At 41.7% G+C, this 72089-nt stretch overlaps 1 protein-coding gene across 2 annotated transcripts; it reads right to left on the bottom strand.

The window, feature by feature from the left end:
- Positions 1 to 5225: 5225 nt before the first annotated feature.
- On the bottom strand, positions 5226 to 44427 carry NPL (N-acetylneuraminate pyruvate lyase). 2 transcript variants are annotated; one of them, XM_057729430.1, is made up of 12 exons: positions 44399 to 44427; positions 39634 to 39718; positions 29330 to 29403; positions 28131 to 28218; positions 24365 to 24422; positions 18478 to 18553; positions 16830 to 16922; positions 15944 to 16092; positions 15766 to 15812; positions 13042 to 13126; positions 9854 to 9893; positions 5226 to 6594 (listed from the first exon to the last, which is right to left on the bottom strand). In XM_057729430.1, exons 2-12 carry the CDS (start codon positions 39699 to 39701, stop codon positions 6410 to 6412), a joined length of 963 nt encoding a protein of 320 aa, XP_057585413.1. In that variant the 5' UTR covers positions 39702 to 39718; positions 44399 to 44427; the 3' UTR covers positions 5226 to 6409. The 2 variants fall into 2 exon arrangements, with proteins under 2 accessions (XP_057585413.1, XP_057585412.1); XM_057729429.1 differs by lacking the exon at positions 44399 to 44427 and adding an exon at positions 44123 to 44183.
- Between the last annotated feature and the right edge of the window lie 27662 nt (positions 44428 to 72089).

The following is a 72089-nucleotide window of genomic DNA, read 5'->3' on the forward strand; positions in this document are numbered from 1 at the left end:
GAAGGAGCATGGAGTTATTTTTAGCTGAGTGCAAGTTTCTAATTTTCCTCTTCAGCACCGTTGAAAGGGTGAGGACCCACCAAGGGCAAGAATGGCAAGAAGTATAGAGATAAGGGATCCAGGGTGAGCTGCAGTGATCAGTATGTCCCAGAAGATAAGAAGTGATGTGCCACCCCTTAAAGACAAAATGTATCAACCAAAAACATCCAAGTAGGGATGCACATTTCACTCTCTAGGCAGAGTTTTGTTAACAAAATAAGCCACAAACCACAAAGTTGATGGGTGTTAGAGTCTAGATTATTCTTCTAAGATTTGGTTTTGAATGTGTTACTACAGTAACCTATGGCTCAAAAGCCAAGGAGGCTTTCATTTAATATGAAGTTCAAACAATGTTGTAGACCCTGAGAAAGAGGCTGATGAATGGAATTGTGGGCACCCACTAACTAAGCAGACAATACAGTCGGAAATAATAAGGACAGGGGCTGAAATGTGCCAGACACAGAAAATACAATACATTAAAACATGAGAAAAGGACTTCCCTGGTAGTCCAGTGGTTAAGACTCCACACTTCCAATGCAGGGGGTGCGGGTTTGATTTCTGGTCAGGGAACTAACATTCCACATGCCATGTGGTGCAGCCAAAAATTAAAAAAAAAAAGAGAGAGAGAGAGAAAGTAAATGATGTTAGGACCTCCCTGGTGGGAGGTGCTAACAGTGCAGGGGCATGGGTTCGATCCCTGGTCAGGAAAGTTCCACATGCCCTGCAGTGAGGCCAAAAACTCCCCCCAAAACAAGAGAAGATTTCCATCATTTTTCAAAAGCAGAATTAATTATGGTACAATAATGGCTTAAGATGGAAAGGACTGATGGCTCTTTCAGTGCAATGAATGTCACAGATGAAATGTATGATCTGGACTCTAGCAGAAATGATTGTCTAGATCTTGAGGATGAAGAATAAGACATATACCTTTATAATTATTTTCTTCCTTGTTATATATAGTTATGGTATTCACTAACATGCCAGCTTCTTTTAAAATTATTTTTTATGGTTTGCTGTGTAGACATATCAGTGAGTATTGCTTTTTTAAAAAATTAATTTATTATTGGCTGTGTTGGGTCTTTGTTGCTGCACACAGGCTTTCTCTAGCTGCGGCAAGTTGGGGCTACTCTTCTTTGTGGTGCTCAGGCTTCTCACTGCAGTGTCTCTTGTTGTGAGGCCCACGCTCTAGGTGCACGGGCTTCAGTAGTTGTGGCACACAGGCTTAGTTGCTCCGAGGCATGTGGGATTTTCCCAGACCAGGGATCAAATCCATGTCCCCTGCATTGGCAGGCAGATTCTTAACCACTGCGCCACCAGGGAAGTCCCTGCTTTTTTTTTTACAAGCAAACATGACATTGGAAGTTATCCATATGTACTATTTTTCTGTATCCATTATTATCAATTTCTACTAAACCATTTGTTTATCTATAAGTTCTATGGCTACCTGTAGAGAAAATTATTCAGGTACACTGGATTTCACAACTTGCTTTGTTCCACTTTAACAGTTACATTTGCTTTCTCTGCCTATTGGAATTAGTTTAACTTCACAGTTTGGTTTGCTTTTTATTTATGTAGTCAGTGAAGGACCACGTTCTCTTTTGTTTTTATGGTTCCCATTTTAAAGTGTGGGGCTTTATTTCTCCATGCATTTGTATATTTGAGCATTTTGTTGCCTGCTTCGTACCAGCTTTTACTGATTTCAATACATTTCTATAGGGTTATGGGATTTTACTTTTTTACAATGTTAATTAGTTTCACATATCCAGAATTTATAATTTTCTGTTAGATACTACTATAGAACATATTATATTTTCACAAACAAAATAATATGTCTATATCTGCAAACTACTTTAGGAAAACTTTCAATAAAGGTAAATGGGATATATTCACCTACTAAGAGAAAATGACTCTCAGATTGGAACACATTGCAAAATATAAATTTGCTATATTTAAAAGTGAAAGTTTCCACAATCTTGAAAAAAAAATGGAGATGCCTTAAATAAACCCACAAAAATGTAGAATATAATTTTTAAAAATGCATTGCTGTGTTACCAAGAAAGTAGGCAAATGCCTTAAAAGTAAACAAAAGCATCATGAATAAATAAATCCAAAGAGGTAAGGGAACTCTGATATAAGCACCTATCATGAAAGAGTGCTGATCTCTGATGAACTTAAGCTTCCTTTTATTAACAGCCATGTAGGACTTAGGAGGAAGGAGACCCCATGTAAAGCCAGAATACCTTACACTTTCAGTGAAAAGTGCACAATAGCAACAATAAAACAAAAGCAAACCAAAACCCCAGAATAACAACAATGAAAAACAAACCCAGAAGAGGAACATATTAAGGAAACTTGTCTGTTACAAACTGGGTAGAGGGAAAAAAGAATTCACTTCCTGTGATACCTCCCAAAATCTGAAGTCCATTGTTTTAAAGTGGGCACCAGTCAGCATGGATAAATCACCCAGAGGATTTAAGACCACACATCTTTGGTAGAATGCATCTTCCAACCAGACTTCAAATAATTCCTACAGATAAGTTTCCACTTATAAAACTAATATATAATATCCTGTAACCTGCCTTCACTGACCAAGTTTGCTTTAATTGCTCTTGCAAATTGCATACCCTCCAAGCTTCTCACAGCTGAGACAAAACATCACAAGACTCCTTTAACTGACCCCTATAGATAACACCGCTGATGTATGGGTTGCTATAGTAACTTGCTTAAATTTTTCTTCAGGTTCACCAAGCTTGTCCTGCCTGTTTCAAAATGATCAAGACCACCGACCATTCAACTGGATCTGCGCAAGTGTTCAATGGATGACCTTTTGACGTCAGAGGGCCAAAACTCCACCCTTAGATCATGCCAACGCCACCATTTTCTGAACATGCATCCCATGAAGAAGCATGTAACTCAGTTACACCTGCACAGAACACCGATTACTTCACCTTTTTCTTGCCCCCAGTCATCTTCCCCCACAACTCAGACCACCTGCTTCTTATCCCATAAATATCCTGAGCCCCTTGCCTCCGGGAGGTGGATATGAGACTTGTTCTCCTTGCTTGGCTGCCTTGTGAATAAACCCTTTCTCTGCTGCAAACCTCAGTGTCTCCACATTTGGCTTGCTGAGCACTGGGCAAACAAACCTGGGTCGATAGCAATACTACTTATAGGGATGGTAAAGGGTCTTGTAACTTACTGTTTAGGCCATTTAATGCTTGGAGGATATGCAAGTGTTTGAAAACCCAGTTAAAGCAAGCTTGATCACTGAAGGCTGTTTACAGTTTGTTATTTATTGAGCAAATTATATTTTAATGGATCTAACTGATGACTGCCCTCTGTTTCACAGGTGACAAGTCCTGCTAGATAAAAGTCCTGTATGCATTTTGTAGAAACCATTTATGTTTACTAATTATGTGATTAAGATTTAAGAAATTCCTGTAAGGTTTTTCTTTTGGTTTTTCTAACTTAAAATGCATCAGTGTCCTATACATCAAACGATTTCCTAGGAGTCACCAAAGGGGTTGACAGAGAAAACATGATTTGGGTCAGTTATTTTGTCCACCAGGTAGCTATTTCTTAGCCCCAGAAACCCAAGTGCAAGCTCTGCTGTTTGCATAACTTTGATTCCAAGTTTCCTTCTTAGTTTAATTGAAGAGAATTGAGGATGAGTGAGCAGGTGATAAGGGGAAAGGTTAAATGGGTTAGATCCACTATTTGCTCTTCTTGATTTGATTACTCCACAGATGAAAAGCCCAGGCGAGTCCAGGTGGGTGCCTGGCCTTGGGTTGCAGAGTCACTCTAGAAAGTCACTCAGTCCAACCCAGCCTTCTCTTAAACTTAGGATTCCTGAGACCAGGGAATTTCTGTGCCCTTCAGGAGATCATAAAGAGGAAATCTCCCTCAAGCTGTAGCAGAAGCCTTTCTGGGAAAGAATATGCATTACCCACTTCCCTCACTTCACCACCATGGCATTTTCCTACATCTGTGAATAAACCCAAGAGAGATCCTAAGTAAAACTGTTACAGGGAAGAACAAAATCTGACTACATGTTGGATCTGTTTCTTTTACTTTAACCTTTGCTTTTTTGTTGCTTTTGTTATTATAAGCATACATAATGGCTTGTCTCAGGGAACCCTGCCCCTCTGCCTGAATGTTAAATCAAAGTGCCTTTGTTCAGGGAAACATCCTGACCCTGTCCACCTGTGGATGGCCACAAGAAAGAAGAAATTAACATACCCCCTCACCGAGGTTGGCCATTCCAGGTGATGTGTGCAAGACTTATGGCCTTTTTACTTTACTTCCACACCTCCTCCCCTTCTCTGATTCTATAAAAGAAACTGGCATCCAGACCCCGATAAGATGTTTTTTTGAGACACTAGTCTGCCATCTTCTTGGTCTGCTGGCTTTCCAAATAAAGTCATATTCCTTGCCTCAGCACCTCGTCTCTGATTCGTTGGCCTGTCATGCAGTGAGCAGAGTGAGATTGGACTCAATAACACTTTATATTGTGATAAATAAGATATTTCACATTATTACTTTAATTTTAATGTTAAAAACTAAATTCAAAGACAACAATAAATTCATAATATTCCAAAATTTTACTTTTGATTAAAGGCATTATTAGTAACCCACTGCTATATAATACTTTCATTTCTACAGAGTTGGATGTTAAAATACATAGAGCTAAACTCAGCTCTTGGTCATTTTGTTTAACCATCTTTGTGTTCACAAGATCTCATTAATCATGTTAAAAGCTTTCCAAGCACTAATTTCAGAAGAGCAAAAAGAGAAAAACTGTTAAATGCTGAGTGGATATTCAATATTTATCTTCACTGAAAAATTAATTTGGCTTTAGTATCATTAAGTAAGGATATGACATCCTCAGAACCAAAGACTAAAAACACCTCACTTTTTTTCTTTCAATAAATTAATGGCTATAGAGAAAAGTTTCAATGAGGTAGAATATAAGCCCACATAAGCTTTGTGATTCAATTTCTAATTCAGATATCTTACTCCTAAAAGAGAGAGAAATATAAGAAAATAGTGTGTGTTATTCCTGGGCAAAAAAGGAGTGAGGAGATATAAATATAAAGAGAGGGGTTAGCAAAGATAATTAAATCCACTGATCATTTCAAATTCTCATTTCAAAAAAGTTTTTTTTAATTCTAAAAATTAAAAAAATAAACTGATATGAATTTCAAATATTTTTCCTCTGCCAATGAGCAGACTAATTAGATAAGAAATAAAACAGAATCTTAGGTAGTTAGTAGACTGGATAGTCAAGTTTCAAATCACTAAGGACTAACCATCAATACACTTTGTCACTAGAAAGCATGCAGCAGGGTTTGTGAGAGAGCAGACTGAGCAGCCTGTTGTATATTCCAGAGAAAGAAAAAAGTAAAGAAGGTGTGTAGAGAAAGTTAAAGTGAGATCTTTGGGTCCTCTCTAAATCTTTTATCACTGAAAAGTGATGGCTTGAAAATGTGACTGGGAAACAACAGTAAGTAGCCCCTGGGCTCACTGCAGAAGGGATACTGGCTTTCACTTCCAATAATTCAGAGTACTGTTGAGGGACACTTTCTTCTCAGTGAGGAAAGGGGAAGTTTGTTGTGCCCAGAGCAGAGAGCTCTTTGGTTCTTTGAACCTTTGAGAAGTTCTCTATAGTAACAATTAGAGACTTGAATTCACCTTTGGGGAAGGCCTTTCTTTTGTTATGTGAAAACCACCCTAATGACCTTTAGTTATAGTAACTGAAGCAAGTCTTCACATAACCCAATGTTTTTGGGGAAAATTGTGACATCGCAATTAATCTGAAAGCAGATATTCTGGAGGTAGACTGAGCAGCCAAGTGAACTGTGTGTCAATAGTTGTGCATAGTTGAGTCACATTGTAATCTGGCATTAAAGTAGTGTGTCTGCCTAAATGCAGTAGCTCAGAGTTGTCCTAGATTCCAAATGAATATTTATTAAAATGAAAGTACATTATGGTGGTTTAAAATTAGAAAACTTTAAAAGAGGATTAACAACCAGAAATCAAGATAATGGGAACTCCCAAAGGCAGACAGAATTAATCAATTACAATTTTCCTCGTGATTCCATCTCACCCATATATGCAAACACTTCTTCACCAAAATTTTGTGAAATATTGAATGACTTAGGGCTCACGACTCCTTTTAGAGTTTTTGCCCCTTCACAAATTAAAACTTTTAAAAGATCATAGTAGGTATTTAAATACTTGTTGATTGATGTAAGATTTCAGTTGCTAGGAAAGTTTAGTTCAAGCTCATCTAAAAAGTCTTTGAGAAATGAATGCAGTATTCAAGGTGGATTATATCTCATTGTACACACCTTGATTTGATAGAGAGGTACTAGCTACAAGCTTCCAAGTTTCCATCACTTAAATCAGTGAAAGAAAGGAAATCTAGGCTTTTCAGTTTAGCTTCTGCATTATCAGTAAACTCCCTGGAGGCTTTCTGTAGTGGAAGCCGGGGTGGGCCCATTGGAATCCCAGAGACGAGAGTCATGATGGCTTTGGTCTGCGACACTCCAAAACCTAAACAGAAAAAAACACATGAAGAAACATGACTGGGACTGTCCACTTGCCACAAACACTCCAAAGAAGAGATCATATTCTTACAGTGATTACTACGATAGGATAAAATGGAACTAAAAGATGGGAACATTTCTTGTCAATACAGCAGACCAAGCAGATGTAGGAAATCCCTATTTCTGTTTTAAACATATAGAAATGCTGGAAATTTTTTAACAAATTGACAAACTGTAAAACAAAACAAAGTGAGACTCAAAGTCAACCTCAGAAGCAAGAAGGAGGGACAAGAGTTATCAGGAATAAAGAGGTCAGAGTAGCAAGGAGGAGCTGAAGCCAATGGTCCATGAGGATAATCTGATTAAGGGATGTACTGCTGTGGATTGAATGATGTAGGACTTCATCACTAGCACAGAATTTAGTTCAAACACATCTAAGAAGTCCCTGAGAAATGCACTATTTAAGGTAGCTTATGACTCAATGCTGCTGTTTTAGACTGGGACAGGAATGCAAGATGAAGCCTTGAGTCTGTACACAGCAAGGAGCTGGAATTAAATTCCCAGTATAAAATTGGTAGACAGCCTTCTATGAACAGCAATAGAAAAAAACTGGCCCACTGGCCTGAGAGGCAAGGAAGCCTGGCTTCTGCCAGGGCTATGGATGGAAAAAGATCATATAAAAGAAGCCCCAAGCCTGTGCCATATATGAATGCTGGATCCGTATTTGCATGACGTGCTTGGTACAGGAACCATACTAAGAAATACAAAGACTGGTTGGAAATGATGAAACAACAGTGTCCTAGCAGAGGCAAATGTAAAAACAATTGATAGGAAACCTCAAAACCTAGAGTACAATGGATTCTCCAGAAAACAATTGTCTCTGGAGATAAATTCAGAGTTAAAAATTACAAAGCACATGAGGAGAAAGAAGCTGCATGAGAGCTGGCAAATGCACAGCTGACAAATTTCACATCCTGAGAAAAGCTGATACAAAATTCTGAAAGAAGCTTCACAGAGATAAAAGTAAGAATAGAAGCCATAGGCTAAGAGAAGGGTATATAAATAAAGAACAGAAAAAGATCTGGAAGAGAAAGCCAAAAAGAAATACTGGAAATGAAAAATATATAATCAGTAAAACTGAACAGTAGAAAACATAGCTAAAGATAGAATTAGTAATTTTGAAGGTAGAGCTAAGAAAATAATCCAGAATATAGCACAGGAAGATATTTGTTTTCTTAACTGGCTACTGCTTTTGGATCAAAGGTATGAGAAGTAACTTTCTTTTACTAAGGTAACTTAGTTATAGTAACAATTGAGCATTGGGGAGGAAAATACTAGCTTGGCTAAATATATAGAATATACTTTGCTAAATGCAAAATGTCCCTCCTAGGCTTATTATGAATGGTGGAAGAGTGAGAGCTACCTTCATGATAAGACTTTATCATATTAATCTTAATATCTTTATCAAGATTGTCTCTCTTATATACAATGGAATATTACTCAGCCATAAAAGAAAATGAAATCTCGTTGTTTGCAACAACACAGATGGACCTAGAGGGTGTTATGCTAAGTGAAATAAGTCAGACGGAAAAAGACAAATACTGTAGGATTTCACTTGTATGTGGAATCTAAAAAACAAAAAATGAGCAAACATAATAAAACAGAAACAGTCATACAGTGCTGCATGTCAATTTTATCTCAAAAACACTGAAAGAAAAAAAATGTCTTTGACTAAACCATGAAAACTCCAACCCCCAAGAAAGTCTGAAATGAGATCTTTAAAGATACGTGCTTTTAAGATGCAGAGAAGGGACTGGAGGACATGGGGTTGGGGGCGGGGGCACGAAGGGGAAGCTGGGACGAAGTGAGAGAGTAGCACAGACATATATACACTAGCAACTGTAAGATAGATAGCTAGTGGGTAGTTGCTGTATAACAAAGGGAGATCAACTCAATGATGGGTGATGCCTTGGAGGGCCAGGACAGGGAGGGTGGGAGGGAGTCGCAGAAGGGAGGGGATAAGGGGATATATGTATAAATATAGCTGATTCACTTTGGTGTACCTCAAAAACTGGTACAAGAGTGTAAAGCAATTATATTCCAAAAAAGAGCTTAAAAAAAATAAAGGTACGTGCTTTTAGATCATAAAAATTATCTTCAAGAGGCATCTTTTAAAATGACAATATTCTGGCAAAAGAGTAAATCCTTTCAGTAAATCTTACACCTATATTTTACAAAACTATTGAAGTATCACTGCTGGTATGCAAAGTGATCTTACACATACAGGTAAACTTTTAGTTCTTTAAAAAACTGAAGAACTGGTAGTAATTCAAAATCTACTTTAATGCAATTTAGGAACACGTGCCAAACCCACGATTTTGTGAAAAGTATTGCTTAGGACAAGGGAATAATATTAGGTAAAAATAGTACTGGTGGTACACACATATGACAAAAATCATCAAATGGAAGAGCATATGGGAAGCATTGTCTCTGAAGGATTAAGAGAGCTGGCTGAAGGCTCTGTGAGAACGAGGGTCACAGTACATAATAGGTGCTTAGGGCTCGGGAGGAGTTACCAGGAAGAGGCAGAAAGGCTCTGAAAGGAAGGTAGGAGGTCTGCCAAGAATAAACCTAAGCTTTTCCTGGACTTGACCCAGGTTCTCAGGAAGGGCCAGTCTCTTGCAGAAGTGGAGTGAATGGTGGTATTTATTATTTGTGATGGGATAAGACTTAGGAGACTGTGGAGAGGTTTCTCTACTCAAATTCACTGTATTTCCCTCAAACTTTACGTTGTCATATTATTCAAACCTCCATCCACTTAAGCTTACTTGTGTTAATAAACTCTTTTTAACTTGTAGATACTCTCGGGAGAGCGGTCAGTCATTCACAATTTAGTAAGATCTGTATTCAAACTGCCTTGCTCCAAACACTTTGGCTTAAATCAGCTATAGTGTGGAAGTAGAATTTCAATGAGCAGAGGCAAGTAAAGGGAGGGACTGTTGATGGTGTAGGAGGGAAAAGGTACAAAAATGGTGTGTGCATAGAGTGGGGAGGAGAACAAAGTGCTAAGATGGAGGAGAGAGATTTGCAGAAGGTTGCCAAGACCTTCCAACTAGATTTACTTCACCATTTTAAAGGATTGGCCCCGAAGGTTAGTATCAGGAATAAAACTTTGCTTGCAACTGGTTAAAAGGTGCTCTTGTTGAACCCTCAGAGAAAGTCTATTTCTTTACACTCTCTAGTAGCAGACAAAGTGGGAAACTTACCTAGTTTGACCACAAAGTTGATAAATCTCTGAATACAAAACTGGAAAGGAACAAACAAATCTATAGTCAGTATTACTGAACTGTGATAACAATTTAAAGAATTTAGGGGTCAAGCTGCAGAAACCCCAAACTACAAAGTCCACACAACTTAGTTTTCTGAAGGTCTGTCACAGTAGAGAAAAATAGCCAAGTGAGAATGGTTGAGATCTGTCCAGGATAAGGTAGGATCTTTTCATACATATAAGCTTTATGAAATGAGCCCATGAAGAAAAGAAGCTCCAATGAAGGAACGGTACAATAGTTAGGATGGGGAAGGTAACCTTTACCCATCTAGGTTACATAGGTAAACTTATCAGCTGCTGTAGTTGTTTCCAAACTGGGGTACTCTAACCTCTGGGGTACTTTCCAAGATACCTCAGGGGCACTTGGCCAAGGCTAAAATTTATGGTAATTAATTTCTAGACCCTAAACTTCCATAAGTGCTATTTCTAAAGTTGATCAGAATAAGAATTTGCACGTAATGGAGGCGTACCTCGTCCTTTTATATTTCCCTTTTCACAGTCCTCCTCCTACTTTTGAAAAAACAAAGACGTACCTCCTCTATCACTGCCTTGGGACACCTCTGGGAACCAAATAAAGGAGCAAATTAAAATTTTGGTATTGGCATCCACAAAGAGAGCTAACAGAATGATTCCTCTAATTAACGGATAAGTCCTCTAAAAATCATACGGTTTTCAATTTTTTCTTTTCAGCTTTGCTTTTAATGTTGTGATTCAGCTTGTCAGTTGAAAATCATTAAATGATCAAACATTCTGTGATTTTTGGCATATGACTCAAAAACTGCTCAAAGAACTGAGTGACATTGCTATAGCAAAGTTTCTTCCACTCTTATCTACTAATATATATGAACAGGGTTTCACAGCACTTATTTCTATAAAAACAAAAAGACTGAAATAGTATTGATGCTGAACTTTAACTCATCCTAGCAATAAAGGATATTCATCCACAAATTCATGATGCAATTCTTAAAACAAGGAGATTCCCATCCATCTCTTTAAGAGATGCATTTTCAGTAACATTTTACTTTTATGTTGTTGTAATCAATTGTATAATAGTAATAAAAAATTCGATGCAGAATAACATTTTAATATTAAACCTTGCAAACCTATATGCACATGTTCTTTTTTTCCTGACACACAAACTGTGGCACATTACTTTCAGAAGTCTCTACTTTGTTGCTTTTTTTACACTTGATATATCATAGAGATCTCTCCAGATCTGTGCATATAAAAGTATCTCTTCCTTTTAAAGTGCTGTAAATAATTCCATTAAATAAATCAAACATAATGTATTTAACCATTTCCTTATGAGTGGATATTTGGGCTGTTTCCATCTTTTGTTATTATAAACAATGCTATAAGGAATATCTTTGTACATATGTCATTTCATTTTGTAAATATAACACATGGCATTTAAATCCACGAGAATGAGTAAGGTTAGCCCTAACTTTTCACTTATCTGTTTCTTTACTTGACTGCAAACTCCTTTAGGGCAGAGACCAGCTTTATCAAAATTATACATTCAGTTCAGCCCTTGGTATATTAATAAGTAAGTAAATGTGACCTGCTCACACTTGCTTTTTGTAAGAAAACCCAGAATGTGGTAAACTAAACTCTTTCCCAATACTGTTTTGAGTGAGATGATTTATTTGAGTAGGACTAAAAGAAAAAAAAAAAAAGAGAGAGAGAGAGAGAGATGGAAATTGACTCAGCCAATAAAAGAAACCACTAAGTGGAAAATTCCATATCACAGCTGTTTCACAGTTTACTCTATCCTATGATTTTCCCTTCCTTCAGCTCAGAACAGGTTGAAATTTTCAGAAATAATTTTTTTCTGGGAAACTTAGGAAAAAGAAAATCATTAATGAAAAGAGATGGCAGAGTCCACACAATTCAGACTTCATATCTTAATTTAAACCAATGTCTCACCAATGTTTAATCTAGTTGACATAGGTTCCTAAGTCCTTACCCTGTTCCTGCTTTCAGCTTCACCTGGTCTGAAATTTAATATTCAAAGGTGAATATTAAATAAGCTATTTAAACTTTAAGTAGGTAGTAGACTTAGGCTTGCTCAATGTTCAGGGCTAAAGCGTAGTAATGAATTTAATTACTTCTGGCAACTGGTTCCTATTGTTCTCTTCTTGGTTGGAGCTCAGGTCAGTCCCTCTAACCTCCAGGATGCTTTGCAGCTTCTGCTCTGTAATTTCTGATTGCCCTGATGGTGGCCTGTCCCATTCAAAAGATGCCTTATCTAAGCTTGTTGGGACTGATCACCTGGCTCTGATCTGCTTATGCCTTTCATTCTCACTCATTTTCTTGGGATACTCCTCTCAGTCACTTTTATGATCCTGAAAGTTCCAGGGCCTCTTAGCCTCCAGGAGTCTCTCCATTGTGCCTACCCTATTTCTTTCCACATTATTCTATTTACCTAAAGTATACACATTACCAGCAGCTGGGACTGGTTCTACCCTTCGGTGAGGCTCTTCCTTCTCCAGACAGCTAGGCTGTCCTCCCTGTAACATTAACAGCAACCACCATTCCCCCCAGGGGTCTTCTCTGGAACACATCAGCTCCAGCTGCTTTTCTCTTCCTGTTTCAAAGCCTGCATCTCCCTTTGGATCACCTACTTGGCTCTGGTTTCCTGCCTGGAGGATGTTTTCAGTTCTCAGCACATTTCCAGAGCAAAGAAGACTGACTTGCTCTAACTTTGGATTAAGTCTCCCCTTTTTAGGTCACAGCTTCATAGCTTCTTTATATACTTTGGTGACTCAGGTGTGAAGTTCTCAACAGGACGGCATGTGGTTATTTCCCCAGAAATCCATCACTATTATTTCACAGTTATAAAAATACTTTGAATGCAGATGAAAAATAAGATCATTTCTAGGAGGAACAGAAAGGAGTCACTCCCGTATGGGGCCTGTCCTGATTAGACAGAGAAGGAACATGGACAGTGGGGACAGGTTTGGTTTTAAACCAGAAAAAGTAAGAAAAAGAAGGAAAATACAGAAAGCAGCAGCTAGGCAATTTTAAGGAGGGCAGGCATGGTAGGAATGCTGATGAGAGAGAATAAGAATTCTCAAGTGGGAAAGAAAAAAGCTGTGATTTATATGAAGGGAAAAGAAAGCTAACCTGATGGTTTAGGGCTGTAGAGAAGTCCTTTCGTTCAAAAGCCTCCAACATCTGGTTGGTCTTTTTTCCCAGGTAGTTATAGGTACTGGAAAGGAAACAGCACATATTGCAGGATCAGTAACTCAGTGAGAAGGTACAGCTCTACAAACTCCTCTGATGCTTAAAAGGGAAAAATATACCAAGCCTTCCAGAAGTCTATTTTTAGGCCCTAATCTATTACAGGATCAGGTGTCTTCAGTTCTGAGTATTCTAGCAGAGCTAAGCAGTGCAGAGGAGGCAGAGAACACCAAAGGGAATAAAGAAAAGGGAGAAACATAGAAGAAGTACCAGTAACGTTAGAAAAAAAGAAAAAAGTGAAAGACAGAGGTGTATTTGGCAAGGAATGATTGAGGGCAACACCTGGCCCAGGGCACACACAGAGGTGCAATGCTAGACAAGAACTGTGGGTAAAATGTAGAGTCTGAGGTGGGTCCCCAAAACCTACTGCTGAGGAACTGGGTGAAAGGAGCACCACAGTGAAAGGGGCAAATCCTAGCAGATTATCTAAATTCTTTGCCAAGTTATATGTTACCTAGAGACCAGTTTCTAACAATAATATTAATACTGATAATAATATGAGAGACTGCTTATTGACTATTATATTCCAGGTGCCTGACATAAACCATGTCTAATCCTCCCAAAGCCCTGGGAGGTAGGTGTGGTTTCCATTCCACTGTAAAGAAACGGTGGCTCAAAGAAGGGCTACAGAGTTGTCGAGGAACTTTCCATCTCTTCACACTGTCTTCTGTTACACTTCAACAAAAATGGAGGTGAGAATTAGTTATTTGATTTGATAAAATGTTCTTGCTGACTTAAAAAAGAATCTCTAACTCTACCAATAAGGACAAATATCTTAGACTAATCACTGACCTCTTAGAGAAACCAGCAAGATAGAAGGTTCTGGAAACTCAGAACAAGGATGTTTTCCCAGTTTCTAATGACTTCTCCTACAGTAACTCAGGATCAGAAAAGAGTTTTATCTTGGTGTATGAGGAAAAGAATATCATTGGTACTTCATAAATATAGTCCCTGGAGTCAATACAAGGGATTCCAAGAAAGCGAACTTCACATTATCTTCCAGTAAAAAAAGTTGGGAAGAATAAAATATAATCACTGAGATAAGTTACCTGCAGATGTGAAACACCTGAGGTCACAATATGTACATGAATGTCTGAGGGCTTTCAGAATACTATAATCTGAATCCCAGGGGTCTCAGGTGATCCCTTATTTAGAGAGGAATGTTGATCATAATTAAGAAGAAATGAAGTGTAACCAAATGTACTTTGCCTTCAGATTATGTTGACAGAATAAAAAGGCCTAGTATGGAGGCCAGAAAAAAAAAGTCTAGGGACTTCCTAGGTGGCACAGTGGCTAAGAATCCACCTGCCAATGTAGGGAACACGGGTTCGATCCCTGCTCCAGGAAGATCCCACATGCTGCAGAGCAACTAAGCCCGTTCGCCACAGCTATTGAGCCTGTGCTCTAGAGCCTGTGAGCTACAACTATTGAGCCTGTGTGCTGCAACTACTGAAGCCCACGCGCCTAGAGCCTGTGCTCTGCAACAAGAGAAGCCACCCCGATGGGGAGCCTGCACACCACAACGAAGAGTAGCCCCTGCTCGCTGCAACTAGAGAAAGCCCGTGTGCAGCAATGAAGACCCAACACACCAATAAATAAATTAAAAAATAAATTAAAAAAAATTAAATTAAAAAGAAAAAAGTCTAAAAGGTAAGAATTTCCAAGGTCAGCAGATTAAGGCATTCAGGTTTCCTTGAAGGAAACGGCCTGTAGTGACGATGGATGTTGTAGGCATCTTGGCTCAGTGAACAAGCCATGAAGATTATCCAACTCAACTACTCTTCATCAAAGCCATGCTCACCAAGATATGTTATGATCACTACTTTGCTTCCCCTGTACTTTCCCCACAGGGAGGAAATACACTTTCAGTTAATGTAAATAGTTCAATCAATCTGCTTGCAGGCACATTTCCAATGAACGAGGTTAACGTGCAGTGAACACGCTAAATCGAATGTCCCTAGGCTTCTGCTGAGTAGACATCGGGCCACATGATTCTACCTTCCTAGCTGCAGCTGATTGGACCTTACATGGACACCTGACTTGGCAGTGCTATCTAGTGATATCCTGAGATGCCCCGTTTGGGCACCATGACTGGCCACGTGCATGCTGAAGCTGAGAAAGCCCATCTGGAGAGAAAGGAAAATAAAGAGATGTCCGAAGGACCACAGATGGAGAATGATCTGCCTTGGCTGTTGAGAGCTTTGCAGTTTGGGATTCTCATCTTCTCTGAGGCCTCACTGCACTTCCTCCCCTCGGGTTTTACGAAATTTCCCAATATTTTATAATAACTTACCTTCTTTCACATAAGCTAGTTTGAATGGCTTTCTGTTATTTGTAACCAAATGATTTCTGATAAAGAAGTTCCGTGCATGCTCTCAGCTTGTGTGCCTCTCCTCTAAGTGCAACGGGGTGCTTCTTATAACAGTGACTGAGTCACTAACAAAGTGCTAAGCTCTAGTTACTTCCCTTTCACTACGAGAATGTGGCAAAGGAAGGCAACTTCTATTAGAAAAGGTGTACATGCAAGAAATACACCTGCGCAGGCAATGCACGCCTCTGTGGGGGATTTTACACTTATAAGCACTGGGAAAGACAAGTCCTGCTTACCTGCCCACCGCTCCAGTTGCTCCCATCACCAGAGCACTCAACAGTTGCTGATCAGAAACAAACAAAGAGTATTTACTTTGATGCAAAAGAGAAGAGAAAAGATGCTACCATATACGCAGCTACACCCACTGTTTGGGAGGGAAACTAACCTGCTGGGATATGCCAGGGGGTGACTTACCTCGTCCACCCCAAAAAGGAAAGCAAACTGTCGCTGGCGATTCTGATCAACACATTGCCCGAAGTCTAAGAGATCCGTGTCACTGAACTTCAGCCCTTGGAAGGTGGGGATCTTATCCTGAATTTCATCCAACAACTCCTCAGCACGAACTGCTCAGAACAATAAACGTCTCATTCACCAGCACACCTCCAGAAAACATCTCATCCAGCCCCACACATCCGCCTGGAGCTGCCAGGGGCTGCTCTCAGCAGCCGCTGGCTGCACGCTGAACATACTGAACATAATCACTTGCCCTTGCCTCTTAGTTCCTCTGTACTTGTCAAACTGTAACCCTAGATCTTCTGTTCCTTGAAGACAATAGATGGATATTTCTAAAGTACAACTTCTATTTTTTCTTTTAAGGAAATTAGAAAGGAATGGGATTTAAAAAATAACCTCCTAAGAAATTTCATCTAACTGTGGCAGTCTTCTTGCTGGAGAAGTACGATAATGATAAAAGAAAAGCTAGAAGAAAAGTGAGAAGAGATAGGAGTACTTTCTTGTGTGCCAGGCACTGAGAACACAGTAGGGTACGAAGTAGACTGCCCAAGTGGGGCTTACAGGCTATGTCTTCCCATATAAGAAGGGAGGTTGTGTGTGACAGACACAAGTGCCTAGGGGTCAACTCGTCTCTCATACTTAAAATCTTCCATTATATGGTGGTGTCAATGATTAATCAGGGCCGACTTATTTTTGATAAGTGACTCATTTTAGAGCAGTTGGAACTATCTAGCCAACAGTCGTACGCTTTTGTGACATGGGGTGGGGTGGGGTGGGGGTGTCTTAGTGACATAGGGTACAATGTGAGACGTGAAGGGAAAGACACATGGACAGAAGCAGTACTTACTCTTCACCCCTGTCAAGGCAGGAATGTGATAGTAGTAAAACGGCAATGCAGGGGCAGCAGCAGCCACCTCCTTTAGGAAATTAATCAGGACATCTGAAAGAACAGCAGGAAACGTCATGGTGTGAACAAATGTAAAACATTGCTTTTCCCCAGTAAAAAATGAACCATCTAATGAAATGCAACCATCCTTTACGGAAGCCAAAAATTCTTGACCACTCTTACCATCTCTGAGACTGCTGCTGTAATGTCTTTACAATTCAATTCATTCAAAGTTTTATTTTCCTCTTTCTAGGAAGGCCAAAATAAGAGGATCACTTTCCTACCATACTAAAATACTATTTAAAAAACTGGTGCAAATCTTCCCACATATTAAGAGAAGCTCATGAAATACTCTTAAGAAAACCAGAAGCCCATCGGGCAGGATCCTCTTCCTCTTACCCAGGAGGGTAAATGTGGTCAGTGAACAACAAAGACTTTGTGTTAGGATCAGAACAAAGTTGTAGCTGAAAAAATCCTATATCAAAAAGATAAACAACATCTGCTCAAAACGGGAAGTCATAAAAGTAGTGGCACATCTCAACCAGAGTTTGGTACTTTTCCCTTTTGGAGAGAAATTCACATATATCAGAAGAGAGTTCACTCTGGTTTACTGAGGAATTGGGATTTCCAACAGCATCCAATTTGAGCTTCAACAGCAACATTACTGCAAATGAGAAATAAATTCAGCAGAATTGCTTACATTTGGATGCCACTGAATAGTGGAGAAAAAATCTTATGTACTTCATCTGAATACTGTGATGATGTATTATATGATAAATATTTCTGACAAAATTATTATGTATTAATTGTTATTTTTCCTTTGTCTTTTGCAAAAAGTATTTATGCAAAAAATTTTAAAACCATGCGAAAAAAACTCTAAAAATGTTCATTCTACATTTTCCACATAGCAGTATTTAAATTATTTATCAATATTAACAACTACTTTCTCTCTACTGATAACAGGTGATATTTCATGATAATTTTGACCCCTTATACATTTAACTAGGGATTTACTTACTCATGCATGCAAATAACATCGCCTGTTTTTAATCCTTTTAAAATTTGTGTTGCATTTTTGCTAATCAAAAGGATTACGAAGATTCAGTATACTTGGAAACCACAAATAGTTTCCATAGAGAAAACAAGAACTTGAAATTTTGGAAGACAATAGATGTTTCTGTCAAATCTCTTTCCAAATTCATCACTTATTCAAACTTGAATAGTACATGTAGTCTCAAAATGCCCATCACTTATATTCCTCTTTTTTTGAGAAAAATGATCTCACGCTTTGCTATGTGACTCAGACACTCTATGCAATTGGTTGGACAAGAAGTGGACACCTAATCCAAACACTGGCTCCTATATATTGACCCAGGGCTTGATGGATGACCTAATCAGATTACTTAGCAAAAGAGGTGGAGTCCTTTAATGGAATCTTTTCTTCTCTTTTATGGATCCAGGGAAGCTGAATATTCTGGAGAACTAGTGTACCATTGCAACTTCATGCCTTCGTAAGACTTTACTTTCATAATTAAGTACAACCATTTGGAATGAAGGCATAAAGAAGTGGACCATGTGAGGCACTGTGTATTTAGACTGATCTACTTACCTTTGTTCCATGGCTTGAGAAAGAAAGGTGCAATGACAGCGATGCCATCGGCTCCTATTTTTGCTGCATGCTGGGCCTTTAAAAGATGAAAGAAGACCATTGGTCACTATTCCGATGTGTGTGAATGTGGGAGTTTCACATACAACAAGCAATTCTCAAACACCAGCTGGGTTTCCTACGATTCAACTCAAATCTGACACTACCTATCTGGAGATGGAGTCAGATTCCACAGGTTAGGGGCTCAGTTCCACAAGACCAGCCCCCACTCCCATTTGAAAAATGCCAGGTTATCATCTGTGCTCCTAACCTATGGGCTATAGGTTAGAGGTTCCAACAACCTCCTCCTTGAGTCAATTAATTTGCTAGGGTGGCCCACAGAACTCTACTTACTAAATCACTAATTTTTTTAATAAAAGAATGTGACTCAGAAACAGCCAGATGGAAGAGATGCATAGGGCAAGGCGTGGGAAAGGGAACAAAGCTTCTACGTCCTTTCCCGCCGCCAAGTGCACCACCCTCCTCAAATCTCCACATGTGCACCAAACTGGAAGCTCTTTGAAATCTGTCCTTTGGCGTTTTTATGGAGACTTTACTGTTGATACATAGGCATGATTGATTATATCATTGGTTCAATTTCCAGCCCCTTTTCCTCCCTGGAGGGAGGGGGCTGGGACTGAAAGTTCCAACCCCCTAATTCATCTGCTTGCCACTCTTGGCAACCAGCACCCATCCTTAAGTGCTTTCCAAAAGTCACCTCATTAACATAACAAGAGATACCTTTACTGTTCTCATCTCTGGGAATTCCAAGGGTTTCAGGAGCTCTGTGCCAGTAATGGGACAAAGACCAAATATGTATTTCTTGTTACAAATCACAATATCACAACCATCCTGGAGTAAGTGATTTGTTATATTCACCTACAGCTTAGATGCTAGAGGTTAACAAGAAACTCTTCAAATTTGCCAACTGATGTACCACTAGAGAGTGGGAAATTAGCCACATTTAATGATAAATTAAATTACCAGGAAAATCCCAGGTTAGAAAGCAGAGACCTCTGGTGGAGGTGAGCTGTGTATTTATTCTTATTTTTCTGCAGACTTTGTCAGTACAAAAAAACCTTGCTAAGCAGACATGAGCAGTTCATTTTGATAAACTATAATTATAGAGAAATTTGTAGATGTCATTCTCTTCTAGTGTTCAGCCCACTGGGTGGTACTGTCTTTCCTCTCCAAAGATATAATAGTCATATTTAAAAATTTATATTACAGATTGGAAATGCAGTTGAGAAAGGTTGAGCAGAAAAAGATTACAGACATCACAGAAGATACATTGCACTACTCTTTTGATGTTTTCTCAAATTCTCTCAGAAAAAATTAAGATTTCCTCCCACTGGGCTCTCATAACATTTTTTTACCTATTTCAAGTAGCGTACCTAAACATACCACATTGTAAGAAAGTTGTGTATCCTTACAGGTCTCCAACTAGAGTAACTTCCCTGAGGGCAGAGGGCAGATCTTATTGACTCTTGTGTTCAGGTCAGTCACGGTGCTGTGCACATAGCAGGGACCCAGTAGATGTTGTCGGTTGCTTTGAAACACGCCCCATGACCTAAAAGGGGCATCACTTGGGACTTCCCAGGTGGTCAAATGGTTAAGACTCTGCCTTGCAATACAAGAGGTGCGGGTTCAATCCCTGGTTGGGGAAACTAAGATCCCACATGCCGTGGGGTGCGGCCAAAAACTAAAATAAATAAAAAATAAATAAATAAAAGGGACATCACTTTAACTAGTGATATCTATATCTAGTAGATGTGATTAACTTTCTGCAGAAGTAAAGTAGGAGAGTCAAAAAGAGAGTGGGATATAGTCCAAAGACCAATCAAGACCTTGGATAGAATTTTATTAACACAGGAGTGGATTCACAGGACAGTTGGAAATCTTTTTTTTGTAAAATGTCTATTCAAGTCATTTGGACACTTCAAGTATAAAAAGAATAAATCAAGTTTCCAAGCTCTGATTCTAGGCTTACTAAGCAATCATCTAGTAACATCTTCCTTGTGCTGAACTGCAGTTTTGCAAGTATATAGTATACATCCCATTTCTGAATTCAATTCACAAGAAATAGAATCAAACAAAACCCAGAAGAAGATGTTGGGGTTAGATCAAATCATCACGGTCTTTGGAATCAGAATATCTAAATTCGCAGAACATGGTTATGTGGACAAAGAATGTCCCTGCCATTTCAGTAAACGAAGGATGTTTTGGCCAAACAGCCATCAGCCACTGCAGCCACCAGGTCAGTGAGCCCTGAGGGGAATTCAGGATGGAGAAAAACATGCATATCAAAGGAATGGTTTCAAAATCCCCATCTCTTGAACCTTCCCAAACAAAGAAAAGCACTAAAATTATTAACTTGAGATGTGTGGCTTTTTCTGTTTGTTTGTTTTTGGGGTTTTTTTCTGAGAAATTTTTAAAATCAATTTATTTATTGGCTGCATTGGGTCCTCATTGCTGCATGCGCGCTTCCTCTAGTTTCGGGGAGCGGGGCTATTCTTCCATGCAGTGCACAGGCTTCTCACTGCAGTGGCTCCTCTTGTTGCGGAGCATGGGTTCTAGCAGTAATTGTGGCACACGGGCTCAACAGTTGTGGCTCACAGGCTCTAGAGCTTAGGCTCAGTAGTTGTGGCACACAGGCTTAGTTGCTCCAAGGCATCTGGGATCTTCCCAGACCAGGGCTCGAACCCGTGTCCCCTGAATTGGCAGGCGGATTCTTAACCACTGTGCCACCAGGGAAGCCTGATGTGTGTGTTTTTGTGATAAGCAATAATCTTTTGATATTCAGCTACGTGGTTTTTTTTGTTTTTGTTTTTGTTTCCAGCAAAAAATTCCTATACATCCAGGCTCCTCCCTTACCTCTTTGGAACAGTCCCTCAGAACTAGCTGCGTGTCTGTATGCCAGGCTTAAGTCCTCAGCAAGTCTGCTGAATAAAACATAATTCTCACCTTTTAGGCTGCACATTTTTTCAGTTGACAGTTAATTGGTAGCAGTCCATGCTACAACATCTTTGTGCTTTCTTTTCTTACTCACAAAGGCCTCAAAACCACCACACCATTTGCTTTTCTGCTAGTAACTTTAACTCCTTTCTCCTCTGCCACAATTTTACTCCACCTAACCTGCTCATTTCTAAACCCAGAGCAATCCAACTCTTTGCATTCTTATTCCTATGTTCTGGTTGAAGAGTGTACCCAGAAGAAAATTTTCACAACTGTAATGCGTGGTGGTGTGACAAATTTAGACTTAACAACTTTAGTTTGTTTTTAGCACCACTGGGGCAATCCTTTTAAGAAAAATTAATTACTTTAAAATTTATTTTTCAAAATTGTGACCAAGAAAAACACAACATTGGGAGTTCCCTGGTGGCCTAGTGGTTAGGATTCTGGGCTTTCACTGCCGTGGCCTGGGTTCAATCTCTGGTTGGGGAACTGAGATCCTGCAAGTCAAGTGGTGTGGCCAACAATTAAAAATAAAAAAAAATTCACCATCTTAGCAATTTTTAAGTGTATAGTTCAGTACTGTAACACATATACTGGCACTGTTGTGAAACAGATCTCTAGAACTTTTTCATCCTGCAAATCTGAAACTTGTGGAAGGAGCTGTCAGCAGGAACTCCATTTTGTACTTTAGGACTCCATCCTATTACACTGTAAACTGTGCTGACCCTGCTGACAAGACAAAAAAAAAAAAAAAGCTATCTGTTGAGAAGGTATCCTGGGGAACTGTGCAGAAATATGCCTTTACTGATAACAAGTGAGAGACACGTGATAAGTCAATAAGTTGTAACAGGAAAAAAAAAAGAATACATACCTTCTAATCACAACTCTTTGCAAACAATTTTTGGAAACTAAAGTACTTCTCTGTTTTCCTTTAAAAACGCCTGCCTTTTGTTTCCTAGAGGGGATACTGTTCTGCTGGCTGCTGGAATCTGTGCTCCCTGAATTGTAATTCTAAGACCCCGAATAACCATATATTTGTTTTCTACCTCTGTGAATCTGTTTCTGTTTTGTAAATAAGTTCATTTGTATCATTTTTTTAGCTTCCACATATAAGTGATATCATATGGTATTTGTCTTTCTCTGCTTTACTTACTTCACTTAGTATGATATTCTCTAGGTCCATCCATGCTGAATTAACAGAAACACACTACTTTACATAAAATAAACAAGGAGCTACTGTATAGCACAGAAAACTATACTCAATATCTTGTAATAACCTATAATGGAAAAGAATCTGAAAAAGAATATATATATTTGATCCAATCTGCAGAAGAGAAAACTGTTGCATCACTTGAAGTTATAGTAGCAGGGAAGGGCTGCACTGTCATGGTTTGTGCTGGTTTTAATGGTTAGCTAATATCTAATTAATCTCAATCTCAAGACTACTAAATTCTACAGTGGTCTGCTTAAAATTAATCTCATCAAGGATTTAAAAAACTGTACAGAGAATAAAATTCAAGGTTCAAACAAGCAATGAATTTTGAAGGTAATAACTGCTTAATGTATATATCTATATCTATATATCTACATCTATATCTATATCTGTATCTATATAAAACTGAATCACTGCTGTGTATCAGAAACTAAGACAACAGGGACTTCCCTGATGGCGCAGTGGTTAAGAATCTACCTGCCAATGAAGGGGATACGGGTTCAATCCCTGGTCCAGGAAGATCTCACATGCCAAGGAGCAACTAAGCCCGTGTGCCACAACTAATGAGCCTGCACTCTAGAGAACACGAGCCACAACTACTGAGCCCATGTGCTGTAACTACTGAAGCCCGCACACCTAGAGCCTGTTCTACGCAACAAGAGAAGCCATCGCAATGAGGAGCCTGCACACAGCAATGAAGAGCGGCCTCCACTCTCTGCAACTAGAGAAAGGCTGCACCCAGCAAGGAAGACCCAATGCAGCCAATAAATAAATACATAAATAAATTTATAAAAAAAAAAGAAACTAACACAACATTGTAAATCAACTATACTTCCACTTAAAAAGATACCTCAAATAAATGCATTTCTTTGTTTTACAGTCTGCTTCTTTTTCTCAGACAACAAACTCTATACACATTAAACAACTCTTCTTTCCCCCTCCCCCTAGTTTCTAGTAACCACCATTCTAATTTCTGTTTTTATGAATTTGACTACTTTAGATACCTCACAGTATAAGAGCCATAACATAGTATTTGTCTTTTAGTGACTGGTTTACTGCAAGTGACATAATGTCCTCAAGGAGGCTGATCTATATTGCAGCACGTGACAAGATGGATCTGCTTCCTTTTTAAGGCTGGATAATATTCCATTGTATGTATATACCGCCTTTTCTTCATGCATTCATCTGTCCATGGGCATCTGGGTTGCTTCAACCTCATGAACAGTGCCGCTTATAGCACCCCCACATGGGTGGGGACAATCGTTTTCTGTTTAAGTTTTCTCTTCCATCCTTCAGGAAGCAATTCTCAGTTTTTACCTCTTCTCATGTCTGAACCCCATCTCCATCTCTGTTATGCCCAGAAGATGGTGTTGCTTTTCACTTCCTAGAGAAAACTTAGGTTGGCTCAAGTTCTGTTCCTTACCTACAAACTAGGTAGCTCTATCCTCACCGTTACGCTGCGCAAAAGAAGAGGTGCCCCTGTCTCCTATTCAACGGTCCGCTACAGCAGTTATCACCTTGGGCTACTCTCTCTATGGCTCTGTGCCCACCTTCCCTGAGGTGCTACACCTTATATTCTCCAGCACAACATCCAATATTTAGCAAAAATGGTATGGATTTTAACTCCAGCATAAATATGGAAGCCCCTCAAGTGGTCTCTCCCAGATGAACCCACATACATACCAGTTCTTGTGACTCCTTCAAGCTCAGTGCTCCCACATGTATTACTATCTGATCCAACCTGCAAAAGAGAAAACATGTTGCATCACTTGAAGTTGATAGTAACATGGAGGGGCTGTGCTATCCTGGTTTGTGCTGGTTTTAACCAGCAGTTAGCTAATATCTAATCTCAATCTCAAGACTACTGAATTTTACAGGGGTCTACTTTAAGTTAATCTAATGGGGGATTTTAAAAAATATTCAGGGAATAAAATTTAAGGTTCAACCAAGCAATAGGATTTTTTTTAAAATTTATTTATTTGTTTATTTATTTATTATTGGCTGTGTTGGGTCTTCATGGCCGCGCAGGCTTTCTCTAGTTGCAGAGAGTGGAGGCTACTCTTCGTTGCAGTGCACAGGCTTCTTACAGCGGTGGCTTCTCTTGTTGCAGAGCACAGGCTCTAGGCTCATGGGGCTTCAACAGTTGTGGCATGTGTGCTCAGCAGTTGTGGCACTCAGGCTTAGTTGCTCCACCACATGTGGGATCTTCCCGGACCTGTGTCCCCTGCATTGGCAGGTGGATTCTTAACTACTGTGCCACCAGGGAAGTCCCAGCAATAGGATTTTGAAAGCAGTAACTGATTAATCAATACTTGAGTATTTATTTTGACTGTGCATTGTTAGAGATGCTGCATTTGATAGTGACGGCGTGCGTGAAGATAGGTGTAAAGCTGAGATATTTTTGGTTGGAGATGAAAATAAAGAGGTTCCTCAAAGAGTACAACCAGGAACCAGCCATGTGAGAAAGGAATTCACTGTGAAAAGTTTTTTCCTATCTTGTAAGTCCTCAGAATTTGGCTGTGAGTGAGTTTTTCTCTGAGACCCCAATATTCATCTTTGGAGGTGCTCCACGTGGCCCCGTGGGAAGAGGTCACACTTAGACTGGTCTTCTGAGGGTAGGATCAGTAGAACTCAGCTGTGAATCCAGTCATGCTGGCTAGTCTTCCAGGGACTCTGAGTGACACACGTGCCACCCTCATGGGATGGAGACACCACATCCCCGTTGAGGTCCAAGCATTGAGTCCTCCCGTGGATTCTTGACTTGTTCTGTCTTAGGTAAAATGGGACCTCGCTGGGAAGTGCTATGATCAGGTTTGCTTTTGTAAAGGATAACAGAAGACTTCCCAAAGGAGAAAAGGCGGCTGGCTGGTCTGCTTTACCCTCACCAGCAGCTTTATTGCATGACCTCCTTAAACCTTTCACTTACCCCTATCTCTCAGCTTAGGTTAAAACAATCATGCATTCCCTCCTCCTCTGTACCCGGCTGCTGGGTCTGAGGCTTTAGTACAAACTTGTAATTTTCCAATTCAGGAAGACGAGACTCCCAAAAGCCTCTGGTCACTATGACTTACTTCTTTCCAATTTCCTGCAGCGGCTGCTCTAAATCTTGACTTTTCTCCTCAAGCTCTAAATTCCACCCAACCCCTTGTTCTTGGCAAATATCCTTGCTTCCAAGGCACCAACGATAAAGATGCCTCCACACACAGACTCCCTCCCTTCCCCTCCTCCTCCCCCCTGCACTTAGCTGTGTCACCTTCTCTGCGTTCCTCCCAGCTTCTTAACTGTCTCCTAAAGCTACTCTACCGACATGTGGGTTCATTCCAAGCCCTCGCTGAGACCTTCCATCAAAGCCATCAGTTCTCCACTCTCTTTAATCTCTTCTCCAATGGCACTGTCCTTTCAGCACAGAAACGCGCTCAAGACTTTCCCACTTTAAGAGAAGGAAACTACCCTTCTTTCAATCTTGCTTCCTCCTCTCTAATTATTCCATCCCTCCTTCCCTTCGCCAAAAAAATTTTTTTGTGAGAATAAGCTACTCTCACTGGACCCCCTTTCGTGTGCCTGCTGCATTCCCCTCACTGCAGCTGCTTCGGTGACAATGACCCGACTGGCTCTGCTCTTACTGACTCTCACAGCATCTAATAATTATTATAACAAATGTTATCATGAACACAGCAACCACTGCAAATAATTACAGTGAAGTCTTATATAATACTTAGTACCATGTGTCAGGCACTGCTTGAGCCCCCACCACCACGTTATAAGATAGGTCCTGTAGGTATTTCTGATTTACAGACAAAACACAGGGCATTTAAGACCTGCCTGAGCTCACAGAGCGACTGAGGGGCAGAGTCAGGACCCAGCTCAAGCAGTCCGGCTCTCCAGGCCCTGCTCATAACTTCCATGTTCCCCTGACGCTCTCTGAAACCATCCTTCCTTCAGTGGCAGGATTCACTCCTCACCTCCCTCCGACCCTCCTGAGGGTTTTCCGTCTGTGCCCACCTCACTATCCCCCTGTTTCTGGTGCTTTTCTTTCTTTCTTTTTTTTTAAATTAATTAATTTATTTATTGGCTGTATCGGGTCCTCGTTGCTGCGCGCGGGCTTTCTCTACTTGCAGCGAGCAGGGACTACTCTTCGGTGTGGTGAGCGGGCGTCTCACTGCAGTGGCTCCTCTTGTTGCAGAGCAGTGTGCAGGGTTCAGTAGTTGTGGCACACGGGTCAACAGTTGCGGCTCACAGGCTCTAGAGCGCAGGGTCAATAGTTGTGGCGCACGGGCTTAGTTGCTCCGAGGCATGTGGGATCTTCCCGGCCCAGGGATTGAACCCGTGCGCCCTGCATTGACAGGCGGATTCTTAACCACTGCGCCACCAGGGAAGTCCCTCTGCTGCTTTTCTTGATGTTTACCCTTAGTCTTCCTTTTTTCTCACTCTGCTCATAGTCTTTAATCTTTTGGGGTCCAGGATCTGACTGAAAATTAGGTGAAAACTGACAGATCACCTGAAAATGCATATGTGGACACTCATCAAATTTGGCATATAATTTCAGAGCACTGAGGTGCTCTAAAGCCATTTAAACATTCCCAAAGTGGGCGCAGGCTTTGCACTGACAAGCTCTGCTCCGGGCTCACTTGGGACTTGCTTCCACCTAAGGCACCATCAATCACTCCCCTCTCTGATCCCTGTTTGCACTATTTATCAGAAGAATCAGTGTCAGTTTCATGGTCTGACATCTCCATTGGATGGTACGTAACCTGAGGGCAGAGATCTTGTTTTATATCCCCAGTGCCAGCACAGTGCATAACACACAACACATAACTGTGCATAACAGACAACGAATCAAAATTGGCTAATTGATGCGCTTCTTGAATTGATGCTGTCCTATCTGTTTTACCGTGGGCCGAATTGAGTGTTATAACAAAAATACATCATTGCACTGAAGTTTAGAAGATGCAGAAAGCTCCCTAAGAGGAAGCAGCATAGAGAGCATGCTGAGTCACATGCAGAGAGAAGACGTATAAGGTAGCAATGGGCTGATATAACCAACAGGACCCACCTCGAGAAGGGAGGGAGTATGAGGGGCTCAGCAGAAGGGCCAGGAGCTCAGCAGTCAGTCATCAGGAACCACCCCCTCCCCCCCCCCCCCCGCCCCCCTCCCCATCCCCTCAGGCCAAGGACAGGAAACCCTAGGACCCGGCCTGGTAGGTAGACCAGAGGCAGTTTTCAGCTTCCCTGATGGGATCTGAGAGCTGGGTGTGTCTGGCTGCTCTTTCACGCAGAGAGGAAGGGCAGCCTAGAGGAAGGGCGCTCCTTGGCCTCAGCTCCTCTTCCCACAAGCTGACCTCGCGCCTGACTTGTGGCCGGAAGGCAGGGAGGCTGTGTCATCTGGGACACAGCTGTGGTCTCTGCAGCTCTTGCGGATGAGTGTGCTTATCTTGACGGAGTCACTCACTTGTTTCTCCCTTTTGTCACCCACTCCTCCGCGACCCGGCAGCGCTCTGAGATGCTCAGGGACAGGCCTTCTCCCGTCGTGCCATTCACTGTTCCAAACAGAGAGTCAGTCAGTGGGACCAGCTGATACCTTTCATTCCTCCAACACCAGTGCAGGGGCAGGAATCCCTGCTCAACAGGAAGGGACACGGAGAAATGCAAGAGGACAGAACCTGGGGCAGGTGGGCTGATGCCATGTTTGCATCTTCAGCTCAGACTCAGTCTTTTTTCCATCCTCACCTTGTCGAAAAGAGTGGGAAGGTTAAGTATGACTTGTAATTTCACAAATCTCATTGTTTTCAGGGATAGAAAGTATTTTAAATGGAGACAGAGGTAACTGCCCATGTTTCAGGCACATCTCCAAGCACACCGGCCAGTTCTATGTTTGGGCTCGAATGGCAGTGCTGGGACGTCAAGGCAGTCATAAGTGGCAGTTACTTATGAAGACAAAGGTGTGTACTGCAGATCTAAAATGACCTCTATCTATAGACCTGGGTCCCTGGACTCTTTAATCAATAGAAATTGATAAGAGGCCAGATGACAATTCAGGCAAGGCTTTCCTGAGGCTCCTGCTGCAGCATGAGGGAGGGAGAGCAAGAAACAAGTGCCCTTGCTCGCTCCCCAAGGTGGTGAGCTGGTCCCTTGAAAGGGGTGACATAGGGTGGGTCTGTGGGTTGGGCAGGAGGCATAGCTTGGGTGGTCTCCCCAGCGCCTCGGGGGTGCTGTGTGCAGGGATCACGCGCAGTCTCCTGCTTTTTGCTCCCAGTCCCTCAGAAGTGGCAGTTGGCCGTGGCCTTTTTCTATCTTATTGTTCATAATTGCCCCAACTGCACGTGTGTGTAGTGATTTTTAGTTCCTAATAGTTTCTTTGTAGTCTGTTGCTCTAGGAGACGTTGGTCCAGGTGCAAGTGCTCCGGTAAAGGGTCCCAGGTCCCAGCCTATCTCAGGTACACTACCACATCATATAACCTCTTGATCATCTTTTAGGTCTAAAGTGGATGAGACTGAAAGTCCACAAATTTTACATGGCTTAGCCAGGCTCAACCATAACCTGTGACACAATAACACTGTGACCTCCTGGCTAGTGACCTGGAGACAGCTGCTTTCTAAGGACTGAGCTAGAGATATGCAGAGATACGTATATCTCTAAAGATGGCTTACCAAAGATATTCTTCACTCCCTGTTCTTCTACAAGGTAATCCACATACCGACCAATGACTGAGACGTTGATTTCTCTGAAAGTTACAAAGAAAAAAATTTGAGAAAAGAGTATATTTATTCTTTTCTAGATTATTCAACCCACCCCCATGATTATAAGCTGCTCTCTCTTGTTAATACTTATTCAAATCCACCTAACCAGTCTGTGAAACTCTTAGCCTGCTCTGAATAATGCCTGGGTTTTTTTCTTCCCTTGAGTCTGTTAGTTTCTCTTCTCAGCCATACGTGCCTCACTTAAAGTGAGTAAAACACTGTTAGTTATCCACAAAGGTTTTACATTTAAACTTCATCACAAGTAATACCTAAAAAGTAGTTACTTAATTATCTTTTGCCCTTTTGGGGCAGAGTGATAGTTGGGGGCATGGTTAAAGGAGAACTTAAGATTTTCCATGTGGCAAGAAGCAAATCATTTCTTAGGCTTACAAAATAAGAAAGTTCAGTCTTAATAATTTAAGAATTTTAGCACTTATTATTTGTGACAATAAATGAAAGTTTAAAGCCATTTATACGTGCCAGTGTTAAACTGAAGAGCACTGACAGCTGAAAAGGAACTTTGCCATCACTTTGCCTCTCACAGTGTTATCTGCGGAAAAACAGTATTTCAGCATCTGGGGGAACTTGCTGGAAATGAAGAGTCCCAGGCCACACACAGTTCTCCTGGTCGGAATCTGCACTGTAACAAGATCCCCGTGTGATCTGCGTGCACTTTGCTGTTTGAAGAGTACTGACCTTGTAAAGATCTGATGCTTAAGGCAATAAGGGCTCTTTTCCTTAAAATCACATTGAGTTTAAAAATCTAGAAACTGACTCACAGGCAGGTCAGATAAAGTGACCTGTTCTCAATCAAAATGCAGGTGGGGAGGATGGGGGATGGAGAAGGAACACACAAAGGAAAATGGTGGGGCAAGTGTGTGTTAAATGTCGCAGAATGCACGGCTGCCGAGAACACGAGCACTTTCGCATTTTTGTCAGTGGGGCCAGAGAATCCTAATGTAATTGTAACCGTATTAATATTCTTTTCATCTTTACTTGTTGTATTCCTTAAAAAACAAAAAGAAACCAAAATATCTGAAGCATATAGAAAACAGAAACATCCAAGGGTATTTGTCAAAGGGACCAGGAACAATAGAGGTAAAAACAAAGAATGCACCGGCAACCACTACGCACACACTCAAAAGACAACGAGCCCAAGCTGCCCCTTGGGAAAAGGTATGCTTTAACGTAGTTAAAAGGCCTGCCCGGGGAGCAGACTCCCTCCATGATGGCTCGTGCCTCAGCATCCTAACACTGCCCCTCCCTGTCCCACTTACTCAAACGCCTAATCTCTGCCTTCCAGTCTCATAGCAAGACTCCGACATAGGGGAGTTAGCTGCCCAGGCCATCCACCTTAGGACCTTCATTTAGGTCAGCCTGAGCCGCTCAACTTCTTGACATCTCTCTGCCTCAGACATTTCTGACCACTTGGAACCACACCTTTTCAACACACTCACCCCTTGCTGCTTCCATCAGCTCTTCCCCACTTGGGACAAGCCTGGAGATGCAGGAACAATCAGCAAGGACTTCGTTTGTGTGACACTAACTCTGGTTTTGACCAATGATGTCCATCTACTCATGCAAGCAACCAGGAAACAGCTCTGGCAGACCCAAGGGACTTCCCAATCACAGGCTGAAAACTGGAACTAAAGTCTCTAGGCAACAGCTTGTGTTGGAGGCACAGATTAGACATCGTGACTCCTGCACACTTTCACTGAAGCCTTGACAGCTCCCCAGCCCCACCCTCGCCACATACTCAGATACTGAGAGCACGCCTGGCCTCTTCAGCAAGGAGGAGCCTGTAGAGCTCCAGATGATCGAGACCTGGTAGGCACTGTACTCACTCTGATGTGCTTTCTTTTGGTTTAATCTAAAGTTTTCTTATTTGGAAAGGGAAGTTGGAGAGCTTGTTTCCATTTCCAGAAGTCCTTAAGGAAAGAAACTAACTTAGTCTTTTAGGGTGTATGTGTGTATCTTCAGAGTGGATGACTCCAAACTCAGCAAGGACCGCCACTTCCAAGTGGCCCTCTATTGGCCAGTCCAGCACAAGTGCTCAGCACTGCACTTGGCTCCAATAAAGGCTCCAGCATTGTTGTTATTATTCCTCAGTGACAAATTCATCACATCCTCAGCAAAGTTCACATCTCTATTATTATGAACATCATTTTGTAAGTTGTTTATGTCCACCTTCCAGTCCTGAGCAAGAATTTCCTGAAGGTAAGAACTGGGCCTTTTATATCTTACAATCTCTCGTCTGCACCTGGCACTCAACAGACACTAGTGAAGGAGCCGTGATACAGGAACTTAAATGATGATGAAACACTCATAATCTCTGCCTTAAAAGCAGATTACCTCCACACTTGCAGGATGTGTTTACATTTCACTACTATATTAACTGAGCAAAGGAAATAGCATATATAAGTAACTAAAATGTTGAGAAAAACATGACTAAGGCTGTGCTGGTTAGAAAGTGTATAGAGGTTCAGCAGGGGACTGATAATTTCAATTAGGGAGGCTGGGAAGGAGACTTCAAGGAGGAGGTGGATCTGGAATAATAAGTAGGGTGAAATCCTATGATCCTCTTTCCCTCCAGCTGTATTGAGAGCGGCTATTTGTCTGGCCCTACTCTGGTGCCTGCCTTCTAGAGAGCTGGCCACAGCCCCAGGCAGATCTAGGCCAGCATGTGAACCCCCGGCTCCTTCTCCTTCCTCAGAGGACTCCACACTGTTTTGTGGCTTCAGTGCAGCAGTGCTTCTGTCCACACTCACCCCTCTCCCCCACTCCTTTAGGCCTTGCTGGATGACAGCTATGATAACTTCACTCAGGTGAGGATACATCATCTATTGCTTCTTTAAGAAAAAGCAAATTGCTTTTTCTTATAAAATGTGCCTAGCCTACAGGAGTGACACTGATTTCTGGGGCAGTGGCAGAGTCAACCCAAAATGTCCTTGGACTTATGGCCTTTTGGAACTACCAAATCTCCTTAGAGAGATCAGAGGTTGAAAAGGGATGCCTCCTAAATGTGTTTTGCTTGACTCTCACAAAGTCAAAATTTATTTTCATGTTAAAACAAACAAAAAACCAAACAACTTGTTTGAAAAGCCAGACAAGGGAAATGCAAATCAAAACCACAATGAGATACCACCTCATACCTGTCAGAATGGCCATCATCAAAAAGAACACAAATAACAAATGCTGGCGAGGATGTGGAGAAAAGGGAACCCTCCTACACTGTTGGTGGGAATGTAAATTCATACAGCCACTATGGAAAACAGCAAAAATGGAATGGGGTTTCTCAAAAAACTAAAAATACAACTACCACATGACCCAGCAATTCCACTCCTGGGTATATACCTGAAAAAGACAAAAACACAAATTTGAAAAGATACATGCACCCCAACATCACGGCTGCATTATTTACAATTGCCAAGATATGGAAGCAACCTAAGTGTTCAACAATAGATAAATGGATAAAGAAGATGTCGTACATATGTACAATGGAATATTACTCAGCCATAAAAAAGAACGAAATGTTGCCATTTGCAGCAACATGGATGGACTTGGAGGGCACTATGCTAAGTGAAATAAGTCAGACAGAGAAAGACAAATACTGCATGATAGCACTTATATGTGGAACCTAAAAAATATAACAAATTAGTGAATATAACAAAAAAAAAAGCAGACTCACAGATATAGAGAACAAACTAGTGGTTACCAGTGGGAAGAGGGAAGTGGGGAAGGGTACTTTAGGGGTAGGGGATTAAGAGGGACAAACTACTAGGTATAAAATAAGCTATAAGGATGTACTATACAACAAGGGGAATACAGCCAATATTTTATAATAACTATAAACGGAGTATAACCTTTAAAAACTGTGAATCACTATATTGTACACTTGTAACATAGATAATAAAAAAAAGAAAATCCAGATGATCTAACAAGGCCAGGCCTACATTTCCATACAGTACCAACTGGCTGGGAAGTGCAGTGGCTGTCCCCTTTGGAGGTACAGAAGCCTCTTAGGTCACCTCAGGGATTTCAGATACCTGCCTGACTGTTGGTGCCAGGTTTGCAGCCTTTGGCAGAGATGCTCAGGGGCTCCAGTCACAAATGGGCCCTGGGAAATCACTCAGAGCTGTTGCCGTGTTTGTCACAAAGGCACCCCAAATAGCAGGGCTAGGGTGGCAACAGGATGATAATTCTCTCTGGGGACCTTCCTCCCTTCCCTATTTTTTCCCACCCTACTTTACCTCCCCAGGATGCCTGGGTTTACGTTCATTATTGCAGGCACTGAACCAGTTATCAGGCAGTCACTAGAGAGAATGGAAAGAATGAGACTGGGTAATTTTTCTTCTCCCTGCTGCCTGGCTGTGTGGGGCCTGTTGCTCCTGGAAGGTGAGAGATGGCACAAGCCAGTACGCTTGGAAAGCCTGGACTGGATTTCCACCGCCTCACCTCTTCCTCTGTGAGTCCTAAGAATACCTCTTAGCGCTTATGGAGAGAGCGGCCCAGAACCAAACTCCATGTTTGCTGTAGACATTCTCATACTTAACGCCAATTTAATGTCTTAATTTCAGTTCTCATTGGTTCAGATTCTTCGTCTTAGGTCCATGATTTTTTAAAAAATAAAAGTACCAGGACTTCCCTGGTGGTGCAGTGGTTAAGAATCCGCCTGCCGATGCAGGGAACATGAGTTTGATCCCTGGGCCGGGAAGATCCCACATGCTGTGGAGCAACTAAGCCCATGTGCCACAACTACTGAGCCTGCTCTCTAGAGCCCTCAAGCCACAACTACTGAGCCCGTGTGCCACAACTACTGAAGCCCACGTGCCTAGGGCCCGTGCTCTGCAACCAGAGAAGCCACTGCACTGAGAAGCCTGCACACCACAACGAAGAGTAGCCATGGCTCTCCCGGCTCTCCATCACTAGAGAAAGCCTGCGAGCAGCAGTGAAGACCCAACGCAGCCAATAAATAAATAAATAAACATAAAAAAATAACTAAATAAAAGTACTTAACTTTTTTCATATTACAGAAGCTATATAATTTATTTTAGAGAGTACACACAATAAAAGGGAAAAAAAAAACGCACTCAGGATCTCCCTAGAGATTATTACTCATTAGCTTGATATTTTTCTATTCACAAATACACATTACAGTATTTTCTTAAATAAATGTAGTCATATTGTACAAAGTATTTTTTTCACATAGCATTCCAAATTGGATATTTTCCCACATCTTCAGATATGGTTACTATACTGGCTGCACAGCATTTCATTGCATGGATAAACATAATTAACTTAGCTAAGCCTCTATTCTTGGACATTCAGTTTACTTCCAAACTATGTTTAAGAGGAGGGAATATTTATCAAATGATTTTTACCACAAATTGAGGACTAGAGTAGGGTGAATTGTGAAACTGTATGTAGATTGTATCTCTTAGCGTATAAGGATAATAGAATTTTTCTGAAGCGGCTTTTTAGAGAAAAATCCCTACTGCTGTACATTTTTTCTCCTGGTGTATGACGTGAAAGACTTTCCCTTTATTTGAGAACAAGGAATCAACAGGACAGGTTCTTTTCATACCTGCCATGATCTGGCATGCATGTTAGAAAATCTGATTTCCTCTTTGCCTGTTACATGTATACTTCAGCATTCAAAATCAGATGGAAGTTATGTGCCCTTTGGGCCAAAATAACTACTTGACTTTGTTACTTCAAAACTCCTTCGGCGGAGAAGAATTCAGGGACAATAACTGCCCTACCTTGCCAGAGGCAGAAAACGTCCTGGTCTGGAAATCTGGGTCATTTGGTCTCCCAGCACAGCTACAAAGACAATAATCTATACAGCTCCAACTCCAGCAGGCCACGCCCTTTCTGACTATTTGGGTAACAGGTTTGTTGTTACTACAGGGTGTTGTGAAGATTCTCATGGTGAAGTCAAGGGCATTCAAGGGAAGAACACAACTTTTTTCTAGACATTTTGGCCAATCGGAAATGGACCTTCTGTCCTAATGACCGTGAACTTACCCAAAGGAAAAAGTGGTTTCCTGAAACAACGAAGGAAAGCAAAAGTCATTCACTTTAGTGTAGAAAAAGACGTGAGTAGAGTTGGGTAGAGATAGACCTTCCTTTCCAGCTATGTGTTAATCTTTAGGAGCTTGGTTTCATCAACTGCTATAGAGATAACAGCTCTCTCACTGAGTTTCTGTGAAGATTTAAGTGGAAAATGTCCATTAAAATGCCGAGCTTGAAGACTGACACATAGTGCTTAGCCAATCAGTACTGGTGCCCCTTCCTCATGAAATAACAAAATTATTCACTCGTGAAATAACCAAATTTACTATGCTAGATGCTAAAGATACAAAAATAAATAAGATACATGCTCAGTCCCTGTGTATCATCTGGTACCCAATAAATATCTGCATAAGGTTAAGCAGCTCAAAGCCTGTTGTGAGAGACAGGCATGTAAACAACAGTTATTGTAACAATTATCATAAACAATAATTGTGATGTAATGTGAGAAGGTAGGCACAGGGACCACAGAGGAAGGATTCTATAACTCTTTTTAGGGAAACGGGGGAAGAATCACCCCTAGGGGATAGTTTTGATGGATGAATAGACGTGTTCAAGTGGAGCAGAGAAAGGAGAGGGCAGTGGTAGAAAAAGGCAGAGGAAATGGAATGTGTAAAGGCAAAGAGGGAAGAAAGGGGATGAGGTGTTTGGGGAAATAGAAACGTAGTAGGAAAGGTAGACTGTAAAGGACTTCCTGTGTCATCCCAGACTCTGGGCTTTAACCTTCAGACCAGTTCATCCCAGACCTTGATGTGCTAAAGAATCATCCAGGGACACCATTAACATGCAAGTTCTAGTTCAGTGGAATGTAGCAGCATCTGAGATTTTGCATTTCTAGCAAGTTCCTGTGTGATGTTGGAGCAAATGGTCCATGGACCACATGAGTAGCAAGGCTTAGACAAAAGGGAATTCAGAGAGATTCTTTAAGAGTAAATCTAATAACTGAGTAGATTTGTTTAGGAGGAAGCTCCCTGGACTACATTGCGGAGGATAGACTGGAGCTGCAGGTACTCAGACATTCTTACTTAATGGAGAGCACCACAGTATCCCTAATAAAAGAACACCAGAGGACTGCAGACTCTTAGCATTTGAATGGGTCTTAGAGATAATGTGGTCGAACTCTCTCTCTTTACAAAATATGAGAACTTTTACAAGGTGACAAGAGCTCCCCAGTGTCAAACAGCTAGTAGCGTCAAAGCTGGGGGGTCAAGAATCCAGATACTTTAACTAAAATCTATTTAACCATGCTTTTTCTGCCAACTTCCCCACTCTAGGACAGCAACTTATATTCAGAGTTGAATCATTAGAATTATGAAGAAGGAAGGACGTCCAGCCATTCTGCATCATGGAGGCCATGGTTTACTCTAAGAGCCAGGTTAGGAAGACTCCTGTGATGGCAGGTCACCAGGCAGAATTTCCAGGTGTTAGATTCCATGTGGCTTGCCTTTCTGTCCTGTCTCTTAGAAACATGCCAGAGATGCAGATCCCCTTGTGGGCAAGTAGGTTAATGCCCACCTGTTCCTGGTGGGTGCTCCAAACCTGCTTCACACCTAGAGGAATGTTTGGATGCAGCAGAAAGATGGAGAGAAAAGGAACTAACAAAACTGCTGCTCAACATCATTAATTATTAGAGAAACCCAAATCAAAACTACAATGAGGTATCACCACACACCAGTCAGAATGGGCATCATCAGAAAATCTACAAGCAGTAAATGCTGGAGAGGGTGTGGAGAAAAGGGATTCCTCTTGCACTGTTGATGGGAATGTAAATTGATACAGCCACTATGGAGAACAGTATGGATGTTCCTTAAAAAACTAAAAATGGAGTTGCCATATGACCCAGCAATCCCACTACTGGACATATACTCAGAGAATACCATAATTCAAAAAGACACATGCACCCCAATGTTCATTGAAGTACTATTTACAATAGCCAGGTCATGGAAGCAACCTAAATGTCCATCGACAGATGAATGGATAAAGTAGATGTGGTACACATATACAATGGAATATTACTCAGCCATAAAAAGGAACAAAATTGGGACATTTGTAGAGACGTGGATGGACCTGGAGATTGTCATACAGAGTGAAGTCAGAAAGAGAAAAACAAATATTGTATATTAACACACATATGCGGAATCTAGAAAAATGGTACAGCTCGACTGGTTTGCAAGGCAGAAATAGAGACACAGATGTGGAGAACAAACATATGGACACCAAGGGGGGAAAACAGCGGGGATGGGGGTGGGGGGAGGGAGTTGAGGTGGGATAAATCAGGAGATTGGGATTGCCATATATACATTACTAACAAGAAAAAAAAATCAAATTATACATTTTAAATATATGCTGTTTATTGTATGTCAATTATATCTCAATAAAAGTCCTTAAAAAAAAACCTTACATGCCTACTGTGTGCCATGTACTGACATACAATTGGATTTAATTTAATTTAATTTAAATTCTTACAAGGTCCTTATAAAAAATGCATTTTTATTTTTATTTCCTACCTCAGGAAAGTGAAGGCCCCAGAAGAGAAAAGACGTCACGGAAAAAGAGGAAATAGTGTAATGGAGGCAACAGGGTCAGAGGCATTTGGGAAAAAGAGAAGGATCTGGAAAAGCAGAGTCATTTTAGTTATCTCTAACAGGCATGGGTCCTGGCGTCCCAGGAAAACCGCATGGTAGAGTTAGAACACGCTGGCACTCCACAGATACCAGACGAACAAGCAAGACTTTGAAGAAGCCACTTCTAGGCTGAGAGGCGTCTGATTAAAAAGGTTAAAGTAGCATCCACCAGATGTAGTGCTTTGAGCTTGCAAACAGGATCTTACTCCATAACAGGAAGTCAATGCTGTCTGCTCATGCAATCACATGCCTTCTGTTTTATCTGCCCAGCAAGTGGCTGACACACTAAGAGCTGACTTCAGTCTTTCTTAGGGCTTGTGGAAATGGAGAAGCAGCAGAAAAAAAAAATTGCTATTAACCACTGAATAATTTATATGCCATCTCAGCAAGAATTTTATTTAGACCTAGTAAAGATGTGATTTTTCAAGAATCTTAGAAGCTGGAAGTCTTGAACTCCAATGATTTAAGGGAAAACAGTCATACGGCCAACTTTGCATGAGAACAGTAAAAGTCATAAGAAATTTCACGTACTTTAAAGGGGTAGAGTTAAGGTTTACAAAATTCAGTAAGAGAAGACCAAAAACATAAAAGCCTTATTTAAATATACCTTTAAGACACCTTAAATACCTCATCTTCTATTTACCCCTCATGCCACAATAGCAATTCAAGCTTATTGACCTAAGCGCATACTGACCCTGTGCTAAGCACTACGACAGGGATTATCTCACTTTAACATGCATGACTCCATGATGTAGGTATGACTACAATTACATTTCATAGAGGAAGAAAGAAACTTAAAGAAGCCAGAATTTTGACTGTTTTGGCAAACTGACTCTTCTAACAGGTCAAAAACACTCAGATCCCAAAGGCGGATGAATCCTCATCTTACTAATGGCAGTGTCTGGGGGGGGGGGGGGGGGGGCGGGTGGTTATAAACGGCTCATGGATGCCCGCGGCACATGACCACTATCGGCCAGCACCAGCAAAGGCACGAACATTCATCTGGAAAATGCCTCCTTGGGTAACAACCTCTCAGCAATCATCTGTGGTTAACTCCCTCACGCAAGCTCCCCAACGTTTAACCAATGTTGAAATGAGGCTGTAAGACACGCCCGAGGGGGCCGTCTGGCAGCTATCTTCCCCATTTTCCTCAGGATAGGACATTTTCATCATGTTCCCGAACAGTCCAGAGACAGGATCTAGGGGCCAGAGCTTGATCTCAAGTCCTGCTAAAACGAGAGTCTCCTCACCCAGCTCCATTGGCCTTATTTGGGACAGCCAGGGCGCCAATGAAGTCCAAACAGAATTTTCTTCGTGGGGTCAGACACTGGGAGGAAGGTGAGCTGCCACACCTTACCTCGTCTCCTTCTGCACTGTTTGTGAGACAGAGACCTCTTCTCTGACTTGGGGTCAGAGGCAGTGCAGGGACAGAGGCTGCAGAGTTTAAGCGACCGCTCCTACAGAGACCTTCCGACCATGGTGGTGGAGGGAGATTACTTTATCCCAAACCATAGTTACCCATGCTCGGTCATCGGCGTGATGGTCGCAGCAACAAGACCTTGAAGTTTCTTCTTCGGGGAGGCCATTGAGCTGCTGAAAAAACCTGGAAAAGATACAACGTAAGTCCTCTCCTTCTTCTAGGAATGCCAGTTAATGATAAAACTCCGGGGCAATGTCCGTTCCCACACAGCTTAGAACTGTGAAAAATGCTTACAAGCATACAAACACACAGAGCAAATGAGAAGAATGTAAAATGTGAGAGCTTCATTTTATAGAGGAGGAAGCTATTTTAAAGACAGGGGAGGTGGAGACAAGAAGAGAGTGATGTTCTGGGACATATCATTGGAAAGATAAAGATAAATCTGTATAGATGACTGAGGCAATCTGTAACCTCAGAGAGCAGGGGTGAATAACAGCAAAAGAAAGAATATGAACCTAACTCAGCAAGTCTGAATATATGAAAAATTACTATTACTCAAGCGGAAATATGGTCAGGAGAAAAGGGACATTCTCATCTCTCCGTATCTTTATACTGTTAAGCAAGAATCTCCCCTAAAACCAGTATTTAAGTCTTAAGGCTTCAGTGTGATCTACATGACTATCTTTCGATTTACCTAACTATCCTTTCAGGTTCTAGTTTCAACCAATTTTTCCCCCTGTTTTCCTAGCTCTTAGCAAATCACATCACAAACATTTATTCACCTCTCCGCCACCAGACCAAGCTCCCCCAGGACAGGAAATACATTTCATTGGCCTTTGTTTTCTGGGCACTGAGTGCTCTGCTGGACACTGTGTGTTCAATTAAAAAGTGATGAATGTGTGGGTGACTGAGTGAGGTGTTCAGATTGTAGCTGGATGATGACTTCCACAGATGGGGAGACCGCTGCTGAGACAGTGGACCTGGCAACACTCATCTGAGGCAAAAGCCTCTCCACCTGGCGGAGAGTGGACCTGTCCATAACCAGTGTGAAAAAAGCCAAGAAGTTGCCCCAAACAGGCAATGAGAGGCAACAGAGCATCCTGGTTAATAGCCTGCATTCCACAGGTAGACTGCCTGGTTCAACCCCCAGCTCTGCCACTTAATAGAAGTGTTATCATTGTATTTTTTGAGCTGTAGGACATAAAAATTTGAAGGCACAAATGCAAAGTCTAACAATTGAAGAAGAAAATAAAACATAATCAGACAGTATTTGATAACAATTATACAAAAGATGTTTGGCTTAGAGAAAATACAGTGATGTCTATAAGTAATGAACGAGAGAGTATATTATAGTTCTGAGGTCACTGGCACATTTAAAAACACAAATGCCCACTAAACTTAAATCTGACCCACGTAATGTAATAATTATGAACTATCTCATTTTGTTTGTTCTTTATAACTGTTAATCTCATCTCCCCAAACAATATAAACTTCCAGAGTACAGAGATCATTCCTTCCACTTTTTCTGTATCCCCCAAGAGTCCTGGCTCAGGTGAGACCTTGAAGCTAGAAACAGGCCAGGACAAGGACAAAAACATGAAAGGGTACAGTGTGACAAAACTTATCGCTTTTGTGAAAGGCCAACGATGATACCTCCCCTTACAGGTATGTCCCTAGCGAGGCTTGCTCCTAAAATTAAGCCCAAATCCTTCAAGTAGCTTTGCTCCGTACTGAAGAGCAATAAAGAGGAACCTTACTAGATATACAGGATACTAGGGTTTCTCTGACTTTTCCTAGTTCGAAGATGAGACTAAATCCTGTTGGAAGTTCTGCAAGAGAAATGTAATCACCCGGCCCAAAGGGAAAATGCAACACAGGCCCTGTCTACCCCAGAGGAAGGTCTGAGCATCACATGAGATTTACACTGTGCCTGCTGCCCACCTTCGCCTGGCCCTTCTGTATGCATCTCAACTCAAGACAGCCCAAATGGAACCTACCATCTGGTCTTCTAAACGATTTCTTCCTTTGCTCCTTACAGTAGAGGGATTAGAGTGCTAGCTATAGAGTCAGACTTCCGGGTCTGCATCCTGGTTCCACCACTTACCAGCTGGGTGACCTTGGGACTGTTATTTTACCTCTCTGTGCTTCAGTTTCCCCTTCTGTAAATGGGGATAACAGGAATCATATTTCACAGGGTTGTTGAGAGAATTAAATGGATTAGTTCTTGTAAAGTGATTTACAACAGTGCCAGGCACATAGTAAGTACAGTTCAGTCCCCTCCATGAAGTCTTTTCTGCTGACTATGGGACATTAGCAAGTAGCATTCCCTTATCAGCACCATCTTTCCTGTCATCTCAGCCCCACCAGTACCTCCTCCCCAACCCTGGCTACTCTTTTCTATTTAGGGAGTAAATCATTTCAGTTCCATCTGTTATCTTCTTTCCTGCAATCCTTCCTTCCGGCCTTACTGCCCCTCTCATAACTTACCCTTTGTTACCTCTTATCTAGACCAATGGGCATAACTCCATGTTCAAGGGGCCCACAGGGGCTCAAGAAGGTTCAAGTGATAAGAGTCTAGAGAGCTAGGTTCCACATTAAAAGTCTCCTAAATTGAAAAGTACTAGGCTGTACACCCTAGATTTCCATATTCTTATGCTTTTAGCTGCATTTATTTCATATTTAGGGCAGTTACAAGGATATTCGTAGGACGGTCATAAAGCTTGGATTGGTAGGTAGATGATAGACAGATAGACAGATAGAGATAGGTAGGTATGTATAGACATCTATATATATCTCAAATTAAGTGCACTGAAATACAGTTTGGTTGGTTAAAGATATGGAACCTGGGATGGGAATTTTGAATCACTGTCCTAATCCCACCTCTTTTCTTCAATACAGGCAGGCAACCAGAATAACCTCCCAGTAGCTTAGACATTTCTGATCTTGCTCTGCCCTGCTCAAAAAAATGCCAATTAACTTCTTCCAGGCTTCCAGAGGACAAATACTAAATTCCCTGGTCTGGGTCTTGGTACAGATCTCTTCACACCTGAAGCCCAATTGGTCCTTGTTGCCACCTACCTTGTCCTGGCTCTTCCAGTTCTCCCATCCAGAACCACAGTATCTCCTACTTCAGCCCCTTCAGAATAACCAAATTTCAGAACTTACTTCAAAAACCGGAGAACACTCTCTGATGCCCTAAGGGAAAATAATTTCTCACTTTTCAGAATTCCCTCAAACATTTGTCTTTCATTAAAAACTTTACATCAGAGATATTAGCAAGGTAGTTCTGGCTCTTCTTCTAGAGTGTAAGCCACTGGGGGCAAGAACAGCTTCAAAAATCTATCTTTGGGGACTTCCCCGGTGGCACAGTGGTTAAGCATCCACCTGCCAATGCAGGGGACACAGGTTGGATCCTTGGTCCAGGAAGATTCCACATGCCACAGAGCAACTAAGCCCATGCTCTACAACTGCTGAGCCCACGTGATACAACTACTGAAGCTTGAGCACCTAGAGCCTGTCCTCCACAACAAGAGAAGCCACTGCAATGAGAAGCCTGAACACCCCAATGAAAAGTAGCACTCCCCCCTCCCAAGTAGGGAAAGCCTGCAGAGGCAACAAACACCCAGCACAGCCAAAAATTAAAAATAAATAAATAAATAAATAAAATTTTTAAAAAATCACATACCCTTTAAAAAAAAAATCTATCTTTGCACAGAGCAATACACTAAATAAATGAGCGAAGTATGCTGGCTTTGTAAATTGTGAAACTGCTCCAGGAAGAGATGGGGTAAAAAAATCACAACAGTAACTGAGAATGAGCCACATTTTGTAAATTCGAGTTTTAAATAAACTGGGTAATGTTACACTTTCAAATTCTTCACAGCTTGTGTCAAAAACAAGCACAACATTCTCCAGCCTAAGGCTTAATGTGAATTTGTAATGTTATTACTGAAACACTCGGGGAGGGCCTATTACTCTCGAAATCTCACACCTCTATCCAGACAAGAATCCTCAGTGCAAAGAATTCAGGTTGCTAAATCAAATTCTCTTAAAAGGGCAGGGTTTTTTGTTTGTTTGTTTGTTTTGTTTTTGTTTTTTTAAAAAACCTCTGGGGGAGGAGGAGGAGGCAGCTCTGGGCATGGAGAATCACTCGAGAGAGAAACACTTGGAAAGAAAGAAACAGAAACAGAAAAACTAAACGAACAAACAAAAATGCAGAAATACAATTTCCCATCAAATGAAGGGATTGTATCACACTGAGTCACTAAACTCTCCTCCTCCCACCAGCTGACTGATCATTTCGAAAACAAGGATCCTTAGGGTACGGCTCTGCGCTCTGGACCGAGTCCAGGGGCGTGGGTCCCTCTGTCCCGTCCGTCCGGACACTCGCCCCTGCTGGGGAAGGCGCCGCGTTCACATCTCAGGCTCCACGTCCCAGCTCCCCTGCCTTGCCCTTTGCGTCCGGCCGTCCCCGTCTCACCCACGCCCGAGTCCAGCGCTCCGCGCCCCGCGCCCCTCTGCCCCCGTTCCCGACTGTCGCACAGTCTTCCTCCGGCCGCCTGCCCACGCCTGCGCGGCCGCGCTCACCCAGACGCCGCGGGTCCGCTTCTGCCGCCGGGCGCCGCGCTCCCCCGCGCTGCCTCGCGCTCTCTACCGCCGCGGCCGCGCACCACGTGCCCGCCCCGGCCCGGCCCCTGGGGCTGTGGTTCCGCCCCGCGCCGCGCGGCCTGCACCCCAAGGCTTCAGGCAAAGGTGGAGTTCAGTTTTCCCTGGGCGGCCGACTGAACATAGGCCAGCAGTCCCCGCTCCTCGACAGCCGCGAGCGTCTGAACTGGCCCCTGGGTGCCCGGAGCGCGCGCTCACCTGCAGCTCCACTCCGCGGCAGCCACCCCTCTCCCTTCTTCTTCTGCTTGACCAGCCCTTCCGCGTCCTGGGTTCCTTTCCGTCTTAACTTTCCTTCTGTCCAGGTCCCTGCAACAACAGGAATTTTGAGGTTCTGGGTTTTGAAATTTGCGCTGATGTTCTAGGAGCATGCTGTGAATACTGCCTGCCCGGTAGGGATTCCGTGCTTTTTAGGTTCTTGCTGTCGCAACAACCCCACACGTTCTCCGGTTAGAAAGAGATGGACCTAGAGATTGTCATATTGAGTGAAGTAAGTCAGAGAAAGAAAAATATCATATGATATCATTTATATGTGGAATCCAAAAAAAAAAAAAGAGGAACAAATGAACTTATTTGCAAAACAGGAGTCACAGATGTAAAACACAAACCTATGGTTACGAGGGGGGAAAGGGGGGAAGGGATAAATTGGGAGATTAGGATTGACCACTAATATTTATAAAATAGATAACTAATAAGGACCTACTGTATAGCACAGGGAACTCTACTCAATACTCTGTGATGACCTATATGAGAAAAGAATCTTAAAAAAAGTGTATATATGTATATGTATAACTGATTCAGTTTGCTGCGCACCTGAAACTAACACAACATTGTAAATCAACTATATTCCAATTAAACAAAAGAGAGAAATGAATGGATATTAAAAGCAGATTAGTTAGTAATGTAGCAGCTTTTCTGCCATATTCTGAAGAACAGTTGAAAGAGTTTTGAAAGGGAAAAGTATCTTTAACCAAAATATCTCCAATTTGCAAGAATGTCAAGAGTTTATTTTCTTTCTTTTTTTTTATTTTATTATTTATTTATTTATTTAGTGTGGGTTGGGTCTTCGTTGCTGTGCACAGGCTTTCTCTAGTTGCAGCAAGGGGGGCTCCTCATTGCTGTGGCTTCTCTTGTTGCAGAGCACGGGCTCTTGGCGCATGGGCTTCAGTAGTTGTGGTGTGTGGGCTCAGTAGTTGTGGCTCACAGGCTCTAGAGCACAGCCTTAGTAGTTGTGGCGCACAGGCTTAGTTGTTCTGAGGCATGTGGGATCTTCCTGGCCCAAGGATTGAACCCGTGTCCCCTGCATTGGCAGGCGGATTCTAACCACTGCACCACCAGGGAAGCCCAAGAGTTTATTTTCTAATATCAAGTACTGGGTTAGTAGGTCAGAAACACAGCCATAAACAAGTCCTCAGCTTTCTTTTGCTGATGTGAATTAACCTCAATTTTCCATAAAAGGCAATGGCCAATGCTTGTTTCATTTAGGAAAAAACGAATTTACCAAAGTGCTTTCTAGTTTGCCAAGTGCTTTGAAATCCATTCGGATAGTTCTTTCATTGCACACAGCACTGGAGTCAACTCATCAATGAATTCATAAAACCACTCTGTGGTGGGTACTATCTTTTTAATTCATATTTTACAGATGAGGAAGCATCCTCCCATTTTATAGATCAGAAACAGAAGTTTAAAGACTGAAAATGATTTGCCAAAGGCCATAGAGCCAGTGAGTGACTGAACAGTGACTTGATTTCGAGTAGCCTGGGAGCTGATGCTATTAACCGCTATTCTGTGTGATCCTGCAAAAAAGGAAGGAAGGAAGAGTCCTAGTTACATCTGTTTGTTTCGTAGTGTTAAAAAGAATATTATATTCCAGTGGGACAATGTTAGTATTTTTTTTCAAAGTCACACTTTCATATATGCCAAATTAAATATTTCAAACCCAAACGATATAAACCATTAGCAGCCAATAAGCCAATATTCTGAATATATTTTATATATAAATATCTATTTATTTATATAAATATATAAATGTTTATATAAATATGGTAGAACACAGCAATTCCTTTTTGTTTTTTTGGTTTAGTTTGGTCTTTGAGAGCACGTGGGCTTTCTCTAGTTGTGGCGAGTGGGGGCTACTCCTTGTTGTGGTGCGTGGGCTTCTCGGTGCGGTGGCTTCTCTTGTTGAGGAGCACGGGCTGTAGGGGCACAGGCTCAGTAGTTGTGGCACACGGGCTTGGTTGCTCCTCCGCATGTGGAATCTTCCTAGACAAGGGATCAAACCCGTGTCCCCTGCATTGGAGGCAGATTCTTAACCACTGCGCCACCAGGGAATAGTCCCTACATAGCAGTTCCTTATTATAATGTATTAGGGTTTGCTACGAAGCAGATGCTAAAATTGAATTTGATGTGCAGGAGATTTTTGGAGTGAGGTGGCAAGAGAAGGCAGGGAGAGCCTTTAGATTGTTACGAAGGGCTGACACCTGTGGAAGGAGAGATGGAAAGGAGGAGGGGAGGGTAGGAAGAGTCTCATGAGAATGGGGGGGTGGGGGGGTGCACAAGCCAGTATCCCTAGCTGCCCTGAAGAAATTCACAGCCTCTACTGTGAATTGTGGGAAAGGCATTTATTTAAAAAAATATATATAGAGACCTATGCGTAGATATTAAGAAACGCGGAGGGGAGACTCTCAGTGGACTGGTTGCGTGTGTGTGTGTTTGTGTGTAAGTGTGTGTATGCTGAGGTAAGAGAATGTCTCAGAAAAGTCTTCCTGGGGGCGGGTGACACGTGTTAAGTCTTAGACAATTGACTAGGGCTTAGAAGAAGAGACAACAAAAGGCTCACTGCTGGCCTGAAGTCCTCTGACACTTTTCTGATGAGTGTCAAGGGCTCTGTGACATTTCGTCTCTTGTTATGCAGTATTATTTAATCACCTTTATTAACGTTTCATACTTTTATGTCCTGCCCCCCTTACACCACTGTGAGGTGCTCCAAGCAGGCACCAGGTCCTATTTCTTTGTTTTTCCCACAGTGCAGACAGCACAGTGTCTGTCCATCTGCAGGCCAGGAAGGGTTTGGAGGCACTGCCTCCCTTCGACTCTCCCCCCCCGCTTTTATTTTTTAAATATTGGGGTTCCACATCTTATTTCGTTCACTAAAACTCAGGGTTGAAACTCGGTGATGTAGAAGAAAGAGCTTGGGGGATTTAGAGCACTGTAATTGATCAGATTGGCCACATGTTCCATCCTTGGAGCAGGATGTGACGCTCCATCACAAGCTCCTGAACTGACTTAAAGGGTAGTGTCCCAAAAAGGTTGCCCTCACCTTCTTGTGAGGTTACCGAAAGGTTCTATTACCGAAAACTCGGCCTCTCTGCACACTGGTGCCAAATCAAATCCTGCAGACAGAATTTTGGGTGAAGTAGAAAAGAATAGCAGTATTACTCTTCCAGGCAAAGGGAGACACACCAGGCTTCTGCCTCAAAACACTATGTACCTCAACCCCCGAGGATTTGAGGAAGGGTTTTTATAACAGTGGTTCAAAGGTGGGGTCTCTGACAAGATTAGGGTGTGAGCAGGGCTTGCACTCCCTTAATCGCCTCTCAGGTGGTGGTCTCTCTGATGAGCTTCTCCGGTCCCTTTAATCTTGCCTCAAGGGGTTTCTTCGCTGCTCCTCCCTTGATTAGTAACTGTTCAGTTCTGCCCTTTGGAACTCAGGGAGGGTCACAGAGGCAGGAGTCTTGCCTGTAGGAAATGGTGGACCAATGGAGGACTCCCTGCCCAGGCCCCACTCCGTTTCAGCGCCTGCACCCCCCACAGGGCCCCACTCGGTTTCAGTTCTACTACCAAGTTCAGTGTATGTGTGTCAGGGAGGGGGGTTTTCCCACACTAACAAGGAGCAAGTCCCTGACACCAGCTGGCTGTCCTATAACGTAACTCAGTCCTTAAACTGTTTACCCGGAGCATCAGATTCCACGAGGTAGGTGTTCAGTCCTCCCCTCCACTTCAGCTGCCCCTTCAGACCCAGGCTGTTACCTGTGCTTCTGACCAACTGGCTGTAAATCAAAGGTTCCCATGACCCCCTCCTTGGGTCTGCTTTATTTGCTAGAGGGGCGCATAGAACTCAGAGAAACATTTTATTTATGAAATCACCAGTTTATTATAAAAGCATACACCTCAGGCACGGCCGGATGGAAGAGATGCCTACGGCAAGGCACGGGGAAGGGGTGAGGAGCTTCCTGCCCTCACCAGGCTGACGACTCTTCAAGGGAAACCAAGCGGGGGCCCTGTGGGGCTCCCGGGCACAGAGGCCTCTTTTTGTCCGCCGTGTCTTGTAGGCAAGATTCCAGCCTCCGTGACCATCCCTGAGTTCCAAGTGGCGATTCAAACAGTTGCTGATTAAGGGAGGAACACCTTAACCACCTGAGGCAAGGTTAAAGGAACCAGAGAAGCTTGTCAAGATTAGGAGATTACCTGAGACCCTGCCCACACCCTACTCTTGTCAGCAGCCCCCTCTCCCCTCCTCTTGAGAAGTATTGTTGCAAAACTCCTCTTCAAATCCTCCGGGGTGAGGACACATAGTGGTTTTTTTTTTTTTCTTTAACTTTTTATTTTTTTATTTTTTACAATAAACTGCATATATTTAGAGTGTACAATTTGGTACCCCAGTCTCCCAATTCGTTCCCCCCCCAACCCTCCCCGCTTTCCCCACGTGGTGTCCATATGTTTGTTCTCTACATCTGGAGGACACATAGTTTTTTAAGGGAGGAACCCGCTGTGTTCCCCTTTGCCTGGCAAAGTAAGAAAGCTATTCTTTTCTGCTCTGCACGTTTCTATTTGGCACTGGTGAACAGAGGCCAGGTTTTTCCGCAACACCAGTGCCTCCATGTGTTCGCCAACACAGAAGCTCTCCAAACCCTGTCCTTTGGGGTTTTCATGGAAGTTTCGATACCCTGCCAAGAATGATTAAATCATGACCATTGGTGATTGATTCAACCTCTAGCCCCTCTCCATTCCCTGAAGATCAGGGGATTGAGACAGAAAGTTTCAACCCTCTAATCACAGGTTGGGTCTCCTGACAAGAAGCCCCTGTCCTTAGGTACGTTTCAAAAGCCGCCTCATTAACATAACAAAAGACATCTTGATTGCTCTCATCACTTAGGAAACTCCAAGCGTTTTAGGCACTCTGTGCCAGGCTGGATGGAGACCACATGTGTATTTCTTGCTGTAAGTCACAATATCACAGTTGCCCTTATCAGAAAAGAAGAAATGGATATTTAGCTGTCTGAAGTAAGCTAAAATACTGCTATATTAAGGGACATCCATGAAGGAAAGAGAGGGTAAGTTGGATCTTGAAGTGTTGCTATCCACTGTGGACCAGAAATAGGTCTGTCCTTAGGTGAGCCAGAGTTGTTTCCATTTAGTATAAAGAATGTATAACTAGCTTACAGCTATGAGAAATTCTTTTGGAAATTCTGGCCATGCAGGTATGTCAGAGGGGCTGATGGAGAACCTGGAGTTCATTTTGCATCTTGTCAAATGCTTGTTCTGCATCTACTGAGATGATCGTATGGCTTCTATCCTTCATTTTATTAATGTAGTATATCACATCAATTTGTGGATATTGAACCATCCTGTGTCCCTGGATTGAATCCCACTCGATCATGGCATATGATCCTTTTGATATTTTGTTGAATTTGGTTTACTAATATTTTGTTGAGGATTTTTGCATCTATGTTCATCAGAAATATTGGCCTGTCATATTCTTTTCTTGTGTTGTGTTTGTCTGGTTTTGATATCAGGGTGATGTTGGCTCCCAAAATGAGTTAGGAAGTGTGCCTTTCTCTTCATATTTTTGGAATAGCTTGAGAAGGATAGATATTAAATCTTTGAATATTTGGTAGAATTTACTTGTGAAGCTGTTTGGTCCTCGACTTTTGTTTTTGGGGGAGCTTTTTAATTACTGTTTTAATCTCTGTACTAGTGATCAGTCTATTCAGATATTCTATTTTTCCCCAATTCATTCTTGGAAAATTGTATGATTGTAAGAATTTGTCCATTTCTTCTAGGTTGTCCAATTTGTTGGTTTATAGCTGTTCATAACATTCTCATAATCCTTTGCATTTCTATGATATCTGTGGTTATTTCTCCTCTTTCCTTTCTGATTTTACTTATCAAGGCCTTCTCTCTTTTTTTTTTTCTTAGTGAGTCCAGCTAATAATTTGTCAGTTTTATGAAGAACCAGCTGCTGGTTTCATTGATCTTTTCTATTGTCTTTTTAGTCTCTATTTCATTTATTTCTGTTCTGATATTTATTATTGTCTTCCTTCTACTAACTTTGGGCTTCATTCATTCTTTATCTAGTTTGTTTAGGTGTAAAGGTTAGATTGATTATTTGATATTTTTCTTGTTTCTTGAGGTAGGCCTGTATTACTATAAAATTCCCTCTTGGTACTACTTTTGCTGCATCCCATAGGTTTTGAAATGTTGTATTTTCATTGGTCTTCTGGTATTTTTTGATTTCTCCTTTGACTTCTTTTTTTTTCCTCCTTTGACTTCTTCATTGACCCAATGGTTATTCTGTAGCATGTTGTTCAGTCTCCACATTTTTGTGATTTTTCCGGCTTTCTTCTTATAGTTGATTTCTAGTTTTATACCTTTGTGGTTGGAAAAGATGCTTGATATGATTTCAGTCACCTCAAATTTGAGACTTGTTTTGTGCCTCAACTTATGGTCTATCATGGATAAAGTTCCACGTGCACTTGAAAAGAATGTGTGTTCTGCTGCATTTAGATGGAATATCCTGTACAAATCTATCAAATCTGTCTGGTTTAATGTTTCACTTAAGGCCAGCATTTCCTTGTTGACTTTATATCTGGATGATCTAGTCATTGATATAAGTGGGGTGTTAAAGTTCCCTACTGTTATTGTGTTGCTGTCAATTTCTCCCTTTAGATCTATTGATAATTGTTTTATATATTTTGGTGCTCTTATGTTAGGTGCATATATAATCACTGTTATGTCTTCTTGATGAATTGTCCCTTTATTATCATATACTGTCCACTTTTATCTCTTGTTATCTTTTTTGGCTTGAGGTCTATTTTGCCTGATATAGTGTGGCTACACCACTTTCTTTTGGCTACTATTTGCTTGACATATCTCCCATTTCTTAACTTTTAGCCTGCGTTTATCTTTAGAACTGAGGTGAGTCTCCTAGAGGTAGCATATAGTTAGTTGGGTCTTGTTTTTTATTCCATTCAGCCACCCTGTGTTTTTTGATTGGTGCATTCAGTCCATTTACATTTAGGGTGATTATTTCTAGATGAGGAGTTAGTACTGTCACTGTAGCTTTTGTTTTCTGGTTGCTCTATACTTCCTCGTGTTTTTGTTTGCCATTTTGGTTTGGTGGTTTTCTGTGATATTTTTCTCAGTTTCTAGAGGGCTGTCTCTTGATGGGAGATAAGTCCTGTGCATAAACTTGGTTTTAGAGAACCCTCTGGGGTCACAGAAAGGGAAGGTTTTGAAAGCAATCATGCTCAACTGTCTCCTGGCTCAGTCCTTTGGTAAACATCCACTGAGTCCCTAGGGAGAAGGAACTTGAAGGAAAAAGTTATTTGAACAGAAGAGATGTACTTCCATATTTGGCATTCTTAAGTGGGGATCTGTGACTCCAGTTTTTTTAAATAACAGTTTTATTGAGATATAATTTAATACTATGCATTTCACCTATTTTAAGCATACAGTAGTTCATTTGTCTTTACTATTTTCAGAGAGTTGTGCAACCATCACTACAATCAATTTTAGAACATTTCCAGCACCCCCGCAACAACCTGTACCCATTAGCAGTCACTCCCCATTCCCTTCCTTCTCCCTGCCCCCAGCCCTAAGCAACCACTAATATTTCTATTTCTATAGGTATGTCTATTTTGGACATTTCATATAAATGGAATCATACAATATGTGGTCTTTTATGTCTGGCTTCTTTCCCTTAGTGTAAGTTTTTAAATTTCCTCCATGTTTTAAATTTTCTTCATGTTGTAACATGTATCAATACCTCATTCCTTTTTATGACCAAATCGTATTTCATTGCATGGATATACCACATTTTATTTATCCATTCATCAGCTGATAGACATTTGAGTTGTTTCCATTTTCTGGCTATTATGAAAAATGCTACTACTGTGACTGCAAATTTTAAACCTCCTGGAATTTTGTGGTGTCCTTTTCCCAGTGGAGATAGTTTATAGTTAGTTTATAACTGCCCTCTGTTTAGTTCCTTAGAAGCCCCTTAGAAGTGCCAAGTTCTTACCAAGATCAAGGCTTTTACAGGTACCCAGGATGCTCTTCATCTGGCTGACTCCTACTCATCCTTCAGATCATGGCTCAAATGTAACTTTTCTAAGAGTTACCTCATGCAGACCCTTCCAATCTAGGTGATGCCTTCCTCCTCATAGCACCCAGTGTTTTCCCTTCCCATCACAACTTATTAGTATGTTTAGTTCTCCCTATTAGTCTGTAAGTTCCTTGAGGACAATAATCTGTCTTTTCTGTTCCCTGGGACACACAGTACTACATGAGTGCTACATGGTAGGCACTCAATGAATAGCTGAAATAGTATGGAATGCAGCATGGGTGTTGATAACCGAGAGCAGTATGCTAGCTCAGTGCCCTGAACACAGACTTCAACACTGATGGGAGGAGGCTGCTTCCTTGCTAACTGGTGTTGATACAATAGCAGGGACCCTTGTAGCTAAGAGGGATGGTGTCAGCACAGAAGATGTAAAACTAGGGAACACTAAGGACACAGGAGCTGGACAAAGAGGACAGTAATGCCTCTCTGAGAGCAAGAAGGAGGGAATTCCTGGCGTGGATTAAATCCGGGGAACATTGCCTCATTGCTGACTTGAAGACTCTTTCTCGTCTGTCTCTGGACTGATGCGCCAGTGGGGTGCACACATTGTTTTGTCACCACCTAATAATAGGAAAAAGCTTGGAAACTTTGGGCCTGTTTTGATTACTAGCAAGGGTGAATTATGAAAGTGCCATAGGTTGGAAACAGAAGACAAAGTTAATAATGTTACTTTTACTTGACTGGGCTTTCTTTGACAATATTCTAATGATCACAGAGGCAAAACTTCCTTTTGAAGGATGTTCAGCCTGCATTAGCTATTTCCTACATGACACTTAGTCCTTTGGGAAGCACACAAAGGAGTCTTTTCTGCTGTGACAATAGTCTATAAGGTTCCCCAGGGATCTCAAAGAGAAAGAAGCCTATCTTCTAAAGCATCCCAAGGCTCAGTAGCTGCTCATATTATGCATGAGGTAAAAACTCACCACTAGGTGACAGTCTATCAACAGAAATTGCTTTGTCTTTTAATGAATCCTTTCTGGACTGAAAGTTTCTCTGACTATCAGTAAACGATAAAAATATTAGCTAATTTTTTCTTTTTCCCATTTCTTTCTCCTCCCTTCCCCCACCTCTATGCAAGATGACATCTTTAATTTTAAATATTCTTTAATCCTTGTCTCATTAATAGTAAAATAATGAAAAAAAAAAAGGTGTATAGAAACACAGAAACTAGACATGGAAAATTATGTTTCCCCCCCACCTAAGTACTAGTCTTCTGTGTTTTGAAGATAGAGCTGACTATAAGAAGAGGTATACCCAGTGATCTTAACTTTTTGATATGTAGAGGATACTTAAAAATCTAGTTCAAGTTTAGTTTATAAGTACTTTCTCCCTCATGAGTAAAAAAACCTCTATGCTTGCTTTCAGCATTTGAACTGAAGATGGAGCAATTAGGAGAGATATATTTTGGCTCTTTTATGAAGAAGATTTATTATATATCCCTTTTGAATGAAAGCAAACTCCCTGGAAGGAATTCATTGAGGTAAGTGCAGTTTGAAATTTAATTTATTTTTACCCAAGGCACTGGTTTGCTTCTGGGTAACACCTGAATTTAGGTGCTAATAGTTCAGGCTCAGGAAGGCTTAGGCCCCCACTCTCAGCTGGTAGGAGCCCAGATGGCCTCTGGAGGGAGATTCAGGGAGATTTTGCTGGTGCTGTCCCTCCTTTTCCTTCCTTCCTTCCGTCTTCGTTGTAGTGCACGGCCTTTCTCTAGTTGCAGTGAGTGGGGGCTACTCTTCATTGCAGTGTGAGGGCTTCTCATTGCAGTGGCTTCTCTTGTTGTGGAGCATGGGCTCTAGGCACCCGGGCTTCAGTAACTGTGGCGTGCGGGCCCAGTAGTTGTGGCTCACAGGCTCTAGAGCACAGGCTCAGTAGTTGTGGCGCACAGGCTTAGTTGCTTCGAGGTATGTGGGCTCTTCCTGGCTCAAGGATCGAACCCGTGTCCCCTGCATTGGCAGGCAGATTCTTAACCACTGCACTACTAGGGAAGTCCGGCTCCTTATTCTTTCTTTCTACCCAAGCTGTCTGGGCATCATTATCCTGGGCCAACACTCTCAGATTCCAGCTTTCAGTGGTATTTCCAGTGTCCCCATTGGCCAGGTTCTTCTGGGTCTACTGGAAAGCTCCCATAAGTTATTCAAAAGTCTCATTCTTTATTCCTGTGCCCCATTTCTCAGGTCAAGTATCTTAGTTACAGCTAAATTACGTTAGCTCTGAAAGAAATACGTACAGTCTATATTTGGTCATGCATGCAAAGGTGGGCCAAAGTAGGTAAAAAAAAAAAAGCAAAACACAGAACAGGATTCAGTTCTTCCATCTGTATTAAAAGAAGAAAAAGTGTGTGTAGGAAAAGTTCTCTAGAAGGATGCCAGTGATTTTCAGAATATTTAACAGCTAGTTCAGCATCGGCGCACGGAGGTGGCTGCTGGCCTTCGAGCTGGAGGGATGCTGGGGAACCCCTAGTATCTAAGCTTTAACCCTTTAATGAGCAATTGAAATTCTGGGCGGGCAGCATTCCACGGGTTTGAAACAGTGGCTGTTTACCAACCTGAAGGGAAATTATTTAAATATTTTAACAACCTGTGGATTATACTAGTGTATGCCAGTAGCCATCAACCAACCGTTTCTCCTGGCAAAGGGGATTGAGGGCAGGAGGGATTAATTTTCCAACATGCCTTTTAGTACTGTTTGAAATTCTTGTTTGTTTTCTTTTTTCCGCTGAACCGTGTACTTGTGGATAGAATTTTATTCTGTTTAGCTCAGGAGGTAAGTCTTATTTTTAGAATTTAGTTCTGGACATTTCAGTCTACATCTGACTCTAGTCTGTCTACAGCCTTGGGGCCATCGTCTTTAGTTCCATCTTGCTGGAAACACCTCCACCCAGAGCTTTGCATGAACCCTTCTGCTTTCCTGGCTGAATTCCCTCTCACCATCACCCAGTCTCCAGCCTCATCCCCAAAGTTGGTGTCTGAATATCCTTTTGTTACTTATCTTGGACCTCCTACCTCTCCACCTACCAGACCTCAGTCCCATTCCCGACTAGTACAGGCATCACTTTGCTTAATCTTGTGGCCAGAAAAGAAGCACTTTTTTGTGTTCACGCAACTATTGTGTATGTAGAACCTGTGTTTTCTGAAGTTTTACCTATGCATCAGCACTGCTGGTAACGGTTATTATCTTAGTGGTGATAACTCACATTGCATTGGCTGTGCCTCCACCTGCCTGTGGAGTGGACACCCCACCCTCCAGGTCTCCCCCAGTGTTTCTGGGAGGCATGTGCACCTCCGATGTGCTCCCTCCCATCTTCCTCTGTAAGACTTGCAGCTCCTTGTTGGTGTCCCCTGCCCATGAAGCCACTGGGGGGCAGTGTCTCATCTCAGCCACTTGTCACAGCCACTCTCAGCCAAAGATGCTCTCTCCAGGTGCCTTACGAGGTGGAGAGAAGCCCCTTCTCTTCTATTTTGCCACAGTTTTTCACCCAGGTCCCAAAGCGGCATGACTTGTATCCAGTGTCTCACTGAGCCCCTTCGCTCTCTACCTGCAGGCTCTCTGTCCACAGGCTCAGACGGGAGTCTATGAGCTCAGGCAGGGAACCAAAGTTGCCCCATTTCCCACCCTAAGACTATTCCTTCCTATCCTTTCTCCACCCCAAGGCTGTCATAAAAACATCTTCAAGCCATCCCTTCCCTTCAGTCTAATCACCTCCTAGCCAGGTCAGCTGCTCCCTTGGATTTATCAGACAGAGTTGACTATTAGTGGTGGGGACCACTGAGCTCTGGCTGACAGCCTGGCCACACACGTTCTATTTACATTTATCTCCCTGCGTGGTGGTGATCTGTCAGCCTGCCTGCTTCCCCCATCAGACTGTGGGTTCCTCGAGGGTGAGTTTCTAACTGTGTGGTAGTCACATTTGTCTCCCCAGCACCCAGGCCCTGCCTCTTTACATGGCAGACCCTGGTAAATATTTTGAAAAGAATAATCGAACACAGTCATTTAGCACGGATACACAAAAGGAAACAGCTCATCTTTACTGAAGGGATACTCAGGCAACCCACCCAAGGGGAGGAAAGCTATTCTTAAAGGGTGACCTTTATCCTATAAAAGTAGCCCTTCAAAGCTCTTTAGGCTCCTTGGATTCTCAGGTGGAGAAGATCCAGGTTTAGAGCAGCACTTTGGGAAAGCCTTAAACTGATCCTTTCTTTTCTTTTCTTTTTTTTTTTTTGGCTGCGCTGTGCAGCATGTGGGATCTTAGTTCCCCGACTGGACCACTAGGGAGTCCTAAACTGATCTTGTGTTAAGAGAATAACATGATGACCCACTATTTGACTAGTTACATTTTATTGTGTACTTGCCAATCGAAACAAACAAAGACAAAAACAAGAAAGGGTACAGTATGGCAAAACATATTGATCAGAAGGGGGAAAGCAGGTGATACACAGGGACAGAACATTTTATTTGTATCATTCCTAGTTCAGAGAAATAAGGTTAACTCAATGCTCCTTCACCTACACGTTTGTAGGGGAGGTGAAAGTGACAGACCGAGGCATGGATTTGTTAATGCTGGGTATTGGGTGTTTCTTCACTTATTATTTAGTCGAATAAGTCTGATGTCATGTGATACACCACTAAGCATAAACAATTCTTCAACCGAGAAGGAGAAAGAAACTGTATAACTACCTGACTTTGTTTTCTGAGAAGCAAACTCGTGAATCACCACTGAGGCACTCTTCAACTCGTTTGTGAGACAAACAGAGGTATGCACTATATTTATTCTGATAATAATAATTCTTTACGCTTTCTTCAAGGCGTGGCATTTGCAGAAATTGGAAAAAATAAAAATATTCCAGCAGGCTTATGGACACTCAGTGGTAATATCACAGACAATTACAGTCATTGGAATAATTTCAGAGATGAGAATGAGAGTTTAGTTTCACGGAGAGAGAGAGAGAGGGAGAGAGAGAGAGATTTATTTAACAATCTGTTAATGATCCCACAGCTGGTAAGAAGTCTAATTCCAAAGCATGACCTCTTTCCTCTACACGGCAATGCTTGCCCAATGGGAGAATGTTATCGTGTAAAATCTTCAGATGAAAAACATCATGTGATTTTAAAAATGGTGTTATCTGGAGACGTGTTTTGGTTTCCCTGTTCTACATACATTGACAAACCTTAGGTAGAGAGAAATGAAATGACTTCCTAGGTGATGAGGCAGGTTGGACTGAAGGATAGTGGCTGGAGTGACCATGGTGCCAAGTGTTCTGTTACCCAGCACCTTCTCTGTTTTCTACTCTAGGTTCTAGATAACTCAGGTGCTGGCTTAAAGCCCATCAGAAAATCAACCAGTCTCCCCACCCACCCACCAAGCAATAAACCAGCCAGCGTTTGTCAAAGGCTCACTTTGTTCTTGGAACAGTGTTTGGTGCTGTGGGAAATGCCAAAGCAAGACCAGACAGGGTCCCTGCCACCCTGGTACTTGTAATCTACATGGAAAGATAAGACAAAAATACATGACACAATTACAGAATCTGACAGAATGTAATAAAGTGCTAAATTGTGTGGTGTAGGCAATTAGAGAACAAGACAGTATATAATAAAGTGCTAATTGTGTGGTACAGACAATAAGTATAATAGGAGTTCAGTGAAGGGATAGATGAGTGTGGGCTGTAGTCTTCAGGGAAGGCTTCTCATCATGTCAGGCTGCCACGTTTATCCAGTGCATGATGGGAAACTGAATATGAAATAGAAGATGGATTAGAACAGAATAACTGTGCTGTACCATGACATCTCCCCACAGTCTGGATGAGAACAGAAAGAGGAGTTCTTTGGCAGGTGGCATTCTCCATTAAAAAAAAAATCAAATAGAGAAAAGCCTTATTTTCTTTATTAATTGTGTTACAGAAAATTTCCTCCTAAACTTAAAGTTGTATTTTAAATTGAATAGTGTTTTACATACACTAGGAGAGTTCAGTGTTTAAAGAAACTGTTGTAAGTCCTTTTCATTAATGAAGAATACTTTTGCATAATAGATAATCACTTACTAGTTTATACAAGATTCCTTAAAGCAAGTAAATAGATACTCTTGAATACTTGCTGGTGGGACTGACAGACCTATTGTGAGATAATTTCACAGTGTGTACCTCAAATCTTGAAAATGTGCATATTCTTCAGCTTATCAATTTCACTTCTGGGAATTTATCCTAAGGAACTAACCACAGCTGACTACAAGAATACCTGTTCTACAAGGATAATTATCACAGAGTTGAGAGAAACTGGGGACAACCTGAACACCCTCAAATAAAGGACTGATGAAATAAATTGACACACGTTTAGAAAATTGCATATGTAATTACTAAAATGCTGTAGAAAAATATTTAATATGGTGGAAAATATTTACAATATGTAGATAAGTGGAAAAAGCAAATTCTAAAACTTGTAGAGTATGATTTCATTTTTGTTAAAAATATGTTTTATGCAGAAAAACTTACTTGAGCAGTGAAGATGTATGGAATTTTGATTTCTTCATGCTTTTGTGTTATTACCAGATGTTTCCCAAGCTACATGGTTTGTTGTGTAGTAAAACATGTGTTAAAATCCTGTGGTTCTCTGATTTGATTTGTTTTGAGAGTTTGAGTAATCATACTTTGGACTGCCACCCAGTGAGTTTTCTTAAGTGCAGTAGACCTATCCTACAGGGATTCGTACAGACCTAAGAGCTGGAGGTGGAGGTGGAGGTGGTTGGAACTGAAGAACTCATGCAACAGAGAAGTTCTGGGCTGAGAGACACGCATCAGAGGCACTATTCCATTCTCCTTTGAATTATAAACAGCTCCTATTTAGGAGAATGTATGCTTTCTTTCTTGAACTCACATCAAGTAGGAGATGTTTTGGAGGTTCACACAACATGAATTTTTAACAACAAAGCCTTTCAGAGGGGGCAGAAAGCCCAGGACACGAATCAAATTTTTTTTAGTATAAATCTATTATTTATTTATTTTATTGGCTGCAGGGGGCCTTCGTTGCTGCAAGCAGACTTTCTCTAGTTGTGGAGTGTGGGGGCTACTCTTCGTTGCAGTGTGGGCTTCTCAGTGCCATGGCTTCTCCTGTTGCAAAGCATGGCCTATAGGCATGTGGGCTTCAGTAGTTGTGGTGCGCAGGCTCAGTAGCTATGGCGCACCAGCTTAGTTGCTCTGCAGCATGTGGGATCTTCCCGGACCAGGGCTCCAACCTGGGTCCCTGGCAGTGGCAGGCGGATGCTTAACCACTACGCTTCCAGGGGAGTCCCATGAATCAATCTTAAGACATCTTGAATGCTAAAAAAAAAAAGGATGCACCAAAACAGAGTTTGAGAAGTTGTAGAAGTTGTATTTTAGATACTTATCTTGAACAAATAAATACTTTGAAACAGAATACAAAAACAGAAAATAAAACTTCATTTGGAGATTAGGTCAAAAGCCTGAATTTGAGATCTCTGGTGAATATGGGGTCGAAGACAAATTAGGACCTGCCTTGAAACCACGTGGAGGATGTGAAAGTACTAGGAAAAAAAGCAGAAAATATCTGGAAAGGATTTTGGAATTTTTGGTCCGAGGAATTTTCCATGTCTAAAGTAAAAACAAAATTCTCTTTTTCTATTCCGAGAACTTGATTTAGAACTATTTTGAAAGGGGCCTTTCTCTGAAACATTTCAATACAAAAGTACTTTATTTTCTCATCCTATGACTCGGTGTCTTACATTTTTTAGGTTTTGACTAATTTAAGGTCTTAAAATATACTTGTTTGAATCCGTCTTAGTTAATAATTTTCTATTTTTACTTCACCATCTAGCTTCTCATCTTCAGTTGGCCCAGTGAAAATAAAACACATCGAAGTCAGAATTTTACTTCCTTTTTTATGCTTCCCAAATATAGAGGAAATCCTTGGATACCCAGGTTTGGGGGAAGTCAAACCTTAGCTAAAACTGGGGCATGTCTGCCTTTCTTTTGAAGAATCCATCCTGTAGGAAAATTTTCTTTTGCCAAGATGGGCAGCATCCCTGGAGAATAAATGAGGACTTGTCCCTGCACATTCTCTTGTCTTCCCATTCCTTTGGGTGAATTAACTCTCGGTGCTCTGGGCTTTCCGTTGGATGGCATCACACAGTGCTTAGCTGGCGTATAGCAAGTAATTAAAGCATTTCTGACAAATGGCAGACAGTTGCATCGGCAAGCCCTCTCTCTTACTCTCACTACGTGTGTGTAAAAGGCTTCGATAAAATATGGCAGCAGTTAAAAAGATATACAACCAGTATTGAAAAAAGTAAGGGAAATAGTCTAGTTCTCAGTATGAAAAAGGAACTCAGAGCCAGTGTGATAACTGTAGCTAATGTTGCTGGACCTGCATGTGGGTCCGAGAATCTGGAGGCTGGGGTGTTGAGGCCAATGTAGAGACAAGATATGTGGCCTCAGGCTAGGTTTACGCAGGGCACTGTGACTAGGCTTGTCAGATTTAGCAAATAAAAATACAGAAAGCCCAGTTACAGTTGAGTTACACAGAAACAATGAATAATTTTTTTTTTTAGTATAAGTATGTCCCAAAAGTTGAATGGTGCATACTGAAAGTAAAAAATGTTTATCTGAAATTCAAATTTAACTGAGTGTCCTACCTAGAGATTGTCATACCGAATGAAGTAAGTCAAACAGAGAAAGTCAAATATTGTATGATATCATGGAATCTAAAAAAAAAAATGATAAAAATGAACTTATGTCCAAAGCAGAAACAGACTCACAGACTTAGAGAAAGAACTTATGGTCACCAGAGGGGAAGGGTCGGGGGGAGAGATAGGGAGTTTGGGTTTTACATGTACACACTGCTATATTTAAAATGGATAACCAACAAGGACCTACAGGGAACTCTGCTCAATATTATGCAACAACCTAAATGGGAAAAGAATTTGAAAAAGAGTAGATACATGTACATGTATACCTGAATCACTTTACTGTACACCTGAAACTAACACAACATTGTTAATCAACTCTACTCCAATATAAAATAACAAGTTCAAAAAAAAATAACTGAGTGTCCAGTATTTTGTCTGGTAACCCTGTGACAGCGGTCTGTCAATAAATCCTGCAGCCTAGGAGGGGTACCTCATCCGCCTGGAAGAGACTGGAGAGCACACTGACCACTGTTGTGAAGGAGCAGGAAGCTTGTTGTTGGTCTGGGGCCGTGGGTGGGAAAATATAAATGCCCCCCAGGCCTCACCATGAATAAACATAGAATTAAAATGTATACAATCTACGGGCTGTAGAAATGTCAACCTGAGAAATTACCACAAAAACTGGTCCAGCGAAGTGAGAGAGTAGCATAGACATACACACACTACCAAGTGTAAAATACATAGCTAGGGGGAAGTTGCTGTATAACAAAGGGAGATCAACTCAATGATGGGTGATGCTTAGAGAGCCAGAACAGGGAGAGCGGGAGGGAGTTGCGGGAGGGAGGGGATATGGGGATATGTGTGTAAATACAGCTGATTCACTTTGGTGTACCGCAAAAGCTGGTACAAGAGTGTAAAGCAATTATATTCCAATAAAGTGCTTAAAAAAAAAAACACAACTGGTCCAGGACCTTTGAACCCTCAGAATTTCACCAGAAACAAAGTGATGTGTTGGGGGTATTTCTGCAACTGAAACACACAGGGATCCTTTGGGAGAACCAACCCTGCTAGGGTGAAGTCTTAATAAAAAATGGCAAACCAAATGAAATGGATCACCCTGAAGGGCAACCTGAAGATAAAAGAAGCAGGAAAATTAGCAACTTAAGAACTGAGCTAACTTAGAAAAATTGTTAAATGTTTCTTTTAAATTCCAGAGACATAAAGGAAGAGAGAACAGTTTATTATGAAAAGAAGAATAGGTTTGTTTGAAAAAGAACCAAATGCAAAGTATAGAAATTAAAAATGTACTTGTTTACATTAAAAACTGAAAGGGATATGTTACATAGCACATTAGACTCCTGAAGAGAACAAGTGAACTGGAAGAACTAAGGGGCAATCAACCCGAATGCAGCACAGAGAAATAACAAGGCAGAAGAATATGCATGTAAATAGGAGAAATGGAGGTTAGAATAAGGTGATGCATCACAATATTGTAAATCAACTATTCTTCAATAAAATTAAAAAGAAAAGAAGGTGATGCATGTGTGGACACACATACACACGGAAGACGTAAGGAAAGGGGAGAGTGGAGAGAACAAAGGTACCATTGTTAAGATATAATAGATACGGGGATATGTGTATAAAAACAGATGATTGAACCTGGTGTACCCCCCAAAAAATAAAAAAAAATTTAAAAAAAAGATATAATAGAAGATGCTTTAAAGAAGACACCCTAAAACATAGAAACTGATTTCTCTCCTGTATAAAGATGTCAAGGGCTGGTAGAGTGGCTCTGCTGTTTTCAATTTGTGGCTTCTATTTCAGGATCCCACATGGCTTTTTTAGCTCTGCTCAGGTCTGCATCCTAGGCAGGGATCGTGGTGGGGGGAGTTTGCAGGGAAGGGAAAAGGGGCATGCATTTCCATTTCCTTAAAAGCACTGTCCAGAAGATACACACATCACTTCTCATTCAGAAGGCCATTAGGGAGGCAGGCAGAGGTTCTTATTGTCCATATCCATCCTTTTTTGATGAAAAATAATGCTCAACCTAGAAATCTATCTCCAACTGAATTATCATTCAAGAATGAGGGGAAAATAAAGGCACTTAATGATAAATTTTTTTTTATTTTTAAAGAACTTTTACTGAGGTATAATTGACATACAATAAATTGCATATATTTAAAGTGTACAATTTGATATTTTTTTTCTTATTAGTAATGCATATATGGAGATCCCAATCTAAATAATTAAAAAAATAGACTCTTGCGAAAGAACTGCCAAAACATATACTTTGCTAAGATGGGCATTTAATATAGAAGGAAGGTGTGGGATACAAGAAACAATGGTAATATCCTCCCTGGATAAGTTTTAAACACAACTGCACTTAAAAAATCATCTCAAAATGTATAAAGCAAAAATATGACGGAATTATGAGGGTGAGAGGTACCATGGAAAATACATCAGATCAGAAGATTTGGGTTGTGGCCTCTGCTTTTGCACTTTATTTCTGAGAACTTCACGTCAGAACTAGATATTTCTATAATTTACTCTAACTTTAGCAAACAACAGCAACTCAACTCTGATTCATCAGATTTACGGCCTCGTGGCGTAACTTTTCTGGTTTATAATGTGGGGTTGGGATTATGACAGTGCTGGTTCAAACCCTTGCTCTGTTGTTGATTAACTTTGTGGTCTTGAGCAATTTAGCCTCTTCAAGCCTCAGTTTCCACATTTGAGAAATAGAAAAATAATTGTTCTTGTGTTAGAGTTCTCTGAGCAGTAGAAGCTGACTCTTGCTGAATAAGTGGGAAAGCATCTTATTTAAAAAATATTGGGTGGATCACAGAACTGTTGAGTGGACTGGAAAATTGGGCTTGACAATAAGCCTGGTGGAACAATTCCACAAACCAAGCCACACATCCGTGGAAAACTGCTGCTGCTTCTGCATCAGAAAATCACCATTGCAATACCTGGGAAATAGCCACCACTGCTGCTGCCACCATGAAAAACCAGACACCTCTGCCTCCCCCTCACCAGCGAAGATGCAAAGATGGAATGTCCATGCAGAGCTTCTTTTCCTTTTGCTCACTTCTGATTCAAAATCTTACGATGGCATCCCTGATTGGCAGTAACTAAAGCACGCATCTGAATCATAGCTACAAGGGAGGCTGGAAATTTGCATTCTGACTTCTTATGTTGGAGTGATGATGACTGAGAATTGGGATACTTCCCCAGTATAGGGAGGAGACTCGAAAGATGATAGGCTGTCGTGAATAGATGCTTATAAGCATCATATTTACTGTCTTGAATTTGAACTCTCCCCTATGTTTGGGGAACTTACCTTTTTGTTGAGTTTTGCTAGGTAGAGGATCTTCACCTACAGCAGAAGCCAAAAACAGACGAGATACTGGTTTGCTTGAAATTTTGACATGAGACTTAAGCTCTTGTCTTATGCTTTGTGATTGTAAGAATGATACAAAGAAGCTGGGGCAGTTTGGTAGAGTCAGGGAGGAAGAAATTTTCCTCTGCCCTTCTGGTTCTTCTGGCTGGTCTAAAAAATTAAGTTGACAGGAGACAGATTAACAGGAGACAATCAAGCAAAAGTTTAATAACATGTATACATGGGAGAGACCCTGGAAAACTCAGTAACTCGCCAAAATGGCCAAAGCCCTCATCTTAAATACCATCTTTAGCTAAAGACAAAAGAGGATGTTGGGGGTAGTAGCTTGGACCTACAAAGGAGAGGAAGGCAATATATGTGGAGATGGAAAAGCAAATGTTTGATAAATGTTTGCTGGGCCATGCAGAGACAATGGGATACAGAGAGGAATTTTTAGGAACAGAATTTCCCAGGTTCCTTCGTAGTTCATACGATAGGTGTCTATGGTGATAACTCCTTCCTGGAACAGGTCCTCTACCTACATCCTTTTAGGCAGTTAGGGGGGAAGGTTAGTGGTTCTTCCCAAGTCTTTTGGGCTTCAAAAATAATCAGCCTAAATTAATCTTCATGCCAAAAAGATACAGTTTGGGGTGGCAAATTTTGTTCCCCTACAGTAGTCATTCTAGTGGCAGCGTGTTGGTGGCTGTGACAGTCGGTGTCCAGCAGCCAGTAGCAATTATGACAATATGGTGTAGAGTCCACAGATCCTATGATCATTAAGAACATCTTTTTCCTCATCTGAAGATATGCATATTTTCAGATAAATAAAAATAAAATAAAGTAAGAAAAATAAAGTAAGGTGCACCTTACTTTAGAGATTGCATGTAAGAATTCATTGAGAATTGCACGTGAGAAAGGCCTCTGAGAAGCATCAAGGGCCTTCCTTATACATGCAAGGCTTTACCTCTTCCCCTGTCACAGCCTTGGGAACATAGCATGAAGTTGGGAGTTCTAGCAGAAAAGGACAAATCTACTTAAACTTTAAGAGCATAGATAAAACATGTAAGAGAAAAAGACTGTTCATTCATTTGACCATTATGTTTTTCTATAATGTTTTTTTAAGTTAATTAATTAATTTTGTTTTTGCTGCGTTGGGTCTTCGTTGCTGCACACAGGCTTTCTCTAGTTGTGGCAAGCGGGGGCTGCTCTTTGTTGTGCTGTGCAGGCTTCTCACTGCGGTGACTTCTCTTGTTGTGGAGCAGGGGCTGCAGGCACGTGGGCTTCAGTAGTTGTGGCTCTTGGGCTCTAGAGCGCAGGCTTAGTAGTTGCTCTGCGGCACATGGGATCTTTCCAGACCAGGGATCAAACCCGTGTCCTCTGCATTGGCAGGTGGATTCTTAACCACTGCGCCACCAGGGAAGTCCCGGTCATTATGTTTTGAAAGGTTGTAAATGCAACACTACTTTTGTTCACTGGAATAAATAACAGATCACCTATTTTGATAAGCTGGTTACTCCATCATTATATTATACTCAATGTGCAATTGAGATGTTTGAATTCCAGCTGTACCATGTCTTTTGAGTATATTCATTTGAAGCTTCAGATAAGGCTGATGCAAAATTGTCTGGCATATTACAGTTAATTCTCAGTTAAAAAAACTCAAGACATCTCATTGCCAGAATCTCATGTGATAAGAACATACAGTTGATATACCAGGGCTTTTCATTTTGTTTTTGTTTTTCTATTCTCATAGTGTTGTATCCCTGTCTAGTATTTGTGTGTGTGGTTACAGTTTCTTTTTTGTAGAGTTTAGAGTGGAGAGTGATGGCTGGGGGAATCTTGAGTCCTTTGGGGCTCAGTCATTGGTATGCTGGTCAGCCAACTTTTGGAGAGAAAAAAAAAACCCAGTGACTCATTTATAGCATTTGTCAACTGCCAGGGTTAAATATACCCACCATGGCTAATTTCAGGTTACCAACGTGGTGTCACAAAACACAAAGCTCGGAAGAGGTGTGCACAATAAGTTCTTGCTAACTAGAGGCAGCCAGCTCCCTATGCACACCCCTGGCAACCTGCATCTTAAATGTGTGCTCTTAAGGTTGAAAAGCTTCATAGGCCATAAATCATACCGATAGTTTCATATATTTCAAAGCTATACTGCCCAAAAAAGGAGATTCCTTGTAAAAAGTTTTATCCCAAGATAAAACCTTTAAAACCTTTAAGCCTGCTGTCCCTCTAAACTTTTTTTTATTATAAAGGATTTTTTATTTTATTTTATTTATTTTTATTTTTTTTTTTAATTTTTGGCTGTGGTGGGTCTTTGTTGCTGTGCATGGGCTTTCCCTGGTTGCGGCGAACAGGGGCTACACTTGGTTGCAGTGTGCAGGCTTCTCAGTGCGGTGGTTTCTCGTGTTGCAGAGCATGGGTTCTAGGTGCACGGGCTTCAGTAGTTGTAACACTTGGGTTCAGTAGTTGTAGCTTGCGGGCTCTAGATAGCAGGCTCTATAGTTGTGGCTCATGGGCTTAGTTGCTCTGTGGCATGTGGGATCTTCCCGAACCAGGGATCCAACCTGTGTCCCCTGCATTGGCAGGCAGCTTCTTCACCACTGCGCCACCAGGGAAGTCCCCCCTCTAAACTTCTTAAAAAGTTCTAATTTAAGTAAAATGGAGGCAGAGACCATCTCTTTCAACCCCTAGAATGAAGAAGATGGAGAGGTTACTGTTTAGAGTGGGAGCCCTTTCCTTGAGTTCCTGTGTGAAGGGGCCTTTTCCAATGATACTGGATCATTTCTTACGTTTATCCAGCACTTTGCAGTTTTCCTCATTTGATTCTCCATTTCAAAGAGGAGAAAGTTAGCTCACGCAATGGAAGAATTGAGATTTGATTCTTTTGATTTCAGATCTGGTGATTTCCCGGCTGCTGCACCTTCCCAAGGTGGACAGAACCTTCCTGGTTCCTCTCTTGTCATCCAGCTCAGACAGGATGTTTTCTATTCAATTGCCAGGAAGCTTCTTATTTCATCATCGCCTTCTCACTTTCACAGAAGGAAATTCCCTTGGCCTTCGATGGACTTGCTATTTTCAGTATCTCCTTGGGTCACATTCCTGCCAAGGCCCTGCTCCACAGGCAGATTGGCTGTGACTAGCCACTCCCACATCTCCGCTGGGGACTATGACTGGTCCCAGGTCCCAGCGATGCTGGAGCGATGCAGTGCTTGAGAGCTTCCAGGGGAAACTTTAAGGCTCATCTCTAGAGATAATATGTGCTAGGCCGAGTCATTCTGCCGCCAGTAATAACGTTAATCTACCATTATTAATGGTGCTGAGAATGAATTTTTATGGTATCAGTGATTATCATACAAACTCAAAACCTTACCTCATTTGACTTTCCAAGCAGCCCCAGCAATGGCAATCCTTCAACAGTTTCATGCAAGGAGGGGAATATAATGACTGCCTCGGAAGCTTGAAAAGCTTAAATAGCATTTAACTAATGCATTCATATGTGAACCAAATATTTATTGTGCATCTATCACAGTCATGGCTCTGTTGAAAGGCCTGAATACTCTCAGGGTCAAATGATGGCGTTTGTATCCCTCATATTTCTGCAGAGTGGCAAGGCAGACATACACGCTGGCAGTCGTCATTGAAGGTGATAGATCCTGCAGTAGAGACAAGTGCAAGCATGAAGGAGGAGGTGTGTTACTCTGCCCAGGGGGATGAAAGAACCTTCACAAGAGTTCAAAGCTGGAGCTAGGGTTTGAAGAACAAGAATGACACCAATTATGTAGTGCTTCCTATGTTCCACAACTGTCCTATTCTAAGCATTTTCCATATATTAACCTATTTAATTTTCCAAAAGCCCTACAAGGTTGGTACAATTATCATCCCCATAGGAACCTGAGAAATAGAGAAGTTAAATAACATGTTCAGTGTCATCTACCTAGGGAAATGTGGAGCTGGGCCCATGCTGTTAACCCCTGATTGGCTGGGATTATGGGGGTGAGTGGGGAAGGAGGGTGTGTGGAGGACGTTTTGGGCTAAGGGAACAGCATAGGCAAAGACCCAGAGATGTGAGAGCACATGGCATGATTTTGTTTTGCGTTTCGGTGGGAAAGCAACACTGGGCCGTTGATCATACACGCATCACTTTTCTTTCATCACAGAGGTTTTTCCAGAGGATATTAGGAAAGGAATTTGTCAACACCATTTCTTAAAATCTGAATGTTTTTACACTTGATCTTAGCCAAAAGGCCGAGAAGCGATCTGAATGTTTTTAAATGGCTGCTGTCCAACTGTTCACCCTGTTGAGTTGTTGGCTGAGTATTGTTCTAAATACATCCCCAGTAGAAGGATACGGATTTCTTGATTTCTCATTATTCTTGAAATTGATTTATTCTAATGCTACTCGAGGCTAAAATTGCAAGATTGATTCCCAGAGAAGACAGCATTTCCAGGAGGAAATTATTGGGCATAGCCACGTAGTGTATTCCTGATCATAGCTGAAGTTCTGGCCAGTGTCGGCTGTGGATCACCAGAGAGACCATGTGCCCCAAGGCAATATCTCACTGCCCCCTCAGGATAGATGAGGAGCACCGAATGTGTGCATTGTAGCAGCAACAGTACATGTAGTGGTATTTGGCCTAGAACAGCACTGAAATGGAGGATAATCTGGCCAATTCCAGATTTCTTGGGTAATTTTCTGTTCTTAATACACTGGAGGATAGGTCAGCCATTCATTCATTCACTCAGCCTTTTCCAAGTGCCTACTGTAGTAAAAGCTCGTAATCTCAGTTATCATTTAATAGAACTTATCATGTGACAGGCACTGTGCTAAGCACCTTAAAATTATTATCACATTTAATCCTCACAGTAACCCTGTGAAGTAAGAATGTTTTTATCTCCAGATGAGAAAGCGGAGGGATTAGGAAACTTGTTCCACATCACATAGTTCATTGAGCTGAAAGAGCTTGATTTCTACCCCAGGTAGTCTTAGTCCAGAACCTGCTGTGCCATGTCATCATCTTCTGTCTGAGATTCCGTAGTAAAGCCTGGCTGGAGGGATGCAAATGACAAACTGTCATCAAGGCAGAATGAGACAGGGTAGAGCACCGGTGCTCAGCCTTTTGCCCACTGAAACGTACGCCAGCTGATGTGCACGTGTGAGATGCATTCTCTGGGACAGCACCAGCATTCTGCATAACACCCCCCACTCCCCACCCTTTTCTTCCACCCTCTTGCTCCAGGAAAGCATATTATAAAGCACATGAGTGAGAGCGACATTATTATAGTAGTGACATTGAATCGGAGCTAATTACAAAGGTGATAAATCCTTTGCACATTTTCATATAAGAAGTTAGTGGGTATAAATCTCTGCACACAAATAAAGCTATTCAAGAAATATGATGTTTCTTTTGTTTCTATAAACCGACTTAATTTTGATTCTGGACACCCAGCCTCTTGGACTGACAGGAAATTTAACCTCAGTCATCCTGGGCTAACCTCTCAGTTCCCGTGAGATGTGCCCAGGTTCTGAGGTCTTATGCAGGGCCAACAAATTGTGCTGGACTGTTCTCTATATTGGTTCCACTGAGACTAGTGCTGTCTTAAACCCACAGGATCTCTTTGGCTCTTGGGACCCTGAAACCCATGAGGAGTCTGGGAGCCTCGGGTAAGAATGCAGCCTCCCAGTTTCCCCCAGGCTGCACGTGGCATTTTTCTCCAAGGTCCTTAAATCTGTCTCTCTTCCTAACCCAGGGCTGTTTCTTTTTCTTTTCTTTTTTTTTCTTTTTTGAGGCTGTGCCGTGCAGCATGTGGGATCTTAGTTCCCTGACCAGGGAGAGAACCTGTGCCCCCTGCATTGGGAGCATGGAGTCTTAAACACTGGACCACCAGGGAAGTCCCTGTTTTTTTTCTTGGAGGGAAATCCCCTCCCCAGTTTCTCTCTGAGGCTCTTTTTCTTTCATCAAACTCTGTACTCCTTAATGAGTTTTGCACTTTGGGAAAAAGGAAAGCTGGGAAGTAAAATATCTTTTCTGTTTTCTTTCTTGCTGATAACCTCTTGCAAGGCAAGTAAGCAAGAACCTGCTTGAATTAGAAGGGGAAAATAGTAATTCAAAGAATAATTGGTCATTCGTGTGGAATTTACCTGGAAACAGATATCCTTCATTTCTTTTTCTCATCCTCCTGCTCTCCCTCTCCTCTTTCGTCTTTACAAAATGTAAGTAAGTTTGTTTTCAATTATGAAAGATGCCATTTTGGCATTTGTTTTTCAGATTTTTTTTTTTTTTACTAGGCATATGTTCAACAATATTCAAGAGATATTTATTGAGTTCTTACCATGCCTTGTAAGCTTGGATAAGGAAGTTGGATTGTATATGAAGTATCAGCCTGATGGAGAGTTTGAAGGGCAGTCAGCTAATCTATGTAAGTTTTAAAGATCCAACTGGCTGTCCCATGGAGGGTGAATTTTCAGGACAAAAGACTGTTATATAGTGCCTGGGATAGGGTTGGAGTCATGGAGGTGGAGAGATGAGCAGGGATTCTGGGTCTGGTTGTGAGGGTGAGTGGGCAGGACCAGCTGGGGACTGGATATGGAGGGAAAGGGCAGTGAAGAATTGAAGATGATTTCTAGGTTTGGGGCTTGAGCAGCTGTGTGAGTGGGGCCTTCTACAAAGATGGGAAAGACTGGGGGAGGGTGATAGGGTGATGTCTTTCATTTCTTAAAATCTCCTCTAGATGAGCACATCCTAACTTCCAGGACTGCCTAGAGTCTTGAGCAATAAATTTAGGGGGTGAATCCTGATCAGGGGAGACACAGGATAACCCAATGGGCTACAGGAAGAACATGCAAAATTTCTATTTCAATTTTTCTTCTCGCCCTTTTTAATGTACATTTCTGTGTATGCTTTACAGTACACATATTAGTACAATGCTTTATACATTTATACACATATGTATACAATTTATAAATAAATAAGGGTGACGGAAGAAAGGTAAGAGTAAACAGAGTTATGGCAGACAGCTAGCTGTTCACCAAAACCTGTCCTTCCTTCCAGAATATAGAGAAACTGGGAAGCTGCTGCCCAGCCAGAGGCAACTTTACCAGACCCCTTGTAAGTAGCTGTTCCCAGTTCTCCTCAATGAGCGGTAAGCAGAAAGGATGTATATCAGTTTATGGACTAAGGCTTTTGAGGAGCAGGCATGCTTCCTTTGCACTCTTTTCCCTTCTGCTGGCTTAGGTGCAGAAAATGGCCAGGTTCTGGGGATGTTGGAGGCCCCAGATGGAAGGAACTTTCATCCCTGAAACATTGCTGGGAGGGTAGCCTCTCACGTACAAGGAACATCTAGCTCAGGCTATTACACAGCCAAGAAAGAAACTTTTGTGTATTTGAGCCATCGTACATATTTGGGTCTCTTTGTTATTACAGCCTAGCATACAGGGGAGCATGCTGAACATTTGGGGGGCGGGGTGCATGTG

The sequence above is a fragment of the Hippopotamus amphibius genome, chromosome 3, assembly GCF_030028045.1.
Source record: "Hippopotamus amphibius kiboko isolate mHipAmp2 chromosome 3, mHipAmp2.hap2, whole genome shotgun sequence".
NCBI lineage: Eukaryota > Metazoa > Chordata > Mammalia > Artiodactyla > Hippopotamidae > Hippopotamus > Hippopotamus amphibius.

Bases quoted from the DNA above. Each gene is read 5' to 3' on its own strand.
- NPL (XM_057729430.1), bottom strand. From the start codon at position 39,701: ATGGCCTCCCCGAAGAAGAAACTTCAAGGTCTTGTTGCTGCGACCATC. The intron at 15,813-15,943 runs GTAAGTCACCCC...GTTTCTGATCAG, and splicing joins TCCTTTTTGGGGTGGACGAG to CAACTGTTGAGTGCTCTGGT. The intron at 6,595-9,853 runs GTAAGTTTCCCA...TTTTCTGTTTAG, and splicing joins CAACTTTGTGGTCAAACTAG to GTTTTGGAGTGTCGCAGACC.